The sequence below is a fragment of the Gopherus flavomarginatus genome, chromosome 3, assembly GCF_025201925.1.
Source record: "Gopherus flavomarginatus isolate rGopFla2 chromosome 3, rGopFla2.mat.asm, whole genome shotgun sequence".
Taxonomy (NCBI): Eukaryota; Metazoa; Chordata; order Testudines; family Testudinidae; genus Gopherus; species Gopherus flavomarginatus.
The window spans coordinates 119843402-119904349 of record NC_066619.1 but is presented as its reverse complement, the minus strand read 5'-3'; the positions used below and the strand labels follow the sequence as shown (position 1 = coordinate 119904349).

General features: G+C 42.9%; 1 pseudogene; it reads right to left on the bottom strand.

The window, feature by feature from the left end:
- Positions 1-3429: 3429 nt before the first annotated feature.
- LOC127047336 (signal peptide peptidase-like 2B) lies at positions 3430-45509 on the bottom strand (annotated as a pseudogene).
- Positions 45510-60948: the final 15439 nt, after the last annotated feature.

The window sequence follows — 60948 nt, the reverse complement described above, 5'->3', positions numbered from 1 at the left end:
AGCAGTGACGGCCGCTACCAGGGCCCCGGGCTGGAACGCAGAGGAGTGGGTGGGCCTGCGTTCCCTCTGCCACCTGTATCCGGGTGGCAGACTCCCCCTCTCCCCGGCCTAAGGTCAAGAGCTCTGACCTGCCCCAAAGGGCCAGAGCTGATTGTAACTGTGTTTGGTGCCCTGCCCGAACCAAGGGCTGGGCCCCTTTTGACTTTGCCACTGCTCTGCCCTGCCCCAAAGGGCCAGAGCTGATTGTAACTGTGTTTGGTGCCCCGCCCAAACCAAGGGCTGGGCCCCTTTTGACTTTGCCACTGCTCTGCCCTGCCCCAAAGGGCCAGAGCTGATTGTAACTGCAGGGTCAGACCTCCCCTGGGCAGGACCGCGGGCCCGAGGAGTAGCCCCCGGGGACGACAGTGAGGCCGGTGTGGCTCCCTTCCCCCTCAGGGAGGGTCGAGCCCCAGCGGAATCCGTCCACACCATCACTTTTATATCTGAAGGCCTGGCCCTGTTTCTCCCTTAATCACATACAGTAACAGCCTCCATTCTTTCACTCATTTAAATTGCCATTTTAAACCTCAGACTAAGCAGCTTGGTTCCTCCTTTGAGCTCTTTATTGAACCTCTTCCCTCCATACCGTCTGTCCAGTTCTGGTCTCTTTGTAGTAAACAACTTTAAAAAAATAACGGTCAGTCAGGCCTTATTAATGGTAAAGAGGAGAAGGAGTCTAAGGACAGCTAATCAATCTACACATCACTTCTTCATCAAGTCTTAATAGCTGGGCTATATTAAAGTTTTCCCTTAATAAATAAGCCAAATAGAATTAGCATCCAGAGCGGTATATCTCAGTAGTCTATCTCTGTGTGTGAGCACTTGAAAGAGAGAGATTCACCTCCCACCCCCACTGCCCTGGTAGTTTGAGGGAAACTGGGAGTAATGGGGAGAGGAGTTGTTGCCTGCAAAATCTCATGTTCTTTTATACAATTAAGGGAGTTTTCTGATCAGACTTCACCCTCTGCTTTCATGTATATCTGAGTGTAGGAAGCCTCTCTGAGTTCTCCAATGCCTGGTAATTGTCATGCCACATTGAGCAAAAATGCTAAGAGTTCTAAAGAGCTGCAGTCAAACTCTAAAAAGACCTGATGCAAAATGACAATGTAGGGTAAATGCATCTGAGATCAGGAGCCTCTGGAAATCCAAAATTATAGTCCTTCAATAAACATAAATGGCATAATTCGTTAGTAATCATTTATGTTTATTTTACTTGTTTGAGATTGTCTTTTAGATCTCGGTACGTTGGTTTTCAGCCTAAGTATTTCAGCTACTAGAACAGCTTGAGACATTTGTTCTCTGTTATGATTTTTGATCATATCATTGTGGAGACTTTCCCTCCACTTTTGCATAATTTTAGAAATGTATTGCTGTTGTAAGTTAGTCTGGTTTGTTAGTGTATTCACTTCACGCTTGACTTCTGAGGCTTTTTTGCTTCGATGTTTTAAAGGAAGTTCAACCTATAGTAGACAGAATATCATAAATAGGAAATAAAAACTTAAGATGTAAAACTCTGGAGAGGAAGTATTTCGAACGGTCTGTAATGTCATTTAAAAAAAGCACATTTTGGGGGCTAGCTGTTGCTTTGGTTTCATGCATTAGCCTCATAACTGTTTGGATATGGTGACTAGAGCTGTGTACAAGGAGGAAGAACTTTGCACACATTTGTGCATTCCTTAAATTTTGCTTTGACGCCTGCAAAAACAGGACCCAAAGATGATTCTAAGGTTGTAAGCTCAGGAGACTACTATGTTATGGTTCACACATAGCTTCCTCCTGAGGATACGCATACTTTGTCAGACTTCTTTTTCTCTGCCCAGAGCACTGTCTACCTAAAATGTACCTAGAGGGTCCTCTGCTGGCATTATGGGCACATCCTCAACGAAAGAAGAGGTGAGACACTTTTAGTTCAGGTCAGTTCACTTAAACACACTTCCTGGAGAGGCTCCAAGAGAGATACAGGGAAGGTAAACCCTACAAAGGGGCTGTAGCTATTCAGAATGTATTGATGAACTTACCTGGGATGCAGGCACATTAGCAGCTACTGGATGGGGGTGGGCTCGACACTGGTGGGGAAGGCAGGGACACAGCGAGAGCTGCCTGTCCTTTAATGAAGATCCCTTTCCTGGTTTTTCTGTGGTTTGCAGCTGGATTTCAGGAAGGGACTTTTTAGGTCAACTACATCAGGGCTAAATGGGCTCTTCTCAATTCTTTGCACTACAAGGATATTTTCTGGAGATGAGCTCGGCCCCTCTTGAGAGCAGATGAGTCCATAGGCCACAATCACAATCTCAACCACTCATTTCCTTCTGCCAGCTAACCTGCCCATTGGAGAAGGGAAACATCACTCCAGGGGTTGCGGTTAGGGTGGTTAGATTTTGGAGCTGGTCCCACCCCACTCATCTGAAGAGTTCCTTCACCTGGTTGGCTTTCTGCCAGATACTAAGTAGACCTTAAGCGGTGCCTCTAGGGCTCAGATGACTATTTGGGCCAGATTGCAGGAAGATGTTCTGGTTGCCTATCTCAGAAGGAAGGCAGGAACAACTGCAACGCCGTGACTAGTAGGTGAACTTAGTGAACAAAGGTATCAGGTAACCAAACCAGGCCAACGCAAGCTGAACTTGCCTTTGGGGTCTGTGAAATCTATGGCCACAATACCCCTCCCTAATTCTGAGGGCTGATAAATGTAAACGATAACCTCAGGTTGGTTTGTTTTTAGCAAGGTTCTTGGCCTTTTGCCTGATATAGCTAGCTATGAAAAGGTAACATGATTGCAAGGGCTGGAGTTTTGTCATTTTTTCCTTATTGTTCCCTATGGTACCAACGGCTGATCTTTGGCACTTATGAAAGCCACAGTTGTGGAATCCTTCAATTTCGGAGGGGAGCACAGACCCTTTTGTGGTGGGGGGAGTGAGATAGTAGTAATTACCCCTGCTTGCTGCTGATAGTGCTAGGGCTTCTGTAATTTTCTTCCCAGCTTGCTGCCTTAGTTCAAACCTGGAAAAATGACATAGAAAACAAGAAGGCAATGGCCACTAAAATGATCACTGACAATCATAGATGAGAAACCTTTTAAATCATCCTCTATTTCACACACATGATGAGGGACGTTGAAGTTTGTGATCATATGATCTAATCTAGTGAGTTGCATTATCTAGTTCACTTTGCTCTTTTCTGCTCAGAATATTTCTCGCACATGGTCATCCCCGGTTGGCTTGTTGGTTCTTCTGTATACAGCATGGAACTGAGCTCACTTGTGTTCACTTTGTGACCACTCATTTCTGTGGTCTTTTTCAGCTGAGTATGGGATCGGTCTTTTCTTGCTCTCTCTCTCTTGTTGAGATGTTGGCGCATAGAATTATTTGAGAGATGTGAATATCTGGCAGGAGACTACTCCAAAGGGAGATGAGGTAGGTTCTTCTCAAAGCCACGACCTGTCCAGAATAATGTGAGCTCCTGGCACCAAAGAGCAACAAAAAGGCTAGTGATAAGCATACAGGACACCAAGTACAGTAGAGCTGGTTGGCCTATCTGTAGGAATGCCCTAACACCAAAGGTCCTAGAAGATTAAGGCCATAAGATATAGTGCTAGCAACATAATAGAATTTGGACGACTGTACCTGAATATCAAATTTGTGTCAGGATGTTACAAGGAAACCTGGACTGAGTATATCCCCTAATCCTAGGATCTTGCATGCCTTGTTACAGAGATCCAAGGGAGAGGAGTTTAAATTTGGAACCTTCAGTACCAAAATAATCTTTTCATTTATGGCAGAGTCTGAGGGGTGGAGAGCTGCTACCTCCATAATACTCCCCCTAGATTGGGCTAGGAAAGGAGAGATGAATATGTAAAGCACATCAGCCACCAGAAAAGCCAATACATAAGGTGCAAGTCTTCATAGTAGGCATGTGGATGGATTTGATCATGAAGAGGCAGTAGGCCACACCTAGAGCATCCTGTAGGATCAATGCCCACCTGTCCTCATTTTGGAAAACCCACCAGAGCAGAATGATGGAGCTGCAAGATGCTTTCAGAAGCAACATCTGAACTTGTGTGCTCTTATGTAAACAGGGCAAGTGGATCCTGCATTCTCCAAGTGGGATTCTTCTCACAAAAGGAGAGACGCAACTGTAGAGAGAGCTTTGGAGGAAATGCAGCAGAATATCCCAATCACGACACACACAAAGTGATTATGGAAGAAATAGAGAAGTGTAGCAGCAAGGAGGATGTTGCTGTGGTAACACAGATCATGGTGAGGGTGCAGTCAACCACTTTGTCACTGTATTCCTCATTCTCTTCATCCTGGTGCTCTGTGTGCTGAGGTTTTGCTGCCACTACAAGCTCTGCCCAGTAGCCAGCAACCATGACTGTGCCCACTGCCAAGATGAAAAGGATTTTCATGCTGTCATCTAGGCTGGGCCTTGTGAGGAGGTAAATGGCAGCCCTGAGTGGATGCTCACTGAATTTCTTGCCCCTGATATCCAGCATGTCAGAATAATGGAGTACAACCATGGGGATGGCAATGACTGGCATGCAATGGGGGCGGCTGAATGGGGTCAGTGTTGGTGCAGTAGCTGCAATCTCTGGGCACTGACAGCTCCTACTGCCATCTCCTATGCAGAAAGAGCCTAGTGTCTCTCTTACGATTACCAGTAAACTCGGCCCCGTGCAGCTGGGCCAGTCTCCCTTTCTCACAGAGGCTGCAGTTGCCCCACATCACAGTCGGCATCGACTTTCTGAATGCCCTAGGGGACAGGTGGGAATGTGGAGAACGGAAGGCAGAGTCAGTATAGTCTTGAAGAGGCAGCAGGGGGCCTGTCTCAGCTCATGTGGCACAAGCACCATCTCTAAGCTGAAATGGGTACAATAATCCTTCCCTTGTGTCCCATTCCCTGCCGTCTGGTCTGAGAGGACACGGAGCAGGCCATACTCACAGCACACCTCCTTTACAACTGCGAGGCAAAGCAGTAGGAGAATCCCTCCACCTTTCCTTTACTGTTGTCCTGGGGGGGTCTGAGCCTTACAGCAAATTCTCTTCTCTCTGCTTCTTCCTTCCCCATGAAGATAGGGTGCACCACGCCTTCCACCAGGCATTATCTTTTCCTTCTTGCACATCATACAGTGACACTTTCCAGGGCTATTGGAGACAATACCTTGCACATCACAGATTCGTCTCCATGGAGACAGGAGGCCTCATGCATCAGGGCCTCACAGAGATAGGAAATACCCAGAGCTGACTACTAGGTCCCCTTTCATTTTCTATATGGACAATTCACCAAAGAATAGAAACACTTTCCCCCATCTCAAAATCCAGCAGCTGGGCTATTCTTGGTCCTTGAGGGGAGGGCTGAGGGAGAAGAGTTTGGGGCCAACGTGTGCACAAAGGCCAGGGATAATCACAGTTCTTGAGGAAGCACAGGGACTGCTACTTAGGCCTTGTCTACACTAGAAATGTGTACTGCTTTCACTGTACTGATCTAACTAAGCAAAAATCATCCTTCCTAACTGACCTAGTTATACCAGTACAAAAACTATGTGTTAATGAGGCATTTGTGTGTCCACGGGGATGCACTTTACCCCATAGTTCCCGCAGACAATGGCTCACAGAGTAGGCAAGTGTGCATGAAGCTTGTTAGAGCATACTTGATCTGCCTACACTCTGAGGAAGGAGATGTGCAAGGGTGGTGGATCGACACTTTTGGCTCCTACACAGACAGGATGGGTGAGGTAATATCTTTTATTGTTCCAACTTCTGTTGGTGAGACAGACAAGCTTTTGAGCTTATACAGAGATCTTCTTCGGGTCTGGGAAATGTGCTCAAAAGCTTGTCTCCCTCACCAACAGAAAAGTTGGTCCAATAACAGACATTACCTCACCCACCTTGTCTCTGGGATCAACAAGGTTACAACACTGCGTACTTCTGCTCTTGGTTTTTGCTTCTTTAATCCTCAGCACGTAGTACTTTAAACACACTCAAAGGGTTTACTTCTGTTTTAACAAACAGGCCAGTGCACAATACACTAATTTTTCCCTGTGACATAGGATTTGCCATACCATGGTTGGTCAAGTCCTGTATCCTGTTTCTGACGGGGTGGCACTAGCTGCTCCACAAGGAAGTGCACAGGACCACATAAAGCACAGTTATGGAATGACCAGCCTAGAAGGGAATTTTCATCCTCTCCTTCCCTCCCCCACCCCCTTAGTTAAGCCTGGTCTACACTGTGTGTGGGCGGGGGGGGGAATGTAAGATACACAACTTCAGCTATGGGAATAGTGTAGCTGAAGTCGATGTATCTTATTTCGACTTACCTCCCGTCCTTGTGGCGCAGGATCGACGGCTGCAACTCCTCTGTCAACTCCACTTCTGCCGCTCGCCCTGGTGGAGTTCCAGAGTTGATGGGAGCGCGTTCAGGGATCGATATATCGCGTCTAGATGAGACACGATATATCAATCCCCGATAGATCGATCGCTACCTGCCGATCCGGCAGGTAGTCTAGATGTACCCTTACTTTATATTCGAAAGCACGAGGGCCAGCTCAGTCAATCCACCCTGGGATCAGAGAGGTACTTTGTGTTCTTTTTGGCTTGCACATCAACAGAAATAAAGGTTCTGTGTGTTGAACTGCAGGTATCAATTCTATTACTAATGCACCAGCTAGAGTAGAATCAAGCCCATTCTGCTAACAGGAGTTAAAAACCAGTCTAAAAACCACATTTCAGTCAGAAAAGTAAACAGGAACAGATGTACAATACACTATTGTGGGATTGGTGCAACGTTTTGTGTTATCATGACAGCTCCTCCTTCAGGCACCAAAATCCTTTGACTTGCCATCAGTTTATGAGCATTGGAAACAACTGTGATACTGCCTTCCCCTGGCTGCTTGGAGGGGACACCTCTTACCCAGCACTACCCCCAGGCTGGGGAGCTGCCATTCAATCACTCCATCTCTCATGTGCCATCATTGTCCTCTGTCCCCCCTCAAACTCCCTTCTGCCCCCACTGTACCCTATTCCCCTGCAATGCCATAATCTGCCTCCTGCTCCCCACAGTACTCTGCTCCCACTCATTTTTCCCAGTCACCATTCACAGTGTCTCTGCTGCCCTGAACTATAGAGTGGCAGCCATTTTGAAAACAGAGGGGCAGGGTAGGCAAGAGGTGCCTTGCCTGCCTGCCTGCCTGACAGAGCACATAAAATCCCGCAAGAACTCCCAAGGGTAGGGTGAGCTAGTGAGGGACATTGCATTTAGGAGGTCGTATTGTTTTGTGTGATCTGTGCTCTCCTCTGCTTTACATGGTTAAATATAACAAGCATAAATATGTTAGACTGGGCAACATCTCTGTGTGTTTGTGTGTGTTGACTGCTTCACAACTAGCATGCCTCCGAGAAAGTTAAACTATAAGCCAGAAGTGTCACACCTTTTGGGTGGAGTTCTGAGGGAGGGATGCCTCTCAGTATTGGGGTGTTTGAGGGATGAGCACTGCGCCAGAATGGCTAGGCGGCTGGATAGCAGGTTTCATCACTCATAGGAGAATGCCGGATGGAAGAAGGTCTATGCCCAAAGCAGCAAAGAATCCTGTGGCACCTTATAGACTAACAGACGTTTTGGAGCATGAGCTTTCGTGGGTGAATACCCACTTCCTCAGATGCATGTAATGGAAATATCCAGGGGCAGGTATATATATGTGTGCTAGCAAGCAAGCTAGAGATAACGAGGTCAGTTCAATCAGGGAGGATGAGGCCCTGTTCTAGCAGTTGAGGTGTGAAAACCAAGAGAGGAGAAACTGGTTCTGTAATTGGCAAGCCATTCACAGTCTTTGTTCAATCCTGAGCTGATGGTGTCAAATTTGCAGATGAACTGAAGCTCAGCAGTTTCTCTTTGAAGTCTGGTCCTGAAGTTTTTTTGCTGCAGGATGGCCACCTTAAGGTCTGCTATAGTGTGGCCAGGGAGGTTGAAGTGCTCTCCTACAGGTTTTTGTATATTGCCATTCCTAATGTCTGATTTGTGTCCATTTATCCTTTTCCGTAGAGACTATCCAGTTTGGCCGATGTACATAGCAGAGGGGCGTTGCTGGCATATGATGGCGTATATTACATTGGTGGACGTGCAGGTGAATGAACCGGTGATGGTGTGCCTGATCTGGTTAGGTCCTGTGATGGTGTCGCTGGTGTAGATATGTGGGCAGAGTTGGCATCGAGGTTTGTTGCATGGATTGGTTCCTGAGCTAGAGTTATTATGGTGTGGTGTGCAGTTACTGGTGAGAATATGTTTCAGGTTGGCAGGTTGTCTGTGGGCAAGGATTGGCCTGCCACCCAAGGCCTGTGAAAGTGTGGGATCATTGTCCAGGATGGGTTGTAGATCCTTGATGATGCGTTGGAGGGGTTTTAGCTGGGGGCTGTATGTGATGGCCAGTGGAGTCCTGTTGGTTTCTCTCTTGGGTTTGTCTTGCAGTAGGAGGCTTCTGGGTACACGTCTGGCTCTGTTGATCTGTTTCCTTATTTCCTCGTGCGGGTATTGTAGTTTTGAGAATGCTTGGTGGAGATTTTGTAGGTGTTGGTCTCTGTCTGAGGGGTCAGAGCAGATGCGGTTGTACCTCAGTGCTTGGCTGTAGACAATGGATCGTGTGATGTGCCCGGGATGGAAGCTGGAGGCATGAAGGTAGGCATAGCGGTCGGTGGGTTTTCGATATAGGGTGGTGTTAATGTGACCATCACTTATTTGCACCGTGGTGTCAAGAAAGTGGACCTCCCGTGTAGATTGGTCCAGGCTGAGGTTGATGGTGGGGTGGAAGCTGTTGAAATCATGGTGGAATTTTTCCAGAGTCTCCTTCCCGTGGGTCCAGATGATGAAGATGTCGTCAATGTAGCGTAGATAGAGAAGGGGTGTGAGTGGACGAGAGCTGAGGAAGCATTGTTCCAGGTCGGCCATGAAGATATTGGCATATTGTGGGGCCATGCGGGTGCCCATAGCAGTGCCACTGATCTGGAGATATATATTGTCATCAAATTTGAAATAGTTGTGTGTAAGTATAAAGGCACAGAGCTCAGCAGCCAGTTGTGCTGTGGCATCATCAGGGATAGTGTTCCTGACAGCTTGTATTCCATCTGTGTGTGGGATGTTTGTGTAGAGAGCCTCTGCATCCATGGTGGCTAGGATGGTGTTTTCTGGGAGGTCACCAATGCATTGTAGTTTCCTCAGGAAATCAGTGGTTTCGCGGAGATAGCTGGGAGTGCTGGTGGCATAGGGTCTGAGTAGAGAGTCCATATATCCAGACAGTCCTTCAGTGAGAGTGCCAATGCCCGAGATGATGGGGCGTCCAGGATTTCCGGGTTTGTGGATCTTGGGTAGTAGATAGAATAACCCTGGTCGGGGCTCTAGGGGTATGTTGATTTCTTCGGGTGTTAGTGTGGGGAGTGTCCTGAGTAGATGCTGTAGTTTCTTAGTGTATTCCTCAGTGGGATCTGAGGGAAGTGGCCTGTAGAATTTGGTATTGGAGAGTTGTCTGGCTGCCTCCTTTTGATAGTCAGACCTGTTCATGATGACAACGGCACCTCCTTTATCAGCCTCTTTGATGATAATGTCAGGGTGGTTTCTGAGGCTGTGGATGGCATTGTGTTCTGCACGACTTAGGTTGTGAGGCAAGCGATGTTGTTGTTCCACGATTTCTGCCTGTGCACGCCGGCGGAAGCATTCAATGTATAGGTCCAGGCTGTCATTTCGACCCTCAGGAGGAGTCCATGTGGAGTTCTTTTTCTTGTGCTGTTGGTGGGAGGGCACCCGTGTATCAGTGCACTGTTCAGTGTTGTCCTGGAAGTATTCTTTGAGTCGGAGACGGCGAAAGTAGGCTTCCAGATCGCCACAGAACTGTATCATGTTGGTGGGGGTGGCAGGGCAGAAAGAGAGTCCCGAGATAGGACAGACTTTTCTTCTGGGCTGAGTGTGTAGTTGGATAGATTGACGATATTGCTGGGTGGGTTAGGGGTACCACTTGCCCACAGACAACCTGCCAACCTGAAACATATTCTCACCAGTAACTGCACACCACACCATAATAACTCTAGCTCAGGAACCAATCCATGCAACAAACCTCGATGCCAACTCTGCCCACATATCTACACCAGCGACACCATCACAGGACCTAACCAGATCAGCCACACCATCACCGGTTCATTCACCTGCACATCCACCAATGTAATATACGCCATCATATGCCAGCAATGCCCCTCTGCTATGTACATTGGCCAAACTGGATAGTCTCTACGGAAAAGGATAAATGGACACAAATCAGACATTAGGAATGGCAATATACAAAAACCTGTAGGAGAGCACTTCAACCTCCCTGGCCACACTATAGCAGACCTTAAGGTGGCCATCCTGCAGCAAAAAAACTTCAGGACCAGACTTCAAAGAGAAACTGCTGAGCTTCAGTTCATCTGCAAATTTGACACCATCAGCTCAGGATTGAACAAAGACTGTGAATGGCTTGCCAATTACAGAACCAGTTTCTCCTCTCTTGGTTTTCACACCTCAACTGCTAGAACAGGGCCTCATCCTCCCTGATTGAACTGACCTCGTTATCTCTAGCTTGCTTGCTAGCACACATATATATACCTGCCCCTGGATATTTCCATTACATACATCTGAGGAAGTGGGTATTCACCCACGAAAGCTCATGCTCCAAAACGTCTGTTAGTCTATAAGGTGCCACAGGATTCTTTGCTGCTTTTACAGATCCAGACTAACACGGCTACCCTCTGATACTTTATGCCCAAAGAACATGCCTAAGGACCCTGACATTGGGGAAGTGGCTGGACTCCATTCAGGCTCCAGGAGCTTCAAACACCCCAGAAGTCCAGAGCGTCAGAGGCTTGGGTTCCCCTCACAATCCATCCTAATAGGTGGCTAAGACGCAGCACCTGCTAGGACCTGTGACAAGCTGATAATTTAAGATTGGATAATAACAGATGCAAATCCCAGTGATGATTCAACCTGGTGATATTCTAAACAAAATGACCTCTCAGCCAGGCTTGTAGCTATTCCCATCTCTTTACACTGACTCTCTAGGCATTTTTGGCTTAGGCTTCAGAGTGACAGACAGAGTGACAATCCTGGAATCTTATTATATAGATTATAATATCCCCTCTGGGTGCCACTGCAATGTAAATGAGAAATAGTAATGACCATAACTGCTCTTTAATAGTGTGGAGAAGATTAAACGAAAAACATAGGTGCAGATTATCAGCCTATGTACATTTTCACAGCTCCATTGACTTGAAAGCTTTGGGGCAAGCCCTGAAGACTATTCAGGACTGGGGGAGGGAACAGAAGAAAGGGGGTTCACTGCCCTCTCAATAGAATCTTCAGGGAGAAACTCAGGAAGGCTATCTTTGTAACATTATCCACCCCCTATGGTTTTAATGTGGAATGTTGTGGGGCCAAATGCATGCAACTCCTGCTAAAATCAGTGAATATTGCCAGTATTTAGCACCTTTGAAGGATTTGGCCCATGTGACAAAAAAAAAAAAACAAATGAGAATTAAGGGTTGAGGCTTTGGAGGGTGGGCTGGGCTGATCCCTCACTATAAAGGTAAATGGAGATTTTTGTCATTAAGCTCAGTAGGAGCAGGATCTGGCCCTAAGAGCATAAGTTTTTCCTTAGGGGTAGAAAATAAGGCTGAAGACAATATCACAGCAGCAAAGGTCTTTGTTCCCTTCTTCCAGGCAGCGTGGGGAAACAAATAAAACTAATCTTATTTTGTTTTCCTTCAACAGAGAAGAGGAAAGAAATATTCATGAATGCAAAGCTGCTTTTGATTTGTTTTAAAAATAGATCTCAGCATATATGTTAATAATCCTTACTTTAATTGCACAATCTGAGGGAAACTGAGGGAGAGATAAACCAGAGGGGATTTTTTGATGAGTATATTTTATATCCTTTTTCCTATAGGGCAAAGAAGAACAATTTAAAGATGGACATATTTTCTTTACAGTTGTGTAACCTACTTTTGCGAAACAGCTGCTTGATGGAAACAGACTCATTACCCGTAGAGTCAAATTGAAATCCATATAGAGTAATTGTTTTATTTTAAATGATACAATGTTTGTTTGGTTCTCAGAAGGAGTAGGAGTTTAAGGTAGGTTTCTTTATTGGTAAATAATCCAGTAGACTTGTAATGAGCCTCATGAAGGCTAATTCAAGGGTAAGGCACAAGAGATTGTTTCATTTCATTTGAACACATAAAATATAGTTAGCTTATACACCATAAATAACATTAGCCTTTAAAAATCTATGAGCGAATGCCAGTGTGTCTTTGCTGAGGGCAATTTAAAATCTCTTGTGTGAGCTGATCAAATTAAATAAAGCTTCTGTTCTGTCAAGGTTCAAAATCTACTGATGTGCCAACATTCATTCTTCAGCTCTGTATTTAGCTTTTAAGGCAGACAAGGTCAGCAGTATCTGATTGATCCAGAATCTATCTAGTAGGAAGACAAGCTATTTTTCCCTAAGAAAGCGATCTCCCCCAACCCACATATTCATCTCCCAGATCAGAACAGCTGATGTGGTGTTATTCCACCAGATGGCATTCTTTATCCAGTAAAAACATTGACAGATTTTTGCCACTGTCCATTTGCCATGGAGATTTGAGTTTTTTTGTTTTTCTGTTTAAAAGGAATGTTTTACTATCCGAGTTTTGCCTCTCTTTTGGCACACATAGGAATGGTAAAAGCATAAATAAAAGGACAGTTTCTGTGAAACACTATTGAACTGATATGTCAAAATGGAAGGAAAAAATACAGGACAAAACACAGAATTCATGCCTTGAACTCTTGAAATAAAGGGGAGTGCAGTGCTGTGAAACAAACAGATGAATATATTGGTTCCCTTTAGAAGAGAAAACATGGATTTTTCCAACTGCCAGTGCTGCAAACTCACCCTCAGTTTTGATAATCCAAAAATCAAATTAATCCTTGCCTCTAAACATCAGGCGAGGTCTTTTTTGCCATACGCAGCTGAACCTGTAATGAAAATTTTTTACAACCAGAATCTGCTAAACAATTTTATGGAAGATACATGAGTAGAAAATAAACCAGCATAGCTGCATTGCCTGTGGTATGTAACAGAGACATTTAAAAAACAAAACAACAAAACCCCCAAATCTTGTTTTTGCCAAATAAAGTAATATCTAGCTCCTCTATAGCACTTGTCAACATTGTTTCTCTCAAAGTGCTTTATAAAGGAGGTATTATCACTATTTTACAGATGGGGAAACTGAGGCACAGAGACATGAAACGACTTGTCCAAGGTCACCCACCTCTCAGGAGAGTGCTGTAACCAGTGAGTTATGGGCTATTCCAATCTGGGGCTCCCTGAGTCTCTCCTGTTGAAGCTGGTTCACAGTAGCTAAATAATGCAAGAATGACTAGAACAAGAGACTAAACCCTGTGCCTCTCCAATCCAAAGGCATGAGTGTGTGGGGGAAGGAGAAGGATTGTAGTGTAGTAGAGCCCAGCTGTTCCCAGCTTCTCCACAGATTTGCTATGTAATCTTGGGCATGCCACTTAACCTCTCCAGCCTTGTCAGCATTAGGTTATTTTTCCAAGTTTCCAACCACTGCAACCACCAATAAGCCAATCTCCATTATCTCACTGGGTACTCATATGGCTCCCAGCACGTAATATATGAACACTTTTCACTCAGTGAAGTTGTTAGGCTTACAACACACCTGTGAGGCAGGGAAATTTTACCCCCATTTTACAGATGGGAACAGAGGTTCAGGGTAGGCTAAGGTACATAGGGGCCTAAATCCTGCTTTTAGGCTTCACTGCAGTCCAAAAAAATGCCACCAAGCCCTGTAGGCACCTAATCTCAATCGGAACCTATAAAAGTTCTTAGTTTCTGCCTCTAGGCATGCACACTGTTGCCTCACTCTAGGTGCCCAAACATGTCTCTCACCTAAGCCCAGACTGAGTAATGAACCAAGGAAAGATAGGTGTTCATCTGCCTAAGATGCATGTGGGGCATAATCGGGTAGGTGTACTCAATGACCACCTCTGGGGTTGGGTCCCATTCTGAATTTGGGAGCAGGAGGTGGTGTTAGTGCCCATGGTGCCCTCCTTATAACTTTTAGCCTCGTGCTTAGAGCATTCATCTTGGATGTGGGAGAACCAGGTTTAAGATCCCCTTTTCCTCAGGGTGGGGGAGAGGATTTGAACAGGGGTCTCTCACCTCTCAGAAGAATGCTCTAACCACTGAGTTTTGGCATATTCTGATGTGAGACTTCTTCAGTCCCTCCTGTTGAACTTCCACTGTAGATAAGTAATGGAAGAATAATTGGAGCAGGAGGACTAGACTTTGTGTCTCCTGCCCCTGCAAGTGGGTGCATCAAAAACTGGACTACACAGTCTCTCTCTCTCTCTCTCTCTCTCTCTTCATCTGCCCCATGACTATTTAAATATTTATCCACAGTGGAATGCCATTGGACCAGAGAGAAAGTCTTCAGGCATAAGACATATCCCTTTTGTTGGCATGTCTCATTGTCTAGGTTAGGCAGCTCCCTGTTGAGGGTGCTGGCATTTGTGGATCCTATTGTAAGGTGCTTGTCTCTCCCCATTCTTTGTGTAGGGAGCCTGGGTGCCTAAGTTGAGCTTTATGGAACTCAGTGTTGTCCCTGTGATTTTCTAGGTCCCCAAACTTAGGTACTATCGTGTTGAGCATTATGATGCCTAATTCACTTTGTGGATCCCAGCCTTTGTCCAATGTCACATAGGAAGTTTATGGGGAATTGCAGGTTGTCTGCAAGCTGGTCTGCACTGAAAACTTATATTGTCATAGCTACACATCTCTTATGTCCCCTGAGATGTAACTAAGCCAACCCTAACCCCTGGTGTAGCCAGTGCCAGGTTGATCAACAATCAGCTTCACTACTGCCTCTCGGGCCAGTGGATTATCTACAGTGACAGGAAAGCCCCTCCTGTTGCTTCAGTGAATGTCCTCAGTGACGCACTACTGCAACGCAGCTGCAGCCCTGCCACTGTCACAGTTTAAGTGCAGACATACCCTGAGTCCCAGTCGAGCACCCTCATTGTTGACTTTAGTTCCTGCTGTAGCTGTTGTGGCCTCAGCCTACTAGACTTAATCTAGTCTGTGAATATGACAGTCTGTGTCTGTGAATGTGAGAGTTGGTAACCTAATCATTGGAGGCAGACAGTAGGCTGTTTTTAAGCATGCTGCCTTCCTCTTATTTTAAATGTCTTTGCATGTTTGGGGGATGATCTTACCTCTGTTTCTTCGCTCCCAGATGCAGTACTTCAAAGAAAATCTGTCCAATGAAAAAAACAATTTGAACTTCTTTAAAACTGTAGGCCAGATTCCATGTTGGTCCATGTCTTCAAACTTTCCTTGCCATCCCTCAGGGCTAGAAACCTGATTTTTGTTTTTCCAAATGAAAGCTGAAATTCCTACATCATCACATGGCTCCAAGAGCTGGGGCTTAAAGAAAAATCACCATATATTGTGAGAGTTGGCAGCACTATATGCTGCAGTGATTTGCAGGAGTTAAGCAACGTGGATGACCATGAGTGTGTCTGTCAATATACGCATAGCTTGAATACTTAGCTCATGCTTTGTCTCATTCATTGTGTGTACTTATTGACTCTGGAGTGTGACTGGGCTTAGAGGTAGGTTATGTTTTTCCTGCCAAAAACGGAGTTCACATCTCTCTAGATCTTCTGCAACAGCTTCTGACTCTGCTTGCTCTGGCAGCTAGAACACAGCAAGGAACTTCATGGCCAGTATACTTTACATTGCCTACTCTTGTTAAGTGCTGAGTGCCCTAAAATACCATTGAGTTCAGGATCCCTTGTTGAGTCAGTCCCTCTATTTGTAGCTGTCCGAAATTGGGCTGAGTTTTCAATTCTAACAAAACAAACCCAGGCAAACTTTGCATAGATTCATGTTTTGGAACAAATCTTTTACTCTGCACTAATTCCACCACCTATTACATGCGTGCAACCTCATTGAACACTGCTCTTGAATATAGTTCTGTTTGTTGACATATGATCCAAAATAGTGTCTAATTCACTCTCCCATAGCTGTGTTGGCTCTCTGGTGCTAACAGGAATAAACAGGAGAAAAAAATGCCCATAAAATTAGAAGAGTTGACTCCAGATAGAAATAGGGAGCAGACCAGTTGAACAAGAGGGTGCCATTTTTGCATCATAACTTTCTAGAGTAGAACTGCATTTTGAGATCATGAATTGGTTTGTAATTTTATATTTCAAAACAAATGCTCTTTCATTGCCCCTCTGCATGGAGTGTTTCTCTGTGTTTTGCCGTGCAGAGGGTTAAAGGACAGTTTTTCACATAATCAGTTTTTCATTGATTAAGTCCTATGTGCAGCCCAAGTTACCGAGTTCAGATCTGGATCTGAAAGCTCAGGGGTGTTGCATCAGAGGTTTTGGTGTCACAGAGCCATCTAGGATTAGGATAAGATGGGTTGCATATTTGGGTTCAAGGTGTATCAGACTTGTTGTGCAGAGCACATACATTGCACCCACAGGTCTCTTGCAAGTTCTGCCAATCTTTATCTTTCAGTTAACAACATTTAACTCTCATGATTTCTTTTTAAAACATTTCTCTTCTAATTGCAACTCTCTAGTGAACAAAATCTTACCTAAATAATTGTTGTTTTGTTACTGTTCCCTCTCTCAGCCACAGCTAAAATGAATCAGAGCGCCCATCTCAATGCCTGAAGAGACAGGAACATTTAATTTTAAACAATTTCCTTTTCTTTTCTTTCAGTGCCTTTTGCTAAATAAAACATGATGGAACACAACCTCTATTTGCATTTATGCTAAAACGGGAGCAGAACAATCAATACCAACTGCAGCACAATGCTGCTCACAGATGAACAACAGCAAAGAAAGCAAACTACATCGGCAATCTCTCCGGCACAGTAAGCCAGCCAGTTAGCGTGCAACAGCTTATATCTCTCTATTTATCTCTTGCTTTGGAAATGGAGTGCCTTTCAAGTATTGTTAAAAAGAAACCAGAAGCAGCTGTTTTCCTTCCTTTCCAGCGTGTAACATGGAGGGTGGGGAAAGGAGAGAGGGAAAGAGATGGATTTGCTTAAAAGGTTACTTTTTGTATGTGATTAGGTGCCTTGCACATCCCTTTGTGTGCAGAGCCAGCTCCAGGCATTCCAAGCTGGTGCTTGGGGCAGCATTCTGCAAGGGGTGGCAGTCCCTGTTGTTTTGCCCCCAAGCAGCGCTCCGAAATGCTGCCGTGGAGGGCAGGGGCAGTCCATGTGCCCTTAGGGCGGCACGTGCGTTTCCGCAGTGGCTGCAATTCAGCAACAGCTTCTATATTTAGCTGTCTGCGGCGGGTTCAGCTAAACATAGAAGCTGCAGCCAAATCGCCACAGCCACGGAAACGCGCCTGTCGTCCTAAGGGCACACCTGGGGCGACAATTTGGTGCGCTGCTTTGGGCGACGAAAACTGTAGAACCGGTCCTGTCTGTGTGTGTAGATCTGGAGATCCTACAGACAAAGAACCCCAAGGAGCCAGAGGGACTCCTCCAGTCATAATAGGGGCAGTTGGTGAGGCTTATGTGGGACCCCATTATTCAGCTCCCAACTGGACCAGAGCAGAGGGGGCACCTTTTTATTCAGAGATTCCTCTCAAGATCACCAAGCCCCATGCCATGTGACAGACTCTTTTTTCTTCAGTCGGGACTCTGGATATTACTTTGTCTATTGATATTTGCACCAGCCTCTCTCCTGGTCCCTTTCTTTCAATGTTCCCCCCCGACTCCAAGACTCACTCTCTCTGATTGCTGCATCCCTTACTCTCCTATTCATTTACTCCTTTTAATTCACCCTGTCCTGCATTCCCCTCTCACCCGTCACTGAAAGCTCTTTGGGAGAGAGGCAGTCTTCTTGAAGTGTTTGTGCTATGCTTAACACCGGGGAACTCTGGGTCATGACTGAGAGCTACTGCAATACAAATAATTAATAAATTGTAGAATAAAGCTAAAGTGGTTTAAACTGCTTTTAGGGATTCTTCTTTAGGGGTTTGCATGAGTGTACCCAATCCATTTAACATCAAAGTGGTTGCACCAGCATAACTTTTCTACCACAGAGCAGTGTGCTCATGCTTCCATGTGGGCAAACTAATATATAAGAATGACACCATGAGACCATAATGTTTGCAGTTATTCTTCAGATGTAAATGCCATTGCCCAGCACATCAGTGTAAGTTCTGGGTAACTCCACTAAAGTCAAAGGAATTTTTCTGAGAGCAGAATTTAATCTTTTATGTTGGCAGTTTGGAGTTTTTAAATGCTAAGTAGGCCTTCTTCATGCTGTGAAATATCCTATCTGCCAAGAATTCATAGAAAAACTATAGACCTTTAATCTTTAGGCCTTGTATATTGAAAAGAGGGCAGTTGTTCACAGCAACCTCTCCATACACTACAGTATGTAGCTGTTCCTCCCATTTTTCCCAGAGCCCAGGAATCAGCAGCTGCTGTTATGAAAGAGCCATTACCTGGGATGCCAATGAGCACATGAATCTTAGGATGACCATGTGCATGTCACTCGCCGTTGCTATATGCTCCTTCAGCTCAGCTATTTCACAGCACTACAGGCATTTGAGCTCTGTGGGCCCACCTTAAAGGTTTGCCCATATTCGTAAGTGCACTGCATTCTTTTCCTCTTGTACACAGTGAACATGACAGAATTGGGGAGGTCATTTTCCTCTTTAGCCTCCATACTCATATTGAGCTTAAGCTGACGTTAAGAGTAGTGCCCTAATGTTGCAATCACTGACTATGTCCTGTTGAGAAGTAGCAAGTACTTGAATTAACGCTACTCCAGGGGCCTTCCTGCAGCTAATAAACAGATATTGGTCCTAATGAAAGCAGCACAGAGAAAAGAACTGACACAACAGCAGTAAGCATCATCTTATTTTAATGACAATGTAAGCGAATTAAAAGCAAGCTCAGTATATAGGCAGCCAGCTCTCACGCACATTCTTCATCAGAAAGGTCTGTGAAGTGGTAACTTCAAATACTATGGAAATAAGGCTTTAGGACATCCTTATTTCCTAGTAAAGGGTCATTTTATTATTAACTCAGTCAGGCCTTGAAAGCTGTAACATCTGTCCCCCATGCAGCTTTAATAGGGAGTTTGCACGATGGCTCAGAGACAGAAAGGCTGAACAAAATGTTATAAACTAATCATTCCCCTATAAAGCTCTGCTTATTACCATGGCTCTTCTCCCCTGCGAACTTGGCATCTGATACAGAAGGACATTATTCCCTACTGTGATGAAAGAAACTGAACCAAAACAAGTCCAGCAGTACATGCAAGTCATCAGGGCAAGTCTGGGCGATTGCACAGGCCACTTAGTCTTTTAACTCTTAAAACAGTTGACGGTCCGAGGAACATGGTGCAGAAATGAATGTCAGCATGATTAAGGTGGTATTGCAACAAGCCTGGCATTTGAATGCATCACTAAAAGAAAGCAAGGTTTGCAGTCCTGGTTTTTAAAAATGTGTGGATTTACTGTTGGTAAAAGGCAGACGTTTATGGCTACCTGTAAATTATTTGCAGATATGCAAATTAGAGCAGTTAGCAATTTGCATAATAGGGTCATGGGCCAAATTCCTCTGCCCAGGTGCTGGTCAGATGTGCAGGAACTGGGGCAATGTAGTAATCCTTCCCCCCCCAGCCACAGAGCTGCTACAGAGATTCTATACAGGAATCCAGCCTCATACTGGTGTAATGAAAGTGCCCTCCTTCCAATGCTCAAGGAGCATCCAATTCTGCACCTGTGGTGGAGAGGCCAGATTTGCCTGTGGGTGCATGTGTCTTCAACTCCCTCCAGGGTGCATGGATAGCCTCTTGTAGCACATCCTGGCATAGAGTCAGGCTTCTTAATTTTAGATTTCATGTAAAAAAACCAACTCTTTTAACAAGACAAATTCAGTGAGTTTAAACAATGTATCCTTTCATTCTGAAAAAAATGGTTCCTAATAGGAGGACACAAGAAAGTAAGGAAATGGTTGTAAACACCTTTAAAAAAAAATTAAAAAAACCTAGTCTGAATGGATGCTTTTGCTTCTGATTTTTCCCCTTCCCTGAGCTTTTGTGACAATTTTCTGGACTGTTTGGTTTGGTCTCCCATCCCCCAAAAATATGGTGGTTCTGTTACAGGAGCACTCTAGAAAAAGAGAAATCTGTATATACAAATAGGGAAAGTACAAACACAGCACTCAAGAATATGCAGCATTAATAATCCCAGGTTTTGTAAGACCAATAAGACGTTTTGTTGTGCACTTGAAATGGCGTAATATGATACTTTTTCAGTTTAATTTGGACAAGGAGAAAGGTCTGGAGGGCCACAGACTTCTGTGAAAGGAATGCTTGGTACTTGGGGAGAGAAGGAACTTTACTTTAGCACATTTCCCTCCTCCTGTGTTCCCACCACCATCCTGTCTCTTTTTACAGGTTGCTTCTTGTACTTAATTCCGCGCCCCCCTCCACACGCCTCCACCTATTTAACACAGTGGAGGTTGTGATTTTTTGTAACGGTGAATATTTTTCATGTTACAGTTGATTTATTTTTTGTAAATTATTTTAATGGAAGTGGCAATAAATAAAAATACTTAGACAATTTTGCAGAGCAGATTAAAATTGAATTCAGAGACTGAACAGCAGAAAACAAAATACAAAGACCTGGAACACTATTAGTGTAGCCATCATTTAGCAGCCAGGGACAACCATGCTAGCTGAGCTGGGTCTCCTCAAGTTAAATTATAGGCCACCATTGTAGTATTTGATACGCATTCTGGAGTTAGGTGATACAGGTGATACAATACAGAACATACTAAACTGCACAAGTACCAGCTCAGCTGAATATGCTCAGGTTTCTTCAAGCATCCAGTTCACATGGGGCATGCTTAGAGGTTTAACACAGGTAGTAGAAGCAAAGGGTCTGATTCATCATTGGCTTGCACCTTGTACCATCATTTATGCCAGTGGAAAACACTGCCATTATGAATGGGTAGCACTTTACACACTCTTTGCACTGATGTAAATGACTACACAAGATACCAGGCAAAGGTGAATCAGGCCGTTAGTCCGTACTAACACTACATCACTGCTCTAGCACAGACACTCCCATACCCATAGAATTGATACCGGGTCTTACAATCATTGGCACACACTTTACATTCAGTAGCAAAATGGTTTTTGCTACTATAGAACCTTTGTAGTTCTTTCAGCATTTGCTCCAGTTACTTGTTTTGTCTGAAAACATACACAGCAATATTAACATTTACTACTAGATGTGATTCAGCAAACACCATGCAAGTTGCAATCTAGGAAGTGCAGATGTTTTAACTGCGGCATGCTAGCCTGATGAGGCCTGAGCCAAAGCCCACTGAAATCAAGGGGAGTCACAGGACTGATTTTCACAGGTTTTGCAGGAGGCTCTCAGTGAATTTAGAAGAGGTTATAGAAGGATAATACATTAACTTTCAGTTAGGCCTTGGCTACTCTGGCGCTTTACAGCGCTGCAACTGTCTCGCTCAGGGGTGTGAAAAAACACCCCCCTGAGCGCTGCAAGATACAGCGCTGTAAAACGCCAGTGTAAACAGTACTGCGGTGCTGGGAGCATGGCTCCCAGTGCTGCAAGCTAAACTCCATGAGAATGTGGAGTACGTGCAGTGCTGAGAGAGCTCTCTCCCAGCGCTGGCACTGTGACCACACACACACACTTCAAAGCGCTGCCGCGGCAGTGCTTTGAAGTTTCAAATGTAGCCATACCCTGAGATGGCTTCTAAAGCAAGAAGAATTTTCTATAAGCCAATAATCAAGGATTGGAATAATAGAAACAAACCATTACTTTTATTGGCTTCTCTTTCTTGAACAGCAGATTTTCTATTACAATAATTTTCTTTCAATGTGATGTGTTGGAACTCCTTATTATTCTAAAACTAACACTAAGTAAAAATCTCCCAGAACATTTAGTGGTAGATTTCTTGTACATTTTCTGAATTAAAAGCAATTGCTTTTAAAGACTGAAGACAAATTATTTTCATATATATTCTAATTAAGTTATGTTGGCTCAACAATGGAACACACTGAATATTTCTATTCCATTCATGTCTTACATTTTATCCAGGTTAAGATTTACATCTGTCATATCTCAATAATACAGAACAACAATACAGCAGATTAAAATGTACCAGAAGGTATTGTGCTTTACTGGTTTGAACAAAGGGGGCAGTTTATATCTGTGCAAAGCAAAGGAAAAGTTGCTCTAAACTGCTACTATGATGATGATATGGTAGCATTCTATGCCCTTTTTACACTGGTGTAACTGACTGCATCATATGCAGTCAAATCATGTGGTTCTCATTTTAGCTTATACGGGGACTTACTGTGTGACCTTGGTCATGTCACTGACCTCCCTGTTGCCCCATCAGTAAAAAGAGATTGTAATACCTAAAACAAGTGGTTTGTGAGATGCGGTGACTGCTAGACTTAATCCATTAATGTTTGTAAACTAATTTGAGATAATGAGATGGAAGCTCCATTAAAAGAGCTGTATATATTTTCTTTTGTGCGCTGAGCCCCTTACCTGTATTTTCTTTACAAAATGCTTAACTCTTATTTAAGCACAGAAAGAAATGACTGAGGACAAAATGGTCTCTGCTATCCTTTTCCAAAAGTCAACATCCTTTACAGCCCTCAGCTCTTCTAAGCCTGTCTACAAACGCAGGTGGAAACTAGATTAAAACTTTAATATGTTGACCCCATAAACTTTTAGCCAATACAGATGCAGTAGCTCAGGTGATTCTTCTTTAGCCAATGCACATAAAATCACAGAACTAATTAACTCTTTAATTGATGATGTATAATATTGTGCACAATGAGCACTTCATGGAATCATAGAAGATTAGGGTTGGAAGAGACCTCAGGAGGTCATCTAGTCCAACCCCCTGCTCAAAGGAGGACCAACACCAACTAAATCATCCCAGCCAGGGCTTTGTCAAGCCTGACCTTAAAAACCTCTAAGGATGAAGTCATTCCAGTGCTTCACCACCTTCCTAGTAAAATAGTGTTTCCTAATCTCCAACCTAGACCTCCCCCACTGCAACTTGAGACCATTGCTCCTTGTTCTGTCATCTGCCACCACTGAGAACAGCCGAGCTCCATCCTTTTTGGAACTCTCTTTCAGATAGTTGAAGGCTGCTATGAAATCCCCCCTCATTCTTCTCTTCTGCAGACTAAACAAGCCCAGTTCCCTCAGCCTCTCCTCGTAAGCCATGGGCCCCAGCCCCGTAATCATTTTCATTGCCCTCCGCTGGACTCTCTCCAATTTGTCCACATCCTGTCTGTAGTGGTGGGGCCCAAAACTGGATACAATACTCCAGGTGTGGCCTCACCAGTTCCGAATAGAGGGGAATAATTACGTCCTTTGATCTGCCGGCAATGCTCCTACTAATGCAGCCCACTATGTCATTAGCCTTTGTCAAGGCTGAATCCCCACTCTGCCACTTCAGATGCAGAAGTTGGGGGCCCACAAGGATTTCAAAAATTAATACTTGCCACTCCAGGCTTGTGTTAAACTCCCAAGGTTACAGCTTTTCTCTGACCTTGGGCTGGTAAATGCTGCCACTACCCAAATGCAAAAAAATCCCTTGGACCGAGGAAGGAGCACTTGGGAATTCCTGCCTGTGGGGTACCCTCAAGCCTTTTCATCCCCTCATTGCCCACTTCGAGGAAGAGCTGAAAAAGAAAACAAAGGAAATTAACTGTTGCTACCAGCCACTCAAACAACATGCACAAACCAAAAATTCATTCCTGTTCTTAAAAAAGGTAAACTTTATTAAAAACAAAAAAGAAAAGAAAAGAAAATACATTTGGAACTTTGCAAATTTTAAAAGAGCAATTCCAAAAATTAAGCACCCAAAATAGCTTTCTTGCTTAAAGGTTACAAGCAAACAAAAGCATCTTGAGTTAGCACAGAGGAGTCCATTAGTCATAAGAAATAAACAGAAATAATCCTAATCACATCTTGCTAAGCATTCCTGATCTACTTACACATTTGGGAATTCCAGATAAGTTGCTCTAGGTATGGTCTGATGATTTATGATCATACCTGGCTTAAAGTTGCTTACAGCATTGCTGCTCTGTGTCTTCGCTCTCCGGAGAACAACCACAGACAGAAAGGGAAAGCTGCTTTCCCATTTTAAAAAAGTTCTAGCCTTCCCACAGGCTTTTTTGGTCAGGTGCTCTTTTTTTACCTGGGAGACAGGTAAAGCAAGCAGAGAACAGCCACCAAGAGAGAATTTATAGCTAACTAACTGGCTGACTGGGTTAGAGTGACCAGGGACAGTCCTGATTTTGGGGTCTTTTTCTTATATAGGCTCCTATTACCCCCCCCCCGCCTCATCCCCATCCCGATCCCGATTTTTCACACTTACTGTCTGGTCATCCTAGGCTGGGTGTCCATAAAAGGGAGCTACTTCCCCACCCCTTCTTGGCAACAAGGGCACACTGCTGACTCATATCCAGCTTCTCATCCACTGTAATCCCCAGATCCTTTTCTGCAGAACTGCTGCTTAGCCAGTCAGTCCCCAGCCTGTAGCGATGCATAGGATTCTTCCGTCCTAAGTGCAGGACTCTGCACTTGTCCTTGTTGAACTTCATCAAATTTCTTTTGGCCCAATCCTCTAATTTGTCTAGGTCACTCTGGACCCTCTCCCTACCCTTCAGAGTATCTACCTTTCCCTCCAGCTTAGTGTCATCTGCGAACTTGCTGTGGGTGCAATCCATTCCATCCTCCAGGTCATGAAAGAAGATGTTGAACAAAACCGTCCCCAGGACTGATCCTTGGGGAACTCCACTTGATACCGGCTGCCAACTAGACGTGGAGCCATTGATCACTACCCATTGAGCCTGATGATCTAGCCAGCTTTCTATCCACCTTACAGTCCATTCATCCAACCCATACTTTTTTAACTTGCTGGCAAAAATACTGTGGGAGACCATATCAAAAGCTTTTCTAAAGTCAAGATATATCATGTCCACTGCTTTCCCCATATTCACAGAGCCAGTTATCTCATCATAGAAGGCAATCAGGTTGGTCAGGCATGACTTGCCCTTTATGAATCCGTGTTGGCTGTTCCTGATCACCTTCCTATCCTCCGGACAGCCTCTGATTGCATCGTAGATCCCCAACAGCTGGTGCTACTGTTACAATGGCCAGTGAAATATTACTGTTAAGCATTTCATCTTGGTTAGATTTTTGTCAAGAACATGGAAATAAAAGGTGAGAGGGGTGTACTGGGGTTCCTAACTGATTGCACTTTATGGGCCTGCTTCTCAATATCTTGCTCATGTGAAGTCATTTACACCTGTTAAAAGAGGGTGTAAAATGCTACCACATCAGAATGGTAGTGTTTTGCATCAGCTCTACACAGATGTAAATCCAAAGCGCTAGCTCTCACACACATACACATATAATTATATATATTAAATACAGAAACCAAAGAATCTGACCATCATTGCCTCCTGCAGGAAAACCAACAGATGGTAGCTATGAAGAAAAGTCTCTGTAAGTGTCCCCTTTTCAAGTTTCTCCCCAATTTTTCCCCTGCAGGGAAGTGAAATTTGTCCCTCCTATGGAAATAGGGTATAAGGCCAATGCCCAGACCCCATGTATCCTCAAAGGGTTGGGATGGATCCTTGAGAAGTGTCACAAGACCAGCGCCAAGGCCCATATATTGTTCCCACTCCGGGTCTCTATCTCACACCTTCCTGGCAGAATGTCTGCAATGGTGCCACTTTTTCAAAGATTTTCCCCATTGGTGGCTGACCCTCAGGCAACTCCACTCATTAGGAATTTCAAATGATAGATCAGGATGCACGGAAAGGTACTATAGCTACTGCCCAACACCTACTATAATTCAAGCAGCTTTATGAACAATTATTTGTGTAGCAGCATAGACATGCATGGTATTTATAAATCACTAATTGAATTAGTTTGTCACTATTTATTTATTTTTGGTGTAATTAAACCTCTTGTATGCCTGGCCACAGTCCTTAATGACAAGAAATCATACCTTAGGAAAGAAGCATCAGGCAGCAAGTCAGGTATGAGCCTTGAAGTCACAAAGATTTGCTCTAATGCCTACTTAAAACAATGGAACTAATCCTGTAGGTTTTGCCTGGGACTGTGCTAGTGATACCAGACAAGTTCCTGTCAATTATTTTAAATGCCTAAATTACTAATTAAATGAATTTTCACTCGGGTTGCAGCAATTAAAGCTTGTGCATGGAAGCTTCACTGACTTCATAGTAAGTGGCAAGAGCGGGAAGTGAAATGTGATATACGAGATCTGTTGCTACAGAACTAGATGCCTGGGATGTTCTTGGAGGAAAGGAAAATTTGATAAGCCAATGAAATAAGGGCATTGCCACACTTATTGGAACCTTGGCACTATCTTTAGCTAGTGCTTTATGCTGGGAGTAACTGCTGTAGTTAAGGCTGCTTAATAGTTTCCATTGTAAGAACTTGTATTCACTCATTTATAACTTTCCACATCTTTCACTTTTTAGAGTGGAAATTTCAAGTTTGGGCTCTGCTGGAAAGTAATTTTTTTTTTAAATCTGAGTAAAAAAGTTTCTATCATTTTTGAGAGCAAGGAGATTGTGGGGGGAGGGATATACTTTTTCTACTATAAACAAATCTTTATGACTTTTTTGGACTAGCTTTGCAGCTGTTACTGCAGGGCAGTCGAAAGATGAAATATAGTACAAGATAGGCCTTACTCTGCAGAACCTTTGAGCATTCCAGTAAAAATTGGGTTGTATCTGACTGATTGCCACCCTGTAAAAATTATATGCTGCACATGCATTAGAACATTTTCCATAGGGGTTTTCAGCATGGCCCAAATCCAGCAAATCACTCAAGTATGTGCTTACCATTAAGAAAGTGAGTAGTCCCATTGACTTAATTTCTGATCATTTCAATTTATGGCAGTTTTCTTTGGGCTGCTAATGGGCTGGAGTGGCATAGATGGTTTAGGTTGGGGACCTACCTGTTCCTTTAGTTATTCCTTCTAAAAATGGGGATTAATATTAATGGGATAGTGATTTTTCATTTGTAGTTCTCCTAAGATGCGCATGTGTAGTTCAGTTTTACAGATGGAGTAACTAGCACAAAGAGGTTAGGTGTTATGTCCAGTGACAAAAAAATAAATGTCTGACTCAAGACTAGAGCTCAGGTCTTTTAGCACTCTAGCAATCTACCTCAATTAATGCTACAAGCACATGCTTACTTCAATAACCTGCTTAAATCTATCCCTATTCAGACACATTGCATCATGTTCAGACATGACTGACCCTTGCATTCCTCTGCTCTGAGGTATAACATGTATAGCAGAATTTGGGAATCAGAGTCTCATATCCCTACAGGGGCAAAGTTAAAGATGTGGTGTGTGGTCTTGTGCTGACTCCCTGCACAGGGTTACATTTCACTCATAACTCTTCTTGAGTGCAGATAATGTAAATATGTGTATACAGCATTAAAGGGAAGTGATAAAGGATGAGTCCTTGCTATAGCACAGTGGGGAAACCAAAAGGTTAGGAGGATAAGGCAGAAAGAAGAACCTTCCCTTAGACAAGAAGGTGAGTGTGAATGGTAAGGACAAGCAGTGGGGCCCTTGAATGTCATGCCCTACCTAATACTACAGCCAACTCCCTGGAGCTTTTGTCTATTTACATATTAAATGACATCAAAGGTCTGGGTGAAATGCACAAGATGCATGAGACTAGGTGTGGGGATGTATGTGTAGGTGAGGGAATTAAAGGTCACTGAGAGTGTTGTCTAGCTGATGTGCTGAAAGGTATCTGTGGAGGCAAGGTTTTGTGGGTGGATTTCGTGCAGTAGGGAGATGGAGAGAGAGACCACCATGATTGGAGCCACCTGCATGAACTATAAATCACTCAGCATGTCTCACATTATGCATTTTAAAATTCGATTGGGATCCATTTCCTGTTCTCCTTATCCTCATGGCCAGAGCTCTACATCCCACATGTCCGTTCTGGTTGTCATTACAATCAATCACGAAAATGAAGAATCAAATGAAGATTGTGATGAGAAAGGGAAATGGAACTCAGCTAATCTGTTCTTGTCACAATCTTTTGATTTGTGGTCCTGCTCATGTTTTGCTTGAGAACCCAGGGTATATTTTCTCACAATATAAAGACAGAGCAACTTTAACAACCACAGTATGTGGAGAGAGAAATCTCAAACAATATCTAGTCCTAATGTAACACTGACAGACCTTGGTTGTTGACAGGTAGGATAGAACCTGCAATCTCTAGAGCTTAGTACCTGAGCTGCTACCACATGAGCTAAAGGCCAACTAGCTGTTAGTTAAGGTTGTGAGAACACTCATTTTATCTCTCTCTCTAAATGATCTGAATGCCACTAAATAGCACAGAACACCACATCCAGAAAGTGTGTGGTTTGCACTAATAAACCCCTTTTTTTCCACCCAGGACTGAGAGTTTAGGTAGAATTTCATAGACAATATTAAATCCCTCCCTGCCTACAACCATGTTGTAATTCACTATTTATTTCTATGCTCATCCTGATCCCTCTTGCTCACTCCTAGTAACTTGTGTCTGAGGAGTCTAAGGCAGAAGAGAACAGACTATGCTGCCAATGTCAAATGGTGCAGAAGATCTGGGGCAGAAAAGGAAGTAGGAGCTGATTTAGTTAACATAGTGGCAATCCTCTTGGTGTTGTTGGAATCTTCACCAAGCTAGGGCTGGCTGGAATTATTCTGGGGAGTAAGAATTTCCTAATGTTCTTAAGATCTGAAAACAGTTCCAGGGAGGGGCAAGGGTGGTGTGTGCATGTGTGTGGGGAGAGGAGGTGGAAGTCTGCCCCACATTAGGTGCTGGGTTCTTTAGAAACATCTAGCCATTGCTGCCACAATAGCAGCTTCTGGGTGCTGAGCTATTTTGAAAGCCTTGCCCTAACTGGGGGTACTGAAGGCTGGAAAATCCAAGCTGGTTCTGCACGGGTACCTTTACAGATTCTCAAATGGCATGTGTTACATACCAATATATGGTACTTGGAGTGTCATGGAGGGAATATCTTATTTTCTTCCATGGGAAGATATCTAGCCTGATAGTAAGATAATTTTTGCATCTGAAAAACCTGTATTTAAATATTCAAATTCTAAAACAATTCAGAGCCTATCAAAATGAGACCATAGAAAAAGCAGATAAACTGATGCATGGCCAGAGGTTTCCATTCACTTTGTCATTCATCAGGAAGATGACCTTCAAGTACCAAACTGATTCAGTCATTCTGGCTGGTGTACCACGGGAAAATGGTCATGTAAATTGAAAGTAACATTTCTGCCATATACCAGCAAAGGAAAAAACTGCAGTGATGATACGTTTTTCATACTCATTGGCCAGATTGTGATCTGTTACACAGGAGTAAATCCAGAGTAAGGTCATTGAAGTTAAGAGAGTTATTTAGGATTTATATTGGAGTAACTGAGATCAGAATGTGACCCACAGCATATGTCCTTACTCAGGCAAAACTCCCACTGACTTTAGTGTGTTGGCTTCCCTTTAGATAAACTTGAATGGGAATTATGCCTGAGTAACGACAGCTGGCTCAAGCCCTGCTGTGAGTAATTAGTACACAGGAAGAGATTGTTTTGCTTGCACTTTATCAAATCTCTTGGTAAGATTACATACTCAAGATAATTAATCATTACATTTCCCTATATAGATAATTACATCCACCCTCTCACTCCCTCACCTCTGCACACACAAACAATTCTTATACCTATGCTTAGAGAGTAATTACATGGTGAGTATGCTGTGATTAAAGGCAATATAAACTGTGTTGCCTAATTAAAAAAAAACAACAAAACAAATTAGATCATGGGTAGGAAACCGTAGAACTTGTTTAGGTGAATCCAAAATGTCTTTCTTTTTTAACACTTAGAAATAATCCCAGCTGTGTGTCTGACACAAAAACTGTCACGTGCGTGTGAAAGAGCCATCCCCGCAAGTCTTTTGTTTGTAAATAATTTAATATGTGGGGCATATATCAGAAAGTAACATCACACGAGACAGGATGAAAGAAATGGATCCTGTCGTCAGAGCAGATTTCACGCTGCTTGGGCCCAGTTCTCTCCTCACAAGGTGGAAGTCATTCCCAATAATTTCACTTCAGCTGGAAATACTTGCAACCTACATGGAGAGAATAATGATCCTTGTCTTTTGTGCCCTGTCTCTGTTTCTCTTGAGTCTTGTGATTCACTCGGAAGTATAAGGAAACAGAGCCCAGAATGCATAGTTATGTATTGGGGAGGGCGAAAATAAAAGGGGGGAGTAGCGCCCTTTTATGGACACCCAGTCAGCCAGTTAGATACCAAATCCCTTTTAATAGCTGTTCTTTACTTGCTCTACCTGTAAAGGGTTAAGAAGTCCATAAGTAAAAGGAAGGGACTGGGCACCTGACCAAAAGAGCCAATGGAAAGGCTAGAACTTTTAAAATTTGAAACAGGACTCCCCTCTTGTCTGTCTACACCCAGAGAGTAGGGACAGGGCTAGAACTAGGCTGTAAGAGTTTGCACCAGATATGAAAAAATCATCAAATCATACCTAGAAACTACTCATTTGAAACCCCAAATATGTAAGTAGATCAGGAAATGTCTAGAAAGACAATTAGGTTTATCCCTTTTATTTCTTTATGGCTTGTGGATTCCTCTGTGCTAAACCCAGGTGCTTTTGTTTTGCTTGTAACCGTTAAACTGGACCTCAAGAAAGCCATTCTTGAGGCTTAATTATTATATTTGCTCTTTTTAAATCTAGCAATAGCCTAAGTTCTAGAGGTATTTTCTTTCTTTTTGTTTTTAATAAAATGTACCTTTTTTTAAGAACAGGATTGGTTTTTTTTTAATGTCCTAAGAGGTTTGTGCATATTATTGAATTAGCTGGTGGTAACAGCTGATTTCACTTGTTTTTCTTTCTCAGCTTTTCCCTGGGGACGGGGTGCATGTGAAAGGGTTTGAGCGTACCCCATAGGAAGGACTTCCCAAATGTGCCTTCCTTGGTTACAAAAGGGTTTGTTTCTTTTTTGCACTTGGGTGGTGGCAGTGTCTACCCATCCAAGGTCAGAGAGAAGCTGTAACCTTGGGAGTTTAAACCAGTCTGGAGTGGCCAGTATTAATTTTTAGATTCCTTGCAGGCCCCCACCTTCTGCACTCAATGTGCCAGTGTGGGGAATCAGCCTTGACAGAGGGTACATCCATAAATTAAAAACACTACTAACCAACAAATCTTTTGCATAAGTACAGAAGACCTTTTATTCTACTAGCAAAGCTTTGAGGGATGTTGTGAAAACGTCAGTGTGATGGGGGTATCAGCACTGGGTGTCTCTGGAATGAGCTGCGTTCAGCATAGTCAGGCACTGAGTGGGAGGTTGCCCTACTGCAAAGTCTTTGAGCGTGGGAGGAAGGAAGTGTGGTATGGGGGATAGAATGATTCCTCCCTTGGCCCAACCCTTGAGTGAAATTCACACTGTGCAGAGGGCATACTACATCACTTAAGTCCCACATTAGTTCTTGTTAATTTAAAATGGGTCTTAAATGGTGCTGCGCTGTGCAGAGCTTTAGTACAGGGGCAAATTTCACTGTAACTGAACTAAAAAACAATCCCAACAATTTGTGTTTAGGTTTGAGAGAATGTGAATGGCTTCCCCCTCACATGACTTGTCATTTTCAGGTGCCTCTGCTCTTCTTGTTTTCCTCTGGAAGGGAAGTTGAAGGACCAAAATACTTAAGCATGAGAGAGATTGTTCTCCCAGTATTCTTTTGCTTGGCCGCCATAAATCCAATGATTCTCATTGCTGTCCCAGCTCTGTTTTTCCAAGAGGCTTGGATTGTTGAACTCTGTCCCCCAATTTTCATTCACTGTTTTGTAGGTACAATGTGGGTGCAATTTATCTCATGATATGCCAATATCTAATGCCCATAATTCCACCCCCAAGTCAGGTAGCTGCAAGCCTCAGAAACTTGGACCTGAATTTATTTGTGTCAGAAAGATTAAAGGGGCCAAACAGGGGGCTGGACTAAGATCTCTTTCAAACTCCAGTCTCCTTACCATAGGTATAGCTGGCAGTGCTGCCTGTCAGTAAGATTGTTGTTTCCATTATAAGACACTGTTTTCAGTGGCTTCTAGCTTTGACAAATTTCTACATCAGGTATCTGCCGCAGGCTTGTTTTTACATTTCAGTTAAAATTATTAATCTGAGATTAGGGAAAAATACTTTGTTTTTCCATGTTAAAGACATTCTCACTACTGTTTTAATTGAGAAGTTCTAGCACCCGTCCATGCTTTGGGACAGGACATTACATTTGACAAGGAGTCTATCTCAGTATCAGGAATGTGCCTTTTGCTATCCATGTGAAAATTCACCTAAATCTGACCATGTTATAAACCTCTGGGAAATCTGAGTTTACACATGCTTAGTATAGACATGTTAGTTTGGCAGCAAAATTCTCCAAAGACTTCATCTGCACTGAGCGTGCTCCATCCTCTTTGTGCTCCTATGTGTAATTGCACTGTACGTAGGCCATCCCCATGGACCAAATGAGCATGCTCCAGCCCATGGCTGCAAGGGCTGAGCTAGACTTTCTCTGCAATTGCTCCTCCCAGCTTATGGGGTCTGCTGTGGGTTTGGGCACCAAAACTAAGAGCAGGGCGCCTGTCTGTCCTGTGCTCTCCTTGCTCTGCTGCTGGTACCCAGGCAACTTGGAGGGAGGAGAAGGTGGCGGAGGCCTGATTCTTGTAATGCAGAGGGATGAGGAGCAGTAAGGTATGAGTGGGAAGAGAAGCTGGGGGATGAGTCAGGAGCAAGGGATTGGAGGGTAAGAGTTTGGTGGTGGTGTGTAGAGCAGGGAAAGGGACACGAACTCAAGGGAAAAGGAGGGAAAGGGGGTACAGCAGCTGGGACAAGAACACAGGGGAGAAGGAATAAGGCAGAAGTCGTGAGGGCCTATAGGAGTAAGGGGTGGGGAACCAGGGGCAGGACCTCAGAGGGAGAGTAAATAAAAGGAAAGGAGGAAAGGGACATGCTGGAGGCATTGGGTATGAAGAACCCATAATTACTAGAGAACCCAGGATTCCCCTCTCTCATCATTCCTCTGCAGATAGCAATGAAACTCACTGGCAAAGTGCCTTTATCATTCTCCTCTAGTGGCTGGTCCACATAAACAAGAACTGCCAACTATTGCTACCCATTATTCAGTTCAAGCAGGAGACGTCTGTGGGGTAGATCTAAAGGTCCCAACCCAGCTGATGACCCATGTCGGTGTTAATATGATTCCACATGATGGAATGTATTTGTTCCCCCTTTTGCTTTCTTTAAAGACTTAGGAAATACAGAAAAAATGTTAAATAAACATTACAGTTGAAAAGTCAAGCACTGAACATCTAGTAAATACCAGAATAAGGAAGTCTGTGCATCATGATATAGTCTTTAATTACATGATGATGTAATCACGTCTCATGATACAGTATTTAATTACGTGATCATGCACTATTTTTTTCCACTGGACCCCGGCTCATTCAGGGCACCAGGACAAATGATGCTCACTGAATGAGCAGATATTTAATATTTCATTTTATCTTCACCATTTAGTGTGTGACTGTCATGCCAAGGGCATCTCACTAAGTGAGCTCACCTATTTTCAGTAGTCCAATTGATGTCTAAGTCAGGATGGCCCCCTTGGACTTTACACTCCGCAAAAATAAATCTGAAGTCTCTCATTGACCTAACTGAAAAGTGCAGTCAGAATTAGCCTCTGACCAGGCTGTCTTGGGTTGAAGCAGAGGAAGGATGGATCGTTCGATTTCCAGCACTGCCATTGGATAGAAATATCTTTTTATCTGGTGGAGTGGGCCTGGATTGGCCTTTGCCAGTTCCCAGCCCTTTTAGCCTCTGGAGGACTAAGTTTTGCTGGTTCCACCAGCGGCTTACCCTTGGAGGCCTTTCTAGGCAACCCCAGATAGTCAGAACTCTCTGCCCTTCTCTTCTTAAAGGACCACTTACTATGACGGGGTGTGCCAAGTGTGTCCATTAGAAGGCAGTGAATGCCTGTTACACCCATGATACTGGCCTCAGGTTATTTACCACACATTGCTCTGAATATAGAGTTATTAATTTCCTAAAGAGCTTTTCTTGGGCATTCATCACCACTGTATCTGAGTGCTTCACAAACAACTAATGACTTTATCTTCATAACACCCGTAGGAGGAGAGTGGTATTATTAGCCACATTTTATAGATGGGGAATGGAAGTCAAAATTGTCAAATCTCCACTAAGTTTGGGCACCCAATTTGAGATACCTGGGGCCTGAGTTTTGAGAGTACTTACAGAATGCTTTAAAATGCTATGTTCAGAACAGAACGCTTGTAGCAGCTATGAGTGCTCAGCACTTCTGTAAATGAGACCCCAAGGTCTTAATTTGGGCATCCAGAAAGTGGGGAACACACAATTAATGATCACCTGTTATTTTAATGTCTTGCCCACCATCACAGGAACTCTGTGGCAGAAGAAGGGATAGAAACCAATTCTCAGTCCAGGGCAGCATTCAGCTGCCTTATCCGTGAGATCTTCCTTTCTCCTTCTGCAGTTGCCTATCTCATTCACTACCATCTTCCAGCTTCTGCAACAAAGTGAGACTGAGGGTGCTACAAACAATATCTTGATTCTCTTACAAAAGTCTGATTCATTCCCAGAGCACAGTTCAGCTTGTGCTCCTAATAAGGCATGGCTCTTTTTGGGGTGGGGATGGGGGGAAGTAGCATGTGGTCACGGAATTAGACTGTATCATATAATGCATATACACAAGGAGGACGAATTAAGATTGCACAAGCAGCCTTAATTCTGCCATTTCCTATTTTTCAGTGCTTGACTTTGCAAGCTTAATAAAATAAGATTTTTTTGTATGTAATATTCCAGAAAGCAAACTCAAAACAAAACAGAAATCCCATTATGTGGAAACCATATTGACTCCCTCGAGAGGGGGGTCACCAGCAGGACGAGATCCACTGCACAGACCTCTGCTACTTGAACAAACAGAGTAACTAGTAGAAAGTACTTTATAAACTGATATATAAACAGTACACAGGGTGCATTACATGATGTTTGAAATGCAGGCACCAGCAGGATGAAATGCAGCATTATTTTACAATGCACGTGTTAACACTGCACATCTGTTTAGGAGACAACATGTAGAATGCTCTATCCAATTGAACTTGTATCTAGAACAGAAAGTATATACAGTTAGAACTGGGGTGGGGGGGGGCAATTTAAATCAGTAGAAGTAATTACCTGAGATGGAACTTGGCCAATAAACAATGGCTAACAAACCTACACTTGCAAAAAATGCTGGCGATCTTTATCACAGTAGAACAAGACTTCAGTTTTAAGAGTCATCTGGAAGAGGACACAGTAGCCTATTGCCCTCTCTCCACCAGGCTGTGACATTAGCTCAGTAAAGAGCTCAGGGGAAGTGGTATATGTATACTATAAAAAATAGGAAGTTTGTCTTTAAAAGATCCTCATTGTTAGATGCTGGGACTATACATGATTAATACTAGATATTGTTTTAAGCAGTTCATTGTTCATATGGGTTCATGCATAACATTTATACTGCTTGAAAATCTTTAGTAGGGATTCATCTGTTTACAGATAATAAATATTGGACACTGAACAGGTAAATACTTTCTTTGCAAAGTGCGGATTTATTTATAGTAAAGAATTTTTCCAGCCAATTAGATACAGCGTATAGTGTTTTTCCTTCTCCAGCCCAGAGAACAACGTAGTATATTTCTGTTAAACATTAATACCTTCTCTAATAAACTTCTAACTGTAAATTTAAAGTAGTAACAGCGGATCAGCTTGATCCTTGGGTTTACACTAGAAGTGAATTTGCTCAAATGCTGTTCAATTTTTGTTAAACATATTCACAAACAAACAAACCCAAAACAAAACATCATCACCACTAGAAGCCCCCACCCCAAAAGAAGTGGACCTGGGCCCAATCCTTCTTCCATTGAAGTCAATAGGAGTTTTTCCAATGGTCCAATGGAAGCAGACTTGGGCCCAGAGCTTGGGAGACCTGGAGCCTGATTTGCAAAGAGATAGGCACACGTCAACCTGGGTATAAATATGCGCAATTGTATGCATAAATTGCCCACAAACTTATCACAATCGCATGTTCTAATTGGTCACTACCAGTAATTTTAAGCAAATCTTTCATCTGCGGTGACCTCCCTTGTTTTGAGACCAGCACTGAGAGAAGACAGCAGCCAAACTTGGTCAGAGCCTCACAAGGACACTGTAATTCACAAGTGTATCTGCCCAATATTAGAAGGTCTTGGTGATATCTTCAGTTACACAATAAGGTTTCTCACTATACAGTAGCAGACACTTAGTCTGAGAACCAAATGGGATGGGCACTTCTGCTTTGAAAACGTGTCCAATGCCTATTGCTTCCAGCTTGTTCCATCTATAGGGAAGACAAAGAATCTTGTTAACAGCTCTTTAGGCTTTGCGCTGTAGAAACAATGGAACTGATCCTGTGAGGCTGAAAGCCATCTGCAAGGTGTTTGACAACTTGAACTATGGGAGTTGGGGATTCCAGAACCTAGGAAGATTAGGCCCTGTGGTGATCCCACTCCAAGGACTGCAGCTAAAACCCCAGGCCAGACACTGAGCCACAACGGGTTCATAGCCCTCCTTATCTCTGCAGGTAACAGTGCTAATTTCAGAGGAGGAAATCTTTCCTACAGAGTGACCACAGAAGGCCTGATTAGGCATTCCTTACAATTCTTTTCCCAAGAGTAGAGTTCGAAGATTGATGCCATGTGACCCACCTGATGGAATCAAAGCAATTCCCTAATGCCAGTCTTAATGAGCAGAGCTGGGTGAATACTCCCCAAGTTTTCTCATGAATTTTCACTTGAAAAACCTGAACTTGCTTCTGCTATATTGATGCCCCTTTTGCGTTAGCTTTCAGTAGATATTCCTGCCTGTAGGTTTACTGGCAGAAACTTTCACAGAAACAGTGGAGCTGTAAGTATGAGTATTTGTGCAAAGTGAATTTGGAACTCATGCATGTGTGTATTTACACTATTGACTTGATAAGAGTTATAGTCATCCAGGAGGCAACAAACAATGTGATGCGACTTACATGTCCAATCAAAATAAAAAATACAGCTCAAACTTTCAAATATCAAATATATTACTGAACATTGCTTGCAAGCAATTAACCATCTAGGAATTATTTTGTGACTACATTTGAATATTGAAGTAGAGAAAACTGTAAGTTGGTCATGGGATAATTTGTGACCATCCTTGGCTAACTTGAATGTCCGCCATCTGAAATATCCATACATAATTCTTGAAGCAAGCCCTGAAGAAATATTTCACACCATCCATTGGCTATTAGGTTTCCTGGTAAAGATGGGGAGGTAAAGGTTAAATAGCTTACCTTGAATGTTAATGAAGTTACAGTATAGATCAAAGAAGTTGGGAAATACCTTACATAACAGTATTATTGCAAGTGCAGTTTATTTTGGAGCACCCAAATATGTGGTAGATATCTTTCAAAACAAGCTAAGGCACCATCCCTGCCCTGGGGAGCTTACAAACCCAAATTTGGTGACATTTTAGTTTTTTTCATCAATGGATATGATATACAAATATTTCCTATCTACTCAGATGTTTGATTCAAAGTCCACTGAAGTTAATGAGGGTCTTTCCACTGACTTCAGTAGGCTTTGGATCAGGCCTCAGGTGCATAGCTTGCATCAATATGAGAACTATTTTACACATGTGAACTATGGGAAGTATTATAGACCACATAATTTGTTTTTCCAGGAGTTTGGAAAGTGAGTTGTGTAAAATCTTACCCTATATATTAGTTTTACACGCACTTATGTAAGTGGTTATAGTGATGCAAAAATATTTGCAATTTATTGTGAGGAAAGGTTTAAATTATAGAATAATTGGGGTAACTCCAGAGCTGGAAGGTAATGCAGTAAAGGTCTCTCTTAAGAAGGAAGATTAAAAGCAATGCTTTTCTATAATCCATGCAAGACTTTGAAGTCAGAAGTACTGGGGAATTTAGGATCATGCTACAAATAATCCTATAATAGTTTGTGCAGGTTTTATAATCCATAGTTGTCTCTGGGGTTTTGACCATATTAACAAACATTGAATGGATATATTGGCAAGATAGTCTATAGCTAAGAGTGTTTGAAAATGGGGATTTATTAGCCCTCATTCATGCCGCAATGATGAGGTTTGTGGATTATAATCACATTTACTATGAATAGGATGATTAAAAGTTATGCTCGGTAATAATAATTTTGGTAGAAATAATTTCCTATTGTTAACTGAAATTCAACTGACTCTGCACCAGCAAAGCTGAAAAATGTTAATGCAATGCCTTTCCCTGACACCCACTCCCTTGAATACTTTTTTGAAATTACTCAATAAAATATAATAATAAATGCTGATATAAGGGTTTTTGCAAAGAATGGAGGAGATAGAAACTATCGTTGAGTTCAGTGCCAGAGCAAAACCAGGGACAAAAGATAATCCTCGTATAAAGAGATTCATTCATTTTGGAGTGAATGCCAAAAAAAAAAAAAAAAAAAAGAAAAAAAGAAAAAAAAAGAAGATCCCTGTGGAGAAGAAACTCTTAATAAAGTTAAAAGGGCTATGAATTAAAATGACCCTTTGGGGTATGAAAGGGAAGGAATTAAGTGGAGAACTGCTAAAAAGACCAAGAGGACATCTTGGTAAAACTGCTGCAATGGAATAATTAAAGGTAGACCCTCTGTTAGTGCATTCTTCTTGTCCCAAAATGCAAAGACTAACAGATTTGAACAGTTACAAATAAATGAAATATGCCTCTATGCAGCAGCTTTCATCCAAGGATCTCCAAGCACCTTCTAAGCTTTAATCTCCAAGCATCGCTATGAAGTAGAGATCAATACAGGCATTTTATAGACGTTATGTGATTTGCCCACAGTCACACACAGAGTTTGAGGCAAAGTAATGCTCCTGACTCCCAGTGGCCTGCTCTAAGCACTAGACAATGATCCTTCCTTTTCTGGTCAAAATGCAAAACTTTGTAAATACTGTTTCGGCAGGATCACTGAGAAGTCTTTGCTAGAGTTCTGCCTTCAAGGAGGTGAATCTTCTCCTGGAAAGGAAACTTCCTGTTCTTTACCTGCTCCCATTATAAATCCCTAATGCAGGGCTGTGTTGTGGATCTTAGGGTGGTATGTACTGCCAAATCACCCCATCGGGAGCACAGGGAGGCATTGTACCTTTTGGAAACACTAAGACTCTCAGAGTTTTCTAGTCAGCGGGACAAGTATCTCCATGGCTCAGACCAGTGGCTCTTGAACTCTATTAGTTCATGTACCACCTGGAAAAATCATTGTGAAATGAACTGACAGAACATTGAGCTCATGTACCAGCAGTTTGGAACCCCCTGGCCCAGACCATTACTCCACCTCCTTCTTGCCAGCTTTGGGATGGCTGCTGCCTTTGCATGGTGCTCCTTCCCAAGATGGAAGATTTCTTGTGTCTCATCTACCATCCTCCCTAAGAAGAGCCAGCCACAACCTGGCCCATTCAATGGCAACATAAACACTTAAAAGAACCCACCTTCCCCTCTCTGCAGCACAAAGGCTGCAAGAGATAGCCAGCAATGATAGGGTTAAAGAAGATCTGGAAGACAGCAGAAGAAGGGGCCACAATGAGGTGCACATACTGAATCTGAGCTTCAAACAACAACAAAACCAAACAGAAAACACGTTAGCACAGAGACTTGAGGCATCTTTTCAAAAGACATGCAGTCTCTTTCTTCCTGCTGGCATTCATTTCAGAGTCCAGTGCTATCTTAAAGAAAGGAAGAAGGGGGTGGGAAAGCCCTTCTTTTCTTTGAAAGACATTGCACCAACATTAATCAATGTTTGGAGGATCATTCTCACCAGCCTCTCCTTAAACCAACTTGTCTTTGGCCCATGCTGAAAATATTCTGCGCCAGGCTGATGCATGAATGTGCAAAAATCTCTGTTGAGATTCCCCCACCCCTCCTGTAAACTCGGCCATGAGTAAAAGCATCAAGCACTTGAAGGAGGACACAAATATCTGGGATACTTGGTAAAAAATAAAGGAAATGATCTGTACCTGTTCAGCATATTGAGGCTGAAATGAAAATAATTATTACTGTTAAATCTTTATAACTACTGTGCAGTCCCCTTGCCCTGGGAAACGGCAAATGCATTTGGATAATAATCGGTATAATTAATAGATCCTGGAAGATACAACCCTTTTTCAGGCACAGAAGTCTGGGAAAACTGAGGTTCAGAGAACAGAGGTTCTGATGTGATTGAATGGCAGAATGACCTGCAAAAGTGGGATGATTTTCTCAGATTACTGATGGGAAGAAGCAGGCATGAAACTGAGAAATATCCAGGTACTTATTTGTCTTTTCTCAACAGTGTAAAACCGAAGTAAGTGAGAGGAGAATCACATCTACAATTTCATAAAGAAGTTAATATCATGATTAGATCTGTGTGAATAATGGATTTTGCTGCATTGGCACTTCTGAAAGAAATGTAAAACATTGTTTTGGGTCAACCTTAAACAATATCTGGGGCAAACTGAAAAGTTTAAAATAAAAATCATTTTGAGTGAAACAAAATATTTCATTTGACTCAAAAATGAACATTCTTTAAATGTCAGCCCTTTTCTCACTGTTTTGCATTTAAAAAAATAAATTTAAGCAAATTTCTAAATGAAAAATCATTTCAACTCAAAAATTGAAATGCTTTCACCTTAGAAACCTTTTTTTTTTTTCTGGTCAAAACAATTTGGTGTCACCAAAACTGCAATTTTTGCTGCAAAAAGTTTCAGCCAAAAATATTCACCTGGCTCTAAGTATGATGGTAACTTTTGGAAGAAGTACCCCATCAAATCCATGATGTTTGACATTGAAGCTGGGAGTTTTGCATGGGATCTTGGCTAGTATTCTCCCTTCATAGTTTTTAAAGTCTGAGGCAGTGGGGAAGCTTTTGAAGAGCACAAAATGGCTGCTGTATTTGCACACATATGGCCTGCAGAACTGCTCCTTTTATATCTGTCTTCCATCTGGATCATGCCTAGCAGAGCTGAGGGGGTGTGGTCTCCTTGGCCTTCAGAGTTGGATTAAAATCTGCTGAGCCAGTAGGGGGCTGGTACACCCCATCACACCCCCATACATAAGCATTTGTGAAGACGTGCCTGCCTGCTGAATTGAGTCCAATCTGCTGTTGCAACACCTATTGGTAACATTTCATAGAAGCTAGCCTCTCCCCCACAAAAGATCTCGAGAACAGTTAAGTTGCAACAACTAGGGTGTTTCTGACAAGACAACTTTAAGCAAGGATATTCATTCACTGGGACTGTGGGAGCACGGAGGAGGCTGATTGATCTTCTACTTCAAGGACCAAATGGCCTTTCACAGAGCAGAGTTGCAAATAAAGCAAAGGCTAACATAGCCTCTATGAAGTGGAGGATTCTCCTGTGCTCTTGGTGTGGGAGACAGGATTTTAACTTGGATTAAGTCCCTGGGCAGATGTATCATTTTAACTCATTCTGCTTCATTAAATGTGGGGAAGGTGAGAAAAGGCACTGAGGCATAACTTAGTCAGAATGCATTGCGTCAGCAGAACTTTTTCACAGCGTTGCATTACGATGGGAATTGGCTTGTGAGCAGCAGTACTGTACCTTTTTTTTACTAATGCATTACTATCATTACTCCCCACTGCAAAGGAGATCTTTTCCACACCAATGACAGACATCTATTCCGAATTTTACTGGCAGAGACTGAGATATCACCGCCTATCATTATATCATTCAGAGCTTGTTAGACAATCAGAACCTGTTAGCCATCGGCCCCCCTCTTATCTACACTCTTTACATTGTTCAGGCTCTTTCAAAAATCCGAGTGAACTTTTGTGTTGTAAATTTTTACTATTAAAGTGTAGGGTTTTTTATTATCATGCTTTGTTTTACAAATAAAACTTTAATGCTGCCAGCTGGCAATTCCCTAGGAACCCAAATGTGTGACAACGGTTGTAGATTATACAGAGCTAGTTTAATTGCAGGTAGGCTTAGTGGAGCAGAGGATTTAGTGTGTGTATGGAACCGAGGGTGCTATACCTATTAGGCAAATTTCAGGGACCCAGAATAGTTTAAATTTGTGGCAGATGCCACTAGTTGAATTTTAACAGTTGCCATTAAAAATAAATTCTCCCTGGAAACAGCAATTGCAGAGAAATCTATCAAATTAATTTGTCAGGCCTTATATTGTAAATTCTCCAGGGTGAGGGCATCTGTGTAGAGTTGCCACCTGTCTAATTGCTGATAATTGAACCCCAAGGTGCCAGCCTTGCCCCATCTCTTCCACCCAAGACCCTCCCTCAGCCATGCCTCTTCCCCAAAGGCCCTACCCCCCCATCACTTGCTCCTCTCCCCCTCCCCTCCGTTGCTTGCTGGATTGTTTCAAGGAGCCTGCCTGCAGGTAGGAGGCGGCCCCAGCTGAGCAGGAGCTGGCGCAGGTTAATGACCCGATGTGTCTCCCAGCCCGTGGGAACTGGCTTTTGGTTCGGGTAATATTTAAGGTTGCCAGGTCCCCTTTTCAACTGGACTTTCCAGTTAAAAACTGAATACAGAAGTCAGAAACTGAACTATCCAAGTAAAACCCAGACAGGTGGCAACCCTAATACAGAGCCCAGCACAAGGGAGTGCTGATTTTTACTGGAAATTTTGGGTGCTATCATAATAAAAAAATAACGGGAAACAGGGAACCTCCATTTTCTGTGAAAGGCTTTTATTTAACTGTTTCATCAACAACTTTATGGATGAGACCAGATTCAATGTCCTCCTCAGAGAGCTCTTCAACTCAACCTGTCTCTGTATCTCTGCCTAGCCTATTATCTGTTCGATACCTGCAGTATCCACAAGATAACACATTACAAAATAATAGATTTTTTGTCTGGTGCCTCTTGGAAGGAAAGCATTTGGAAAACATTAATCATGAACTTGATTATCTACAGAAAAATCTTATTTTTTTATCATTGTATTTAAGTGTCTGCCAAGATTTCTTAGATCTGGTCTATACGGGGGTGTTTTGTACTTGTATAACTATTTCAGTAAGGGTTATGATTTTTTTACCAATATATTTATAACACCACAACTCCTAGTGTCGACACAGTTATATCAGTATAGCTTATTCTGCTTCCTGTATGGGAATAGCTAAACCAGTCTAACTTAGTCCACACTATGAGAGTTCTGGCACTTTAACTATATCAGTATAATTAAGATGGTAGAACTTTTATACGCAGATAAGGTTCTCTCTCTGGGCTGACAAATGGCTATCATCAGAAGTGCTCTTAATCTGAGGAGGCACTTTGTAAGTTCCTATTGAGTACGAAGGATAGCATGTGTCTGGCATAAGGCGTATCATAAGGAGTATCATATAACTCACACTTTTTTGATAGATTGATGAGATCAGTTTACAGGAAGAATAGGTTGTATGTACAATAGGGCTCCCCCCCTGAAATTTTGCCTCCATTGCTCCCATTGGTTCAGCTCCACCAACTGTAGCAATAGGAACATTGGTACTTGGTACCATGTGGATAGGGGAGTGGAGATGGGAAATCAGGACATAGGTGTCAGATTTGGGCATCTGAACAGTGAAGAACTCAAATTAAGAGGCCACTTTTGAAATTGTGGCCCCAGGCAACTTGCCCAAGATTGCACAAACACATTGTATTTTAACTTGGGGTAATTCAACCATTTCGGACACCTCCTCCCAAAACTTGGCCCATTCTTGTACATTTATTTATACCAGTCCAGCATAGGTGTAAATCATTGCCATTCTAATTTAATAGTGTTTTACACCCACTGGTGTATCTAATGGGCATGGCCATGGAGAATCTGGCCCACTAAGTCTAAAAGAGAACTGGGCCGATCATGGACCAATCTTTATATAATCTTGAAGAATATCAATGAATACCAATGATTATGTGCCCTGGGTTTATGATCTTCCCAAACCATGGTTTTAAAACCAATAGCAAAACTGCATGGTACAGCCAGGTGCTGAACACCCTCACCCCCAGCTGAAGTCCGTGAGAATTGATACTCAGGAGCAAGTTCTATTTTAGCAGTGAGGTGTACGGTCCGATAGACCATCCCTTTTTTCTGTTGCTCCTCTAGAACACTGCTGTGTTGCTGATACCCACTAAAAACCCAGAGTAGCTCTGCCTAGAATATTTAACAGTATTCAAGCAGCAAGTGTACTGCTATTCCCCCTGCTCCTCACCATAGATTAAGAAGAGACCCTTTATGCATTACAATTGTAGGCGGCACATGTAGTGCCATATCTTGTGCTTCCTTTCCACAATACCAAAAACAATCACCCTCCCCCAATAATAAAGTGAATTATTTCATTTTTTCAATGGATATTTTTCATGAAGTGGCAGCTCCTACTGGTTTTTACTTTGGGATTCAGGCTATTTCATAGAAGGTTCATTATAATTAAGTGAATACAAAACCCGCTGCTCTGTTCCCTCTCCGACACTAATTTACATAATTTGCTCTGTAGGTGGACTATTTTGAATTCACACAAATAAGATAAAAAATGATGGTTTTGGTGCCCAGCTTTAACATTTGTTTATTTCATTCCACTGAACAACTGCTGCCACATGATATATATCACCTTTCAGGTGCTCAGAGATCACACTGATGGGCATGGCATAAAAATAGGACATAACACTTGCAAGAACTCAGGAGCAGATTCTCATTTATGCTAAGTCCTCTTTATGCTGCTCTGGCTCTGGCAGCGTAAAGGGGCTATAGAGTGCATGTAGTTATTTGCACCTGCTCTGAGGCCCTTCTCCACTGCCAGAGTAGTGTGAAGGGGTCTTCCTTTAAATGAGAATCAGGCATCAATCTTTGCAGGTGCGAGCAGAGGGGTGTTTGAATGAAATGCAGCCTCCACAGTGCTTCTATTGCATTGAAAGCATCCACATGTGGAGGCACAATGAAAAGCATTTTTTCCCCACTGTCAGATGATAACCTGCCTGTAAACCCCAGAGGACTTCAAGCAATTATCATTGCATAGAAAGAGCTCAGCTATGAAGTGCTATAAATTACTGTCTACTGTGTCAAGCGTCCCCTGCCCTTTACCTGAGTTTCCAGTACAGGTTTCTTCAATATTGGGTTTTACCAACTGGGACACAGAAAACAGTCTGAAATCTTTCAGAGTGGTAGCCATGTTAGTCTATGTCAGCAAAAAGAACGAGGAGTCCTTGTGGCACCTTAGAGACTAACAAATTTATTTGAGCATAAGCTTTCATGGGCTAAAACCCACTTCATCAGATGCATGCAGTGGAAAATACAGCTGGAAGATATATATACACAGAGAACATGAAAAAATGGGTGTTTCCATACTAACTGTAATGAGAGTAATTAATTTAGGTGGGCTATTATCAGCAGGAGGAAAAAAACTTTTGTAATGATAATCAGGGTGGCCCATTTTCAACAGTTGACAAGAAGGTGTGAGTAACAGTAGGAGGGGAAAATTAGCATGGGGAAACAGTTCTTATTTTGTATAATGACCCATCCACTCCCAGTCTTTATTCAAGCCTAATTTAATGGTGTCTAGTTTGCAAATGAATTCCAATTCTGCAGTTTCTTGTTGGAGTCTGTTTTGTTGTTGGAGTATTGCGACTTTGAGATCAGTAACTGAGTGACCAGGGAGGCTGAGGTGTTCTCCGACTGGTTTTGAGTCACTGTGACTCAAGCAATGGTAGCAAATATTCTGAAAGCAGCCAAGAAAGGCAATGATACAAACATTGGCTAGTTTTCTCCACAATATGTATTTCAAATAAATATTTAATCATATAAATGCATCATTGCTCTTACTCATAGAGACTATGCAGGAGAGTTGAGGCCACCAAAGTTCATAGGATCCCAGGGTCAATTCAGTGAATCTACCTTGCTTCCAGGTTGCAAGAGAATATGAACTCTAGCCTTTTGCATATCTTTTGAGATGTTGAACTTCCTATTCCTCCCACTCTCTTGTTTCCATGCCTTGGAGAGAAAATATCCCTCTGCCTTCCAGAGTTCAACCTATTTAGCTTAACAAAGACAAGGTTAAAGGGTGACTTGATTACTGTTTATAAAGATCTACACGCAGAACAGATTTAACAATGGGCTTCAATCTGGCTGAGAAATGTACAATATGATCCAATGGCTGGAAGTTGAAGCTAGGTGAATTCAGGCTGGAAATAAGGCATACATTTTTAATGGTGAGAGTAATTAACCGTTGGAACAATTTACCAATGGTAGCAGTGGATTCTATAGAATGCCAACTTTTAAATCAAAATTGGATGTATTTCTATAAGATCTGCTCTAGGAATTATTTTGGGATATTCTATGCCCTATGTTTTACAGGCCAGACTAGATGATCACAATGGTCCCATCTGGCCTTGGAATCTATGACTCTTTCACAATGTTAATAATACTTGCAGTTACACTTGATTAGTTAGTAAGACTAATCAAACCTCATGTTTCAAGATCTCAGATGACTAATTGCCTGTGGGGTCAGGAAGGAGTATTTCCCCTCTTGCATAACTGGCCAGGTGCACTGTGGAGGGTTTCAACTTCCTCTGATGCATCAGGTATTGGGCACTGTTACAGTTAAAATATTGGAACAGATGGACCGATGGTCTGATGGGATGCAGTGAGCACTGAATACAGCATTCCACAATGTTTAATTGTCATGATTCTTGCTCATATTTTAAACTGAAGCTTATATTTGTATTTGGAAGCTATCCTGTTTCTCCTTCCCCTCCCTCACCAAATTGTTCTTAACTAATTATCCCTGCTCCTGTAGGTATATCTCACACACTCCATCACCTCCCATTGCCATATAGCATCAGACATTGATGGCACCTCTACCCTTCCTAGCTTCTATTTTTCTAATTTAATTGGAGATGATACCCATTTTTATTTATTTATTTGTGTAGCATTCATTTCTTATATTCTCCTGAATTTCAAACCATTCACAGAGGGCTCATCTCTCTTGATGCCAAAATTTTAGAAGATAATTTAGCCTTAATGTAGTTTAATATTTCTGTTCAATAAGATTTTTTTTTAGATTACCAAGCTATCTTTAGATATATATATTATACATAAGCAGCCATAGCTGACATGACAGCATACTCACACACAGCAGTCATCTAAGCATGACAGAGACATATCTGGGCAGATACTATAACATCATACTCTTCAGATAGAGGAATGAAGCCATCATTCTTTCAAGGACTATCTCTGCAAACATGGCATCAAAGCAGATGCAGTAGCTCAAATCCTAAACTACTGTGGTTTCCAGCCCTGCCCAGGTGTTCCAGGAGCATCAACTGAGGCTGCTGTCAGTCTAGGCTTTCCCTTTTATTTCATTTTTCTTCTCTCTCACTCACTGGATTTCATTGTGGAGCTGCATTCAGTGCTCTGAGAGCCACATATGCTGCTTATGGCTTGCACATACTGTAGCCACTTGCTGATTATTCCCCGGACTCCAAAGGCAGGCCTCTGAATTTCATATGGTGGCCCAACTGCCTCTGCCCCTTCAACTGTGTGAGTGTGTGTTTGTACGTGTGAGAGAGATGAGTATTGAACTACCTGGAATTGAAAGTCTCCAGGGGCTTGCTGCAGTTCAGCCTACTTAACTTTGAGTCCATCCTTTCTAGCTTTCTCACCATCTGGTCATGCTGCCCCATTTATTTGCAATGTACTCCCTCAGATCCACTTCCAAACTCTGCAGCTAGAGCTGGTTGTGAAATTGATGGAAAATGTAGTTTCCACAAAACTAAAAATTTCCACTGAAAAATGTTGACTTTGCCAGTATCTTGAGTTTTCCATAACAAAAAATCAAAGTGAAATGTCTTGTTTTGGGTTGACTTGAACTGAAGCATTTTAGTTTGTTGAACCAACCATTTAATGTCAGCTTGGTTTTACATTAAACTGTGTCCAGTTGAGCTGCTGCCACACCTCATGGGCTTTATAGTTCATGTGCCTCATGCCCCTCATTCTCCTCTATGGGCTGCTCTCCTTGGGTGAACTTCATCTCCCATGATGCACCCACTGTGACATATCATGGGAGTCACAGACCATAGTGCATCATGGGAGATATTATTTGAGCGGGGAACCTGGCCAATAGATGAGAATGGGATACTAGACATCTGAACTACAACTTGTATGAGGCACTGTGGCAGAACAGGCAGATATAGTGTAACGTCAAACTGAGCTGACGTGAAACTTTTTGATATTTTCTAATTGACGTTTTTTGGAAGTTTTTTATTTTTGGAAAATAATTCAATATTTTGACTTTTTGTCCTGGTTCATGATGAAAACAAATGTCAAAATACTGGAATTTCTATGTAATGGAAATTCAGATTCAGGAGCAGCTCTGCCTGCAACATTTGAAAGCAGTATTTTGCAAACCTGATGTGTAGCTATATGCTCAAGAGCCTTCCAGAAATCACAGGAGAGATGCACCTCCTCCATCCTGATAACTTTTAACTGTTAAACTAACATGCAAGTAAGAAACCACATCTTAAAATGGGGCCACTTAATAAACATCTGTGGGAAGTCTGTGGGTATGTCTATACTACCTGCTGGACCGGCGGGTAGTGATCGATCTATTGGGGATCAATTTATTGTGTCTAGTGTAGACGCGATAAAATCGATCCCCAGTAGCTCTGCCATCGACTCTGGAACTTCACTACGGTGAGAGGTGGAAACGGAGTCGATGGGGGAGTGGCAGCGGTTGACTCGCTGCCATCCTCATGGCCAGGTAAATCGACCTAAGATATGCCAGCTTCAGCTACGCTATTTGCTATTCGCGCAGCTGAAGTTGGGTATCTTAGGTCAACTCCCCCACCAGTGTAGACCTAGCCTGTGGCTCTAAGCCTAAACAGGTATTGAGGGCTGATTCTCCATTGCCTTGTACATTGATTGGGGTGTTGTTTTCACTTATGTAAAGTGATTTGTATTCTGGTTGGTAGCACTGTTTAAGTGCTGTGCACAGGTGTAAATGACTGCACAAAATGCAAGGTAGTGTCAGGCGTTGTGTCTATAAAATTGATACAGCTGGAGAGTATACTGCTTCCCTTTCTTTAAATTTTGCCTTCAGACCTCTGGCAAATGTTTATTCCTTCAGATAAAAAGTGATTCTTTTTAAAGTGTGTTCTGAGGATGACTGCATGAAGGATGCTATGGTAAATTTGAAGTGTATTATATTGATTTGATTGGGGGGCAGAGTTGTGTCAATTTCATAAGGCTGACCAGCTGGAGGAAGACACAGCAGGAGGGCTTAGTGTCAGTGATTTGTACTGTAATTTGCATTTATGACAGTGCTTTTGAACTCAAACTTTCAGACATTAATTAAGCCTCATCAGCTACTTATGAGGTAGCAAAGAACAGATACTCCTCTTTCACAGTCAGGAAACTCAGACGCAAAGCTTCTCTGTATGAAAACTTAGTTTCCAGCAAACTGAGGTACAAATCTACCTTGTAACATTAAGTGTATGTGTGGCCCCTGCTGTCATGCACTAAAAATTCCATGTTCACTTTCATCTACTCCCTTTCAAAATGGGGTAGATCAAAGTGTACAGGGAACTTTTAGTGCATGGTAGCCTGGTCCACAAGGCCTCTTAGTGACTTAGGCTAGTGCAGGGTGGATTTTCACCCCGCCTGGCTGTGAACGAAGTGTTTGCATAGATGAGTCCACAGAGGGGTTAAGACCAAGGTTCCCGGAGGGACTTGGGTGCTGTGTGCACAGTATTGCCATACCTAACTTTCAGAAACCTAGAAAAAACAATGGAGCTACTTTGGATCTGACAAAGCATGAACTAGGTACTTAGGCTCCCTGTACACTGCATGAGTCTTTAGAGTCATTAGAGCGGGGGGTGTAGATCCTGGTCTCTGTCCTCCCAGGTGGGTGCCCTCGCCAATAGGCTATAGAATCAGTTTCTTGTTCTTTCTTGCCCAATGACTATTTATTTATTCAAAGAGAAAGAACTTTAACAGGAGAGATTGAGGTAGAGCCACATCAGAATAGCCCAGTGGTTAAGGTACTCTTCTAAGAGGAAGGAGATCCCTTTCTCCACATCAGGAAGAGGGCAAAATTGAACCTGGGTCTTACCTATCTCAGGTGCCCTTACCATGGGGCTAACACCTACAAGGGAGACATCACCCTAACTTCTCCTTTGGATGATTTTGAATGGGGCCCAGTCCTATAGACGTGCTCCCTGGATTGGGTTCTACAGGCAAGATAGGTAGTGGCAGTGGGAAAACACCTATCTTCCCATTGGATCTCAGGTGTGAGATAGGCACCCAGACATGTAGAGTGAGGCAGCAGTGCACATGCACATAGGCAGAAACTTAGAAGCCTAGGGAAATTTTACAGCAAAAATGTAGGCTCTGAATGAGTTTAAGCACCTGCAAGGTTAGGCAGAAGCTGAGCAGGGGTTTTATGCCGAAAGCTGGGGCTTTAGCATGTAAATTTGGGGGTTAGATTCCTAAGTCACTTTGGGGATCTGCGCCTAAGGCCCTAATTCTTTAAGGTACTTAAGCTAGTGCCTAAGTTTAAGCAAGAGAGGAGTCCCATTGACTTCAATACTATGAATGATGATGGCATGCAGGTCCATGGCTATTGGCTGTAATTCAATTCCCATATCAAATTTCCCATTTATAAATAAAATGATTCCCCCTGAATTGTCATTATTGGAAACTTAAGTTGAGATCAGAAAACTAAGCTGGAATGCTGCTGGCTTGTGGTAGGAGTTGTGTATCCTCACCAAATGCCACACCAGAAATGGGGGATTGCAGATTGCTGACAGGCACACAGGGTCAGAGTTAAGGTGGTTTGGGGGACCTTATTTATGAATTCTGATTTCACAAGGTTTTTTCTTTAAAAACAGCCACATGCTACCAATAATGTTTTAATTTAAATAGCTGTTTATAGCCATTTGGGAATAATGTTTGTTTGAGAATATTATTTCAATATCTTTGAGTCCATTTCCTTTAATACATTAGGGACTCTGCTCTCACAACTTATAAACATCTATACTAGCTCTGAGCAGTTTTGGATTGATAGATGAATCAGTCGGTAAGGCTGTCTTTGCATTACAAAAAATTGTGCAGAATTCAAATCACCATCTTTCAGGAAAGCTATGGGAGCTAATGTGCCTGATTCTAGACCACTGACTTATGTAGAGTTACTCCTGATTAACAATGGAATTACACCAGTTTTAAAACGTGTGTGAGGTCACTTAGACCCAGCTATATGAATGTGGATACATATTAATTCATGAAGTTATCATGGTTTGCTAATAAGTTATGCTTATTTGCACTTATGTTTATTCAGTAACTAATCAATGTTCATTTTTATTAAAATGAATGATTTGTATTGCATATAGAAGAATAACTTTACAGCGTAAGTGTGTATGATGGAGCATATTGGAAATGTACAAAGGAAGGAATTCAACCATTTATCACTATCTACAGAAATAAATTCAATTGCCTTTCAATTTAAAGTTACATCTTTGTATGTGTTGTTCGTATTAAGGCCACTAAAATGGTAACATTGTGGCATCAATTATTGCACTAAGATGTAATACTTCACAGTGTCATTATTATTATGTATTGTTGTGCCTGCTGGACCAGGGCCTCATTATGCTAAAAGCTATGCAGAAACTGAACAAAGAGAGAGAGTCCCCAAAATCCTTAAACTTGGGGGCAGTTTCTCCACCAAATGGCACCTCCTGCAATCATTTAGAAAAGTGCAAAGTGGGTGAAAATTGCTGCCTTTCAGATTTAGTGGAGTTTTATTCCCACTTAGCACAGGTGGTAATGATTGTGCAAGTTATAGGGCAGTGGAGAATCAGACTCCAAAAAACAATAAGCAATTTTGGAAATAATTATTAAGGTTAGGAAAAAATAAATCAAGCATTTATTTCATACCAGCAACAACTATTTTCAGACTGTGAATTCCTGGGAGATACATAATTGCCTGGTTAAATGGCAGGGCCAGTGTCAAGATATACTACTGTCCTGGGGGGCTGGCCTGAAATATTAAATAAGGAGAAATACAGATAAAATGCTTTATTCTGTTTACAAGATTTAAAGTAGCCCAGGATTCCAGATTTCAGGAGCAGGAGCAACAACAAACCAGGCTTAGTATAACAAGCCCGTTATTTATGGTAAAAGGGATTTAGTTATAAAGTTACAGAGGTTGTAATGGTTCTGCTCTCTGATCCCCTAATCTTTTTCTAGATAGAAAGGATGTAGGAATGAATTATCTGTTAGAAGGTGCCAGGAACGTCTCAGGAGAGAATTTATGTTTAAAGAGACAGTGTCCCAATTAAATCCAAAAATCAATGTGATGGTGATGACTATTGCAATGATCACCTTTATATCAAAGCGAGAAGTTCAGTACTCCTGCACCTTGCTCTTCACTCCTAAGAAAGCAAGAGAGCTGCTTTCTCTGTCTCACACAAAGTTTCTTCTGCCTTAGTAGTTTTCAGTGCATTCCACAGAAAGTGACTGCCCTTTTGGTGACAGGCTGACCAGTGTTCTCATGTACTTCGGGCAGCCCTTTGTTAAAATAGTGCCATCAAACTAAAAGGCAGTTGGAAGTGATTCCTCTGTCTCTGATGGAGTCATCTAATCTCTCAGTAATACCAAATAATTCCTTACACATTGAAGTTATTTGCTAAATTGGTTTTCTATTTTTTGACCACCTCTGCTGTGGAATTTTCATTTGCTCCAGGCTATACTCATGTCACAGATTCATCGGAAGCATAGGGCTTCCAAAAACATTGATTTTGTGCCAGGGTTGTACTTTTTACATGTCCTTACCAAAGGTGCTGAGTGCTCTTAGAATCTGTTCTGCAATTTGCTGCCCCTCCGTCTTTGGAGAAACTTTTTCCTCTCACTTTTTCTAATGATCATAGAGTATCTCAAGGTGAGACTAATGGATTCGACCTGGACTCAAACCTTCTGCAGACATGTCAAATTATCTTTCTTCTGGGCAAAACCTGATCTGGTAAATTGGGTGGCCTAACAAATATTTGGTTTGCTGTGTCCCTGTCCTTTTGCCTGGAAAGTGACATGGTGCAACACAAGTAGACAGGACTAAAAAGAGACATAAGGGATGTCTATACTGCAATTAAATATCCAACAGCTGGATCCTGTTCGCATGGATTGACCCAAGGGACTGTTTAATTGTGGTGTAGACGTTCGGGTTTGGGCTTGTGCTCAAGCTCTACGACCCTGCGAGGTAGCTCTGCAACACAGCCCAATCCCAAACGTCTACGCCACAGTTAAACAACCCCCTAGCCCGAGCCCCTTAGCCCAAATCAGCTGGCATAGTCCAACCACGGATATCTAACAGAAGTGTAGACATATCAATAATGACATAGCTTCAGATTGAATGGAAATGCAATTTTTGCAGACTCAATATTCAAAAGCTCCCAGGTTTAGAAACCTATCCTGCTGCCCAATGTGTAGTAAATGCTAAAGAATATGAGAGGAGACTAGAAATAGCTCTCTGACTACCTGCATTGCTTTAGACTAGACCTCAAGAAAAACCAGGGGCAACAGTTCTGCTCGTATGCACCCATGGAACTTACTAAGAGTAGAATTTGGACTATTCTTAACCATGAGTGTACTAAACAAAACATGAGTGATTATACAAATTAAAAATGGATTTTATTATTTATATTCAAATTACAGCAGAGGACACTGTAAACCGCATGGTTTGAATCACTTAGAAGATGAGTAGGCAACCTCTGGCATGGGTGCCGAAGGCGGCAGGGCCGCCCAGAGGATTCTGGGGGCCTGGGGTCTTCAGCAGCAGGGGGCCACCCACTTCGGTGGTAATTCAGCGGTGGGGGGTCCTTCCATTCAAGGACCCGCTGCCAAAGTGCCCGAAGACCCATGGCGGGGTCTCCCCGCCGCCGAATTAGCGCCAAAGCGGGACCCGCAGCCGAAGTGCAGCTGGGTCTTGGGCAGTAATTTGGCGGTGGGGAGGCCCCCACCACAGGTCTTTGGGGCACTTCGGCGGTGGGTCCGGGAACGGAAGGGCCCCCCGCCTCTGAATTACCGCTGAAGACCCAGCTGTGGAAGGACCCCCCCACCGGCGAAGACCAGGAGCAGAAGAAGCTCTGGGGGCCTGGGCCCTGAGAGAGTTTTCTGGGGCCCCCGGAGAGAGTGAAGGACCCCGCTCCAGGGGCCCCGAAAAACTCTCAGGGGGGGCCCTGAGGGGCCCAGGGCCTGGGGCAAATTGCAGCTTTTGTCCCCCCCCGGGTGGCCCTGGAAGGCAGCACGTGAGCTGATTTTCAGCTGCACTCACACTGCCTGGATCCTGGCCATTGGTCTGGGGGGCTCTGCATTTTAATTTAATTTTAAATGAAGCTTCTTAAACATTTTAAAAACTTTATTTACTTCACATACAACAATAGTTTAGTTATATATTATAGACTTATAGAAAGAGACCTTCTAAAAACATTTAAATGTATTACTGGCTAGCAAAATCTTAAATTAGAGTGCATAAGTGAAGCCTCGGCACACCACTTCTGAAAGGTTGCCGACCCCTGACTTAGAACTATCATAATGTGGGGGACACAATTGTAGGACCCAATTCTGCACCCACTGAATTGGAATTGGAGTATTGCCACTGACTGCACTGGGAGCAGGATTTGGCCTCTGCACTGGAAGTGACAGATGTCCTAGATGGCTGAGGGCCAGATTTGTAGACATTGGCAAATGTCATTTCCATTGTCTAGCAACCCGAAACTATTTTAAAAGGTTAGATGGAACCTATGGGAATCAAAAGACAGTGAACTAGAACTGGATCCTACCAGTGCTGAGTGCCTTCCACTTCTTCCAATGTCTATGGGATCAGAAGGGGTTCTGTGTCAGGCCCAGAAGGAATATATCAGCAACTAGCAAAACATTTCTTAATTGTGGAAAGAAGGCAGAGTTCATTAGCATACAGCATTTTATAGCAAAAATATAAATGAAAACTACCACTGCATACAGTGGTACATTGTTCAGCAATGTTTTTTTTTAAAGCGGAGAAAGTATTTGTCTTTTTCCAGTATAATCTCTTTCCTCTCCTTCCTATTATAGTGTTCTTAAAAAGGAGCCCAACAAATTAACATTTCAATGAAAATAAAAAAAATACTAACTACGAAGAGACAGAAATCTGTAATTCAAATATCTGTGTGCCAGGAAATGTATTTGGCTGGGTGCGATGGGCTGTGTCTGCTCTGCTATAGCCCCACAGACAACAAGGTACTCACAGAGACTGCCCGCCCCCTTCTTCTACATTCAGACCTTGTTGTAAAGCTGCCAAAACAAAGGAATTGCCCAGTGAACATTTTACGTGAGGCCCTATCACCCACATCACGAAGGATACTTGTTGCCTCCCAGTTCAGAGTTACAAGGCGTTTCTAGTAGCGGCTTTGGTTTGTTGACTGACCAGTGCACTTCCAAGACACTTGGCAATAGTGACCAGACAGCAAGTGTGAAAAATCGGGACAGGGGTGCGGGGTAATAGAAGCCTATATAAGAAAAAGCCTCAAATATCCGGACTGTCCCTATAAAATTGAGACATCTGGTCACCCTACTTGGCAACATCACCACAGAGCTCCTCTAGTTTGATACATCCTAGCTTCTGATGGATAAAGATGAGAGAAGGATTAAAGAACTCTCTTCTGGGAATGAAACCCTCTCCTGTTTCTAGGGGGTTTGTTTTCATTGGCTCTGAAAATCTATTACTTCTCTCTCTTTCAAGTAATTCCTCTGCAGAGATGCAATTTTAATAAAGCTCTGCAAAATGGCTGAAGCTAGAGGGGAAAGCGCTTGTGTTGGGATAGCTTCAAAGGGAGCTGCTTTCATTATGAGCCTGCTCTGCTTTCCCTCTGATTTCATTTTTCATTTCTGCTGTGGCACCAATCTCGGTGCATTAGTTTTTTAATTTATTGTTCTCCCCGAAGAAAAGGGATATAATACAGAGTCCAATTTATTTGGAAGCCCACTGTCTCAAGGGGAGTCCGGACACATATCTTGATGTTTTATGCTGCAATCTATTCTGTTTAAAGCGATGAATGCGCTGAGTGTGTGATCTGCTCTTTTTATTTTACTATGTGCCGCAAATGGGGATTAATCACTTAAATAAATAAGGCTTTTTTCTCTTCTTGTCACTGCCTTCTATGGGTACGTCTATACGACCCGCCGGATCAGCGGGTAGTGTTTGATGTATCAGGGATCGATTTATTGTGTCTCGTCTGGATGCGATAAATTAATCCACTAATTGACACCCGTACTCCACCTCGGCAGGAGGAGTAAGTGCAGTCGACGGGGGTGCCGTGGCAGTTGACTCGCCACCGTGAGGTCGGCCAAGTAAGTCAAACTAAGATACTTCGACTTCAGCTATGCAAATAGTGTAACTGAAGTTGCATATCTAAGTTCGACCCCCCACTTCACCCCAGTGTAGACCAGCCCTACCTGTCCTTTCCAGGTAACAACCTGTGGTAAGGTACTATGTGGGTCATCCAAAAGGGCAGTCGTCATGGCAGGAATGCTGCTGTGGGACCAGGAACAAAACAATGAATGTTCATTAAATGTGTCTTAGCCTGACAGTACATTTCCTGCCCATCCTATGTAAAGGGAGTCAGCCAAAAATCATACATCTGACTGATTCCTTTTGCATGTGATGGACAAGGAAAGAGCCTTGGTTACTAGCAACATAAGCTTTGCCTTAATGGATCAGCTTATTGGTGCATCTAGTTTAGTCTTCAGGGAGTGAACAGCTAGGCCAACTTTTTGCCCTTGCTTAGCCTTGGGTCTCTTTGTAGGGTGATCTCTTATCCCACTCCTCCTGCATCCAGCTGAGTCTGGCATGGCCTGTGACAGTGATTAGGAACTGGAGACCCAGTAATCCCTGCACTAGTTACTTCTCATCTGCCAGTTTATAATACTGAGCTAGGTTGTGTCAGGCCTGCAATGGGCATATGGGGAAGGGGACAGAGAGAATTATTACCCCTTTCATACCCAGCATAATTGCAGGCTCCATGCTTGAAGGAAGCATACAGGCACCATCCTAGAGCCCCGGGTCTGCAACCCAACCCAGAGAGGGCAGGGAGGAGATGAGACCATGACACCAGCCTCTTCTATACTGGCCGGCTCTGGAGATGGGTGAGCATGCTGCTCCATCATGAGGTTGTTGCAGCTTGTGCAGTGTCTCTCATTGATGGGGAGTTCCAGGAAGAATTATGCCTCAGGCTCCCAAACATCCCAGTGATGCGCATGGTATAAGAACTTGAATAGGAGATGATCCTCTGCAGCGCTTCCCTCTGGATTGGCATGGCTCCACGTGCTCCCCTGCTCCAACTCAGGGCAATGGGTGTGCTACACTGTGTGGCCAACTCTTGCAATTTTATTTTGAGTCTCACAACATTTTCTATTTGTCATAAAGCTCCTGTGCCTGTAGGCAGCCAATGTGGTGAGAGTCTCAGCTTTCATTAAAAACACAAACAAACCACATTTCTAGCCTTTGTGATGGTGGAGAAAAATGTTAAAGCTAGCACCTCAGAAACCAGAAGGAAAAATTACCCCTCCCCACCCCCATTTATTATTAAATGCTATTGTGACGTTGCACTTCATATGCTTTATAAAAATCTGTTTATAGGAGTGAATATGATGCAACTGGAATATGCTTTATGCAAAAGGTATCTTGTAAAGTATCATTACAAAGCTTATAATCTACTGAGTGTGGTCATCCTATTTGTATGAATGTATCATTCTTGTATTTGAAACTAGGAATATGAAGTATTACTCTGAGGTTCTATTGTAATTATGCAAAGTGTGGGCCATTAATGGTGGTTTAGAACCTTGATGGCTCCCATTGACTAGGACAATTGGTTGTAAATGGCTCTGTTTACTTGCAAACCTTAAAAAAAATAATTGGAGATATACCAATCATCTAGAACTGGAAGGGACTTTGAAAGATCATAGAGTCCAGCCCCCTGCCTTCACTAGCAAGGCCAAGTACTGATTTTTGCCCCAGATCCCTAAGTGGCCTCCCTCAAGGATTGAACTCACAGCCCTGGGTTTAGCAGGCCAATGCTCAAACCATTGAGCTATCCCTCCTCATATCTGGGATATATGTGGGCTAGCCTTGGAAGAATGGAGACTAGAGGTCTCACAGGACATGTGAACATATCACCTGATACTGGAATCTATCTTAAACCTGGGGCTTTTCCATTTTGAAGGAGGGGTTGGGACCCAGAGAGAGACAAAGGATTCTCACTATAAAAGAGGTTGGAACAGAGCAAAGGGGGTCCCAGTCACAAGAAAGACCCTTCTTTTCACCTAACATGCCTGCTGGAACTAACAAGCACCGTACTGGGGAAAGGATTTGGCTTAGACTAGGAAGGAGTATAGTCTGTGAAAGAAGCTTATTGGAACATCTCTGAGGGTGAGATTTGCCTGTAATCAGTTTCTTACTGTATTAGGCTTAGACTTGCATGTTTTGTTTTATTTTGCTTGATAACTTACTTTGTTCTGTCTGTTATTACTTAAATCCTACTTTTTATACATAATAAAATCACTTTTGTTTATTGATAAACCCAGAGTAAGTGATTAATACCTGGGGGAGCAAACAGCTATCCATATCTCTCTATCAGTGTTATAGAGGGTGAACAATTTATGAGTTTACTCTGTATAAGCTTTATACAGAGTAAAATGATTTTATTTGGGGATCCCGTTTGGAACTGGGTGTCTGGATGCTAGAGATAGGTGACCTGCTGAGCAGTTTTTGGGTAAAGTCTGCAGCTGTGGGGGTGAGGACCAGACCCTGGGTCTATGTTGCAGCTGGCAGGGAAAATGGGCTCAGAGGTAGTCTCAGCACATCAAGTGACAGTCCCAAGGGGGTGACTGAACCTGTCACAACCATCTCATGGCTGGTTTAAAAATCTCATAACTCGTGGTGCCTGACTCATGATTTTTGAAAGTTTGGACTTGACAATGCCGATTACATAGGCAAGCCCTTCATGAGCACTCTGAGCCTCACAGACTTGAGTATAAGTTGGTGGTAAAGTAAGCTAGATCCCCCATCGGTTCCCATGAGAACTCTAATCTCTCCCAATGCCCATTTTGAACGGGAAACGTATTTTGGTTTGGCAGCAGTTGTCAAATTTTTAGAGTAGCGGAGAGTGAGGTGATCTCTGTGGCTAGCTTGTTGTTGATGTCAACAAAGCAGAGCAGACGTGTTCTGTCATAGAGCCCCAGCAACATTTCCTGGCACCATTTGAATTACAGATTAACACAAATCAGCCTGTCGTTTTCTTATTTGCATTGAGATGTTTATTTGTGGAGAATAAAATATACATATAAAAGAGGAAAATAAAATTTATATATATATATATATAAAAAGTAAAAAGCAGGAGGGATAGCCAAGGTGCTGGTGAATGTATTAGACTGATGATTCTGCATTATTTGGCTCTGCTTGAGTGTAAGTTTTCCCTGGAATGTCAAGCCTCTGGAGCATATTGCTGTGCTTTAATAATCAGTTTCCTCAGTTATTCCAGTGGACTAATGGAATTGGTAATCCTCTCCCTTGAGAGAAGCCACTTCCATGCTGAGCTTGCAGAACCCTCCTAAGTGTGTGGTTTTGGTGTCATTGGGTTCAGAGCTCTCACTCCTGGAGATCCAAGGTTGAAATTAATTAAATAAGTTATTCCCTTCACCTCCTTCATGTCTCACATCCTTTCCCCCTTCACTCCAGTCTCACTCACCTTTTACCTGTCTCTTCGAGCCAGTCTCCTCCTGATCCCCAGCTCCACTTCCATCTCTCTCACACCTGGCCTCTTTCCTCCAGCCTTAAATCATACTTAGGTATCCTTTATCCAGAAGCCCCCTTCCCTTAATGCCACTTACTTCCCCATTCAGCACCCCACATGTGCAGTCTGCTATCTCTGCCATGACTTCCCCTGGATGGGTTCATTCTTTGTTCCCCTGTCCTCTCCATTCCACTGAAAGGAGGAACCGAGCAGTGGCGGAGGAAAAGACAGCCCAAATGTAAGGGAGGGCAGAGTTGCACAGAGTGTTAAACATGAAGATGATAATAGTGAACTTAAGGCCTGATTCCAAATCCACTGGAGTCAGAGGGAGTCTTCTGACTTCAATGATCTTTGAATCAGGCCTTTCAGGTGCCAAGAAAGAGGTAACCAGAGAAGGCATTCACTGAGGAAGTGACAGTCGGACAACAGGTGAGGATAATGATCCTGATGGTAGCACAGTCGATGTACAAAAGTGGCTCCAGGGGGAGGTCAGGGTGGCCAGAGAGGAGGTTACAGTAGTTAAGACTTGATGGCCCAGATCCTCTAAAGGTATTTAGGCACTGTTTTCCCATTGATTTCAATGGGATTTAGGTACCTACATTGATATGATCAGGGAATGGACTAGAAATTTGGCAGTGGAGAGGATTAGGAAATGAAGGATGTTAGAGATGTTGTAGAGGAAAGGACTTGAGGCAGCCTGGATGGCTGAGGAGGAGATGCTGATGTGACATGATTGTGAGCTTGGAATAACATGGAGGAATTTTTACAGCTGACTCATAGGGCATTTTGCATGCTTTT